The following is a 71,606-nucleotide window of genomic DNA, read 5'->3' on the forward strand; positions in this document are numbered from 1 at the left end:
ACTTTGTCCCCCTCACAATCAAAACCCGACGCTTAAACTTATTAAATATAAACACTTTGATTCAAATTATAAACCCCATGTAAAATTATAAAACATATTGTTTTTTTTTTTGCCATTTATTTATAACACTAGTATGAAAATTAGGTAAATATATAATTTGAATTAAAGGAGTATTTGGTACATAAAAATAGGAAATGAAAATAAATATTTTATTTTGTGAATATAAATGAATTTGGTGATTCGATTTCTAATGTTTTGATAAACTTAAGAATTTAATATTAAAATTATTATTTGTCTCCATTTTAATATTTGGTAATAATAGAGATGATGATGAAAATAAAATAAATTGATAATAATATTCTTATATATAGTTTAAAATAAATTTTTATTTTTATTTTAAAAAATAAATTATGAGATTTTTTTTATTACTAAATAATAAGACTAAAAATAATTTGATTATAGAAAAAAAAGACATCCATGAATGGAATACAAGGGTAAATAGTAATTTTAGATTATTTTATATTATCTTATGAGATAAATGAATCATAATACCACTTATTTGGGATGAATTAAAATTCAATTTATATTTAGGATTTGATTTATATTGAAATCATTTTTTATTCAATTCGTATATTCATAAAATTTATCAAAACATTAAAATGATGAAGGGAAAAAAATGAGATTTCTATCCCCACTTCTCATTTCCATCGTACTAAACAACCCTTAATAATCTTTAAGTTAAAAATTTCAAATACTTTTAAAATATAGTAGTTATCGGTTTCAATTTTTTTTTAGAAAAATATTCACACCATTATTCATTGTTTTTATATATAACTTTGTATCATGACAACTTTGAACTTGGATAATAGATTTTTTTAATTTTAGTATTATTTTTTTACTTAACAAATTATTTAGTATTTATTGATTTTTTCATAAAATTAGGGGATAAAGTGTTACATTTTAACAAATTTGAATAACAAAATATGGAGTTTTGAATGCAAGGGAAGAATGGTAAAACATTGTTAATGTAAATAATTTTAAAATTCAGTATTCAAATCTCAAATAAAACATTGAGATATGTTTAAATTATTTAATCAAGAAAAAAGCAATCAATTTATTTTAAAAATATATAAAAATACTTTATAATATTAAATCTAAATTTTATTTTTATCTTTTTAATATTATTTTAGTTAGAATCCAATCCCATCCAACACAATCCAAATCTAGTATATGACAGAAAAACTTTTTTCATTTACAATCTGAAAAGTCATTTTCATACACAATAATAACATTAATTTCCTAATTAAGACTAGCGATAGATATTAGAGACACATGATAGATGAATTCAAAGCTAATACTTTTTCACAAGTTTAGCCAAACCCACAGTTTTCATTTAAAGGAAAAGACAATATCCGTACACGCAATTTTTCTAGAACTATTGTTTTACCAATTTGCCCTTTTAATTAAATTTCCATTCTAGAGCATTCATAGTGTGAAATTGTGAATGAATCAGAATCGCTGACGAGCGACGAACTATATCTTGGACTGATCCGACAGGGTAACCGAAAGCAGGGGTAGTAACGTAAATACGAATGAAGATCAAATATTTGATTTTGATTGCCATCGAGAACGGTGAAGCGGAAGACTTTAGAGTTGTCCAGGACTGGCCAAGTATAAATTCGGTTTCTTTACTCCCTCGCTCTACTCTCTACAACGGCTACGCTCTCTCCCTCTGGCTCTCGGTCTCGCTCTCCGGTTCTGCATCGTGAGAGTCTGAGTTGAAAATGGCGATTCGTTTAGGGTTTCGCGTGCGGATTTCGCTGTTCCAGGCAAGGATTTGTTTCTTCTTTAGTTCGATCTCAAGTTTAACTACGTTGAGAAGTGAATTTGCGGTGAATCTTGGTGCTGGTTTTTGTGAGTTTATTTGAGGAATAGGAGGCATTGCAAGTGTCGAAGTTACAGTCGATCTCTCGTCTAATTTTATTGAGGAAGTGAATTTGCGATGAATCTTGGTGATACGATCTTGTTTTTTTAGTTCGTCAGAATCCAGGAAGGATACTTAGCAACTTTCTTTCTGTTTTTTTTTTATAAAAAAAACTTAGTTTGTTTCTTTGAAAGTTTTGGAGGATTTTCGGATGATTTTGGTTTTGAATTTCAACAGGAGAGAAGATGAAAAAGAAAGAAAAAGACAGTTGAATCGGTTTTAGCAAAATTCTTCCTTGAAAATTGAAGTTACGATTCTTGAGTATTTATTTTTTTGAAGTTATGATTCTTGGTAGGTGTTCAGGTTCTTGTGTTTTTAATTTTTCAATCTTGGTCGTAGTTTTTTTTTTCTTTTTCTTTTCTGAGTTATTCAGGTGTAGGGAATCAGAAGCTTTGCAGGGACTTTTTTTTTTCCCCTTTCTTTTTTAATTTGTTTCTTGAAGTTAGGAGCATTGGTAGTTGATTTTGGTTTTGAATTTCAGTAGCGTCAGAGAAGAAGAAAGAAGAGAGTTGAATTTATCTTTCTTGTATTTGCTTTATTTTCGAAGTGACAAATATTGGTAGATGAGCGGAGAGAAAATCAAAGAAAGAGGATTGACCGGAGTCTTTCTTGCATTTTCTTTATTTTTTGAAGTTATGGTTCTTGGACAGGTTTTAAAGTCATTCTGCTTTTATCTTTAGATCGGTGTCTTAGTTTTAATGAATATAAGCTAATATTTCTTTGTTTCTCAAGTATTGAAGTTTCATTATCACTTTTCTTCTTTAAATTTAGATGCATGGAAAGGAAAGGGAAAGAAAGAAAAGAATTACTTTAGCAAATGGGGAGATAAAATAAAAGGAAAGAAAAGCAAAAAAGGTGGAATGTATTATTTTTAATTCTCCAGAATAAAAAATTACAAAAAATGATTTTCGATTTTATTTTCCTCAGATTTATGAGTGGTTGCAGAGAGTCATAGATTACACTATCTTGGTTGAATTTTGGTATAATCTATCATTTGAAATCAGAAAGAAGGGTATTCTTCTAATTTGGAAAGATGATGCATCGCTTTCTACTGAATTTGCATTTTTCTGTGCAGGTATTGTTTCTTGTATTTATAATAAGTGCAGAGAGGTCTGACACCCGATTTCTTTTGACATCCAATGCCTCAGCTGGGTAAGGCTCTTTCTTACTGGGAATTGGAAGTTACATGAAACATTTTCCTTTTCTAAAAATGAAATATTCTTTGTTTGAACTTATCAGAATTAGGTTTATAGAGACACCTTATGCTCTCCCATGCCCTTAACTGTATTATTTTTGGCAAATTTAAAACAAATTGCTTTGTTGTCATCTATCTCAATGATTCAATATGATTGGAAAGAGGTATCCCCTTTTCCCGTCTTCCTGACTCATGTTGTTGCATAATGATTTTTATCACATATTTGCTATATATGATCAAGAAGTTGAACCTTTTCAATTGTTTTTACATAATTGAGGAATGAATCTAATTCTTCCTGTTGTTTAGGGAAAGACATTCTGAAGAATATTGTGCAATGTATGATATTTGTGGGAAGCGTAGTGATGGAAAAGTATTGAACTGTCCTTATGGTTCCCCATCTGTGAAGGTATGAGGTGCAAGGATTTATGCTGTTCACACAGTAATGTTATTATAGTTGGCTAGTTATTTTCTTTTTCTTATTTTTTTATATTCGATTCAGTTGTTTAGTCATCAAACATTGTGTCTGCTTCTTAGATTGGTCCTTGTTTTCGTAATCAGGATGGATGAAAAACCTGTCTTACTTCTGGATTTTGTTGGTTTAAATTTATATTGTTTTGTTAAATGCAGTTAAAAAAATTTGCTAACTTTGAAATTATATGATGATTGGACTATTCTTTTCCTTCTCATGTTTCCCAGCCAGATGATCTGCTTTCATCAAAGATCCAAAGTATGTGTCCAACCATCAGTGGTAATGTTTGTTGTACAGAAGCTCAATTTGACACATTACGGACACAAGTCCAACAAGTAAGATTTTGTTTCTTTATTTTTATGTTGCTTGTCAAGCTTTTCCAGTTATTTTTATTTCTTTGATATCAATGACTGAATCCTGATTTTCTCTTTGCAGTATTTTGCTTTGATATCAAATGACATATCATTGCTTACTAATTGGGAAACTCGTAGTGATTTGTCCTTTATAGCAATGTTAGACTAAGGAAGTGCCATTGGTTTACCACTTTGATAGTCCACTGTGAAAATTTTGTGAAAAATTGACACTGAAAAAAAATAAAAATAAAATTAAAGAGTATTGAACTTTATAGTTTTTTTTTATAAATAATTATGGTTGTCATGATATAATCTTTATTTTCTGGTCATCCAATAGACCATCATTTGGTAAATTGTCTGTAAAAAAAGGCATATTTTAATTTGCCTTTCTTTTAGTTTTGTTTAAGGGAGTGTTTGGGAAAATAAATAACTGAGTTGATTTAAGCACTTTTTATTTCATGCCAATCCATTATTTTCAATTTTTGTTGATTTTATGAACATAAGTTAGTGATACTCCTACATTTTGTTTATATTTTTATTGTGACGTTCAATTGCAGCAACATTCTTAATTTATAATTTATTTTGCAGGCAATTCCTTTTCTTGTAGGCTGTCCAGCATGCCTGAGGAATTTTTTGAATTTGTTCTGTGAGCTTACCTGCTCTCCCAATCAGAGTTTATTTATCAATGTGACTTCTGTTTCCAAGGTAGGAATTCCTCCTAATCAAACTCTGATGTCTTTGAAAGATGCCCTACAAAACCTTGGTTTTCCATGTTTCCAGGAGGGCCCTTTTAGTTCTCATCCCCTTCTCTCCATATGTTCATTGTGCAATCTTTTTATTCATCGACATTTTATGACGAAGATATCTGTCTAAAACTTATTTTTATTCCATTTCAAATTTAAGTGATTACTTTTAAATTAGTTCATAGTCTCTTGAACAGCTGAATGATGAACATATCTGTCTGAAACTTATTTTTGTCCATTTCAAGCTTGAGAGATGACTTTTAAATTAGTTCATACTCTCCTGAACTGCTGAATCATTCAGCAGTTTTAACGAGGGAACTTATTTTCTTTTTCTTTTCTCAGGTTAATAACAATTTGACTGTGGATGGGATTGAATTTATTATAACTGATGCTTTTGGTGAAGGGTTGTATAACTCTTGTAAGGATGTAAAGTTTGGTACAATGAATACTCGAGCAATTGACTTTATTGGTGCTGGAGCTAAAACTTTTAAAGGTAATCAGTTCTTTTGAAATTGCATCCTAAGTTTGCTATCTCTCTCTCTCTCCTACACACACACACGCATGTATGCATTGACTTTGCAATGAAGTAAGGAATATGATTTAAAATGCATGTGGGGGAAAATAGTGTTTAAAAGAAAGGGAAACTAACTTCACCATCTTTAATAATTATACTCATTGGAAGTGGATCCTAAAGTAGTACTGGATACTTTCTCTCAACTTCCACCCGATGGTATTTGTCAACAGCAATATTCTTATCTTAAAACTGCCATTCTTTCTAACAATCAAATATGAAAGTTTTCAGAATATATATAGGTTCAAGTTTAAAGTTTAAATAGTTCTGTAAATTTCCTCTTTTGCCAACTTAATCACACTTCTACTGTTTTTATGTTTTTATCCAATATGATGAATTCTTTGTTGAAAAGGGTGCCCAATTGAAATAGGATCAAGGTTTGGTTGGATTAGAGATCATTATATACATAGGATATGCAAAGAAGGATGAAAGATCTTCCAATAGAAATTACTAGAAACAATTTATTCTTAAATTTGGGGAATATGGATAGTAAAATCTGGGACAAGATTCATGAGAGAAGATGGTCGTTCCAAGATTTTAATAAATTCAGCCAGGATTTTGGACAAAAAAAAAATCAAGAAATTTGGGTAATTCAGCTAAATAATTTTACAACTTGAAAACCTTGTACCTGTCAGCAAAGGAAAATTTTGGATTTGGACAAAATATATACACGACTAATTATTGTTAGATGGAACAAAAGGGCACGTGTATAGTGAAATTGTAAAGAGGTTGCTGAATCTTTGTTTTAGATGGAACATAAAGGTACAAGTATAATTAAATTCAAGACAGTTTAAGAAATCTATGGAAACTAATTCCAAAATTTGGATTTTATGGTCTTAAAGAAAATTGACAGGATGTATTGGTCATTGATAGAGAAATGCAGGCTCTAGGTTTTCTTCAAGGTTCTTGGTTTGGTTGTGATGGTCTTGAATCCTTTGTATCTTAGTTATCTTTTTGTCTTATGTGGTACTTTCCAAAATTCCTTTTTCCACCCTCAAAATAAATATGATATCGACCATATAATATTTAAGCATTTCTATCTCTCCGGTCTGTTGAATAGTTTTTCTCTCTTGAACTTTCATTTCTACAGTTTAGAATAACTCCTGATGGTGTGAAATTCCTTCTGTTCATATTTAAGTATTATTAAAGCTTTGAACAAAAGTAGTCATTTTAGCGATAGATTTATGTGCATTTGGCTTTTATTTGTGAGGATTATGACTAGTAAATCTCTTTACTCTTTGTGGTATTAAATGCATTCTGCACAATTGGGACTTGTTTATGATTTTTATGCTTCTGGCAGAATGGTTTGCTTTTATTGGTACACGTGCAGCCCCCAGTGTGCCAGGTTCACCATATGCCATTAATTTCCAACCAAGTATTGCTGAGTCATCTGGGATGAAACCTATGAATGTATCCACATATTCATGTGGTGACAATTCACTGGGATGTTCTTGTGGTGATTGCCCTTCAGCTTCTGTCTGCTCTGGTTATGCTCCTCCTTCCCTACACAAAGAGGGTTCATGTTCAGTGAGAATTGGGTCCCTTAAGGTGGTGCATTGATTTACTTATTTATTTGCATAGAATGGGGATTTTTTTAGATATATCAATGTGCATTTTAAGTCTGCATCATCTGACTTCAGGTTTGTCTATGGCTTAGCTGATTTGGTCCCTCTATTTGATGACTGCAGGCCAAATGCATTGAATTTTCTTTGGCAATCCTATATATCATACTGGTTACTATCTTTTTTGGATGGGGTTTGTTTCATCGAACTAGAGAAAGGAACCCAGCTCCTAGAATGAAACCAATGCTAAATGTCATGGATGGTAGTGAGCTCCATTCCATGAACAGGCCAAAGGATGAGAATCTCTCTTCACAGGTGCTTCCAAATTTTCTATCTATTACCAATGAGTATTCTTTTCATAGTCTTTGTTCACTGCAGTAAACTACTCTAATTATTCAAGTCTTTTTTGAGGTGTGTCAAGTTGCATTTTGAGTGTAGCCTTTGTAGATATTTCCTCAAAAGTGTGGACTCAGTTTTTGGAAGACTAGTGTTACAATTACTCTTAGTTGGTGGAGATTTATTATGTATGTTAATTGTGTTAGAGTCATAATTTATGAGGACAATGGAAAGGTATAGAAGATAAAAGAGGGAAGGCATGGTGATTTATGGTTTCCATATCATCTCCTCTTCTTTTCTTTTCTTCTCGTCTTTCTTTTTATGGTCATAATATTTCAGCATGTGGCCATTGATGAGAAATGAACCATGTGCTAGTGAAGAGGCAATTCCTTGTCTGGTTTTCTACCTCCAGTACCATCTTCCTATAGTTGTAGAAAATTGTGTTACTGTTCATGTATTATTGAACTTGCCAGTGATGCACCTGCAATTTTTCCTTTTTTTTTTTTTGAAGTGTAGTCAAGAATTGCTGCTTTCCTACAGATTCTAAGTACATAAGCAAAAAAATACAGATCTGTCAAGATGGTTCATTTGCACAAGCAGCATTTTTTGTCATTATACATAAGAGATTGTGATCTGTAGAACTATTCTAATTCCCATATAAACTTGGCATTAATAGGTATTCTGCTGACATAAGTGCAACATGTATTATGGATCTTCTGATTGTTAGAACAACCACAGGTGGCCTAGAATATTCTGTGGTGCTACTAAAAGTATTGTTAGTGTGTTTGTCTGTTGCTAGAATATGATCTACAAACATGTTTTATGCTTTGAGTTTTCTCCAAATTTTTTGTTTATATGCTTTCAAGTAACTTGTTTGTGTTACTTATTAGGAAAAATAAACAAATTTGTAGCTCAGTTTCTGGGAAAAAGAGAACACGTCCTTAGTTCACATTGATATCCCTTGTATTAGGGCTTTGCTTGCTGGAACTTGATTTCTTCATTTGAGGGTTTTTTTTTCCTACCTTTTTGAAGAGTAACTGTACGTTCTTTGATGTAATATGAACTCATTACAAGTTCCTTTTTTTATTCATTATCAGATGCTTGAGGATGTTCCCCAAATTAGAAATGGGGTTCAACTTTCAATTGTGCAAGGATACATGTCAAACTTTTACAGGTCTTGCCTATCCTATTAATGCTTGTATTAATTTAGGCAGAATGATTTTTTGACTTTATGGTTCTAATGTTTGTGTTCAGGAGATATGGAACATGGGTCGCTAGACATCCCACCATCATGTTGTGTTCGTCATTGGCTATAGTTCTTGTACTTTGTTTAGGTCTAATTCGTTTTAAGGTGGAGACACGACCTGAGAAGGTATGATTTGGAACCTGTGTAGCTATCCAGGGTAAATTAAATAATCTGTTTCACAGGGTCAACTGCCTGGGTTTGGGGAATCATTATTATCAAATATGCTTCCACAAGTTTGATTATCCCTTTAAGATAGCAACATAGGAGACTTTTGTTAATGATATCCTTTGATATTTATCCACACAACATGGTTTTGACATATTGACTCTAGTTTGGGAACTTACAAATGTGTTTTCCATTTAGCCCATTGATCAGCATGTGTATAAATCTGGCTCCTTGCATTTAGATTTTTGGGGATGGTTATCCCCAAAATCCTGTATACTTTTTAAAGTGCATCACTTTTGTCTCTACCTGATTATAACTACAAGAAAGAAAAGGACAGTTTTTGAATGCTCATTGTTCCTTTTTCTTGGCACACTTAGTATACTCCCTGTGTACTCTGGTGTGCTTAGCTGCAGCTCTTTTTGTATTATCTCTTCTTATATATATTATTTATTGGGTGCTTATAAAAAAAGTTTTTGCATGATATAAAACATGATTAGTTAATTTATTGGGTCAAGCAGGGCTTTGATGCTACATTGCGTGATAACAGTTGTAAAAAAATATGCAAATATCAGTTTTTTTTTTTCTGATACATAGAAATTCATTATAAGACTCAATCTGTCCGACCTAGCACTCATCACAAAATAATGAGCAGAGCTAAGACTCCTTGGTGGGAATTTCTACTGAATGTGCCTGTTTTGATAAAAGAATTGTGGAAAATTTTAAGAACAACTGAATTTTGATTTAAACTATTGGAAATATTTGCGAGATGCTAATGACATTAAGATGGCAGCACTCAAAATAATGTTGAAGTATTCATGCTTTAGGCACTCTTTAGGAAGGTTGGAGTGCGAGCAAAGGGTGGATTTATTTTCTTGAAACCCATTAGCAGATTGTACATCGAGTTGTTGATAATTCTTTGACAAGGCTTCTATGATGTTTATTCTTATCCACTGTTAATCAATATACTGTTAGTTTGTTACTGTGGTCTTGGTCTGTCCAAATGCCAGCCAACCTTTAATACATGTGCTGTTTCAGCTATGGGTGGGTCCTGGGAGTAAAGCTGCAGAAGAGAAACAATTTTTTGATAGCCACCTAGCTCCTTTTTACAGAATTGAACAGGTTCCACCCTATACCACTTATTTATTGTGATTTTAACTGTCATCTTATTCAGTTTCTTGTTATGATTTTACTTGCCACTGTTTCATGTTTCTGTTTGAGAAACGATTACAATGATTACTCTTCATGTCTGCTTTTTATTAGTATTATGCGCTGTTGAATGATACTATTTTTCATGCTTGAGTGCTGCAAATCAAATATCTTTTGTTTGTTTCTGATACCATGTTGAGTTTAAAGAATCTTGGAAGGAATAAAGAGGATGAATTTTTTCCTTGATTTCAATCTGTGCAAAAAACCTCATATTTATGCAATTATTCCTAGCACAAAAAATTAGGAACCTTTCTTACCTAATTAGATTAGATTCCCTTGATTACAGGATTGCCCAATCCTCTCCTTCATTATTGAATTATACAGCCATAACCTCCCTAATTTAGCCAATTTGCCAGCCTACGTACAGATTGCATTCTTCCACAGCATCCTCCAGAAGGAATTTTGCTTTGTATGACTGACTTCCCCACCTCAAATAGTAGAGCTTAGTTTTTGTTAGTATATTCGATTTATGTAAGCAGTTATCAACTTTTTCACTATAATTTTCTGTGCCTAGACCAGTACAAAGGGTTTTGAAGTCTGCTGCTGATTAGTCCCCATCATTATTAGACAGAAATGCATTAAAGACCAAGAAAAAAGTTGTTTTGGACTGGTTCAACATTATCGCGTTCAAAATTTTAGTTTAGTAGACATGAATATGGTAGATTAATTTGTTCAATATGAGTAAAAATGTTCTTTAACCTCAAATTAAGTACAGTAAAATATTATTATAGATAAGAGAAAAATATGGCTCCTATTAAAACTGTGGGCAACAATGCAGATCACAATCTGCTCTTTATCTAAATTCAACCTGATTAAATTGGAATTCAGCATTGAACATATAAATTTTGTTTCAAATGATGTTCTATGATAATCGTATCAAACATAGGATTTGGCTGGTTTGATTTGACTATGAAACTAGATCCGACTGGTCCTAGATTTAACCAAATCTGCAGGTAGTGGTGCTCATATTTTCGGACTTTTCTCACTTTGCTATCTAGGATTTGTATGGAATACAGGTTTCAATCTTATCTTTGGTGCTTACCTTTTCAGTTTTTACCCCATTTCTTTTTTCTTTCCTTTGTTTTCTTTTACTTATCTTAGTATGTATTTTTGTGAATAGTATCAACTCCAGTAAAAATGGGCCCCCCCTTCTTTTCATATATTAATATAAGATGTATTCAGGTACTTAGGAAAGGACCCTTCATATGTATTTAGATAAGGATAATTTGAATATTTAAGAACTATAGGTGCGTCCTAAGTTAGAAATAAAACCCTAAACATCAACATTTTGTTCTCTGATCTGTGTCAAATCTGGATTTTGAGCTTGAGGCTGAGTTCTATATTGGATTAATACCATCTGTCTGATTTTGTTTCAAAATTTTTTGTGAGGATATACAATCAGATGTGAATTTGGATCTTACTGACTCTACGAGTTTAATGTCTTTTAAGATCACTAAACGAACAGCTTTTCCTCTATCCCTCTTATTTCCCATTGTTATCTGCTTCCGATGTTCTTTTTATTGTCTCGAATAGGCCACCCTGTTGTGACTTTTCAAGGAAGTAATGACACCTATATTTTTTCCAGCTCGTATTAGCGACAATTCCAGATGCAAATGGCATATCACCAAGTATTGTGACAGAGAACAATATCAAGTTACTTTTTGAAATACAAAAGAAGGTAATTTTAATGCTTCGTGTTATTTCTTGGTCATATTGTCTTATATCATTCCCAAAACCATTGTCTAACATAATTTCAACAAATAAACAATTAGCTGTTGCTTAATGGAATATAGCGAGCTTCTCAGTTGACTTAAGGTTAGAGGTTGAAATTTCAAGCACACTAATGGACAATAAGGTTTAATTAGGTTTCAAGAAAATTTGTAATATGACATTCTCACAAGAAAGACAACACCCCTAATAAAGAAAGAACAAGTGTGGTTATGTTTACTCATTTTTTTTCTAAGTGCATTGTTTTGACAGGTTGATGGTCTTCGTGCAAATTTTTCTGGTTCTATGATATCTCTGACTGACATTTGCATGAAGCCACTTGGCCAGGATTGTGCCACTCAAAGTGTTCTACAGGTATCATTGTTGCATGTTTATTAACTGTAGTTAAATGTGGTCTTGAAACAGGTGATGCATATGCAAGATTTCCATGAAGTTAGATATGGTTCAATTCACCCTTTTGAATTCTTTAAGAAGTGCATACCAAAATGGAAGACATGAATTACTCTTCTTCTTCAAAATCTGATCTTAAAAGCTTTTGGCCATTTTTCTCCATCCACAAAGAGTTTTAATTGATCAATGCTCCATCAAGTTTACCTTGCCTCCAGAGAAAGAATAGGAATACGTACTTCTGATAAGCACTGTGAAGTTTTTTTGCAAGGAATAGTTGTATAAATTCCAAGTGATAGCTGACTAAATGAAATGAGAAACACTAATTGCAATGTTTGACTACCCCTTTGTAATGTCCAGGCTAAATGCATGCACCGACTTTCTTTTCCTTTTCTATCTTTTTTCTTGTTTTTTTCCCTTCTTGCTTCTTTCCCGCTGGATCACTTACTATCAACACCCTGTTAAAATAAAGCTAACATACATTCAAATGAATTATGTGGCACATATAACCGTCTCCTGCTATAAAGATTTACAATTCCATTTCATTATACAAAAACAAGTGGTGGATGACCCTCTTATGTCCTGAATCCTGATATTGGTATCTTTCTGTTCCTGCTGATTGCATGGTATATTAATATGAATAGATTAGTGACTTACTTGATTGGCCTTCTATTTGTTGATATTCCCCCTGAATGTTGAATTCCATATTGCACCAAATGAGAAAGTATCTATGAAATTTATGACTGTTACTAAGATTAAAATATACACTTTGAGGGTTTTTTGGCTGAAGTTTTTTTTCATATGAGCAATTCTGACTAGTTTAGTCCTTTCTACCTTTGAGAACAAAAGAGTCACATTGAGTTTATTCACTTCAATTTATGAGGTGAAGGCCAGATAGAATGTGGGCAGTATCAGAAAGAATGGATCTAAAATCTCATTATTTAATTGGAAGCATGGCCTTTTATTCTACAATATCAGAGCAAGATTCATGTTCCAGAACCAATAGTACTGTAAAATGTTCTCTGTAATAAGTTCTAATCTTTCTCCTATTTTCTATAGACTGTAATGTCCATAATACTCTATTACCTGCTGCTTTCTTTGGTGGTGATTTTTTTACTCAGTTTTTAAGCTCAATCATTTCATGATTTTTGGTTGAATATTGTCATATTAAAGTGTACAAATGCCATAGTCACACTATAAAGTTTTAAGTTCTATTTTTGGTGTACTTGCTCTGTAATAAGGATACTCCTATAGCTTTTTTGGTCATGTTCACGTGTTGAGATTTATGTGTGCTGGACGCGTATTGAAATGACATGACCCTTAATTGTGTCCTTACTACTGTGCATCTTTATATTTTATATATCTTTATATTTATACAACCTATGTATGTAGAAGCATTTTTGTCATATAATTACAGCCAGAGCATCTTGACATCTATCTAATATCAAGTGATCACACCCTTTTTGTTTTCTTTTTTTTTTTTTGGTGATAGTATTTCAAAATGGATTCCAGAAATTATGATGATTATGGAGGAGTTCAACATGTTGAATATTGCTTTCAGGTATATATTTATGATCTTCATTTTCATGTGGTTGTAAGCTCAAAAGCTAGCTGTTCTGCTAGGGTCTTTCATTTCCAAGATAAACTACTTGAGAGTTGAGACAGCTTATATGGAAATTTTGTGATCAGTGGAGAATCTGATATATGGTATTCTGTTTGGGTAGAGAAATAGATCCTACAAGTATTTTAATAGATTTATATCTGAATGAGAACCACTAGGTATGTTATATTGCTCAAGCCAATTCAATCACTACTTTGAACAATCTCCACTCCCAGAGAAAAGAAACATTAAGTATTATCAAAGGTAGTCTTTGTTCTTAAAGGTACCTACAAGCATGATCGGATTGGATACTAATGAGTTTAATAGTGCTATGTGAAGGTGTTCTTAAATGTTAACCACACTCCATCTGTTGATCCATGGACATTATGCTATGTGAACCTTTATCTCGTTTTGGACTGAGATAGTTTGCCTTTTTTTTTCTTCCCTGGATCGGTTTTGGATAATTATAATACTATTGACACGTCTAGGATGTAACTATCTCAGTATTTTCTTAAGTGGATTTAGCCTTATTGTATAGGCCTCCTTGTATAGTGGAGGTGGTCAATCATTTTTTTGATCAGGTTTTTGTAATTGCAGGGAGGACTCCTCATCCTTCCCATGTTGTTTTGAACTATTATTAGTACATCTTTGTTTCTGATCAAAAAACCAGCTCAGTATTCTCTCCTTTTGTTTTTCTCCATTATTGACCTTTAGATGTGGAGAAAGAAGTTTCTAACCTTTTAACTTCCAGCTTTGCATCTGTATTTTGTAACATAATTTTTTAGTGATATTTGCAAAATAAATGCCTATTCAAAATCATTTACTCTGTGCTTCTTTCAGCATTATACATCTGCAGATACATGTATGAGTGCATTTAAAGCACCACTAGATCCTAGCACTGCACTAGGGGGTTTCTCTGGGAATAATTATTCTGAGGTAATCTTTTAAACTCTTGTAAGTTGAAAATATATTGGTAGTTATAAAAACCCTGTATTCATGATCGGATGGCAGGCTTCTGCATTTATAGTAACGTATCCTGTGAATAATGCAATTGACAAAGAAGGCAATGAAACTGGGAAAGCAGTGGCTTGGGAAAAGGCCTTCATTCAGATAGTGAAGGTTTGGACTTTGGACTCATGTTTCTTTAATTTTTCAGTTACTTTTTGGTCCAACCTTACATGATACCAGCTTCCAAGAGTGTTCCTAAGATTTTCTGTTGTTGCTTGTTTCTCCCTTTGCTTTGAATGATCTCTCATCTTTTTGGTTTACTCCTTTTCCTTTTCTTGATAGAGCTTTCATTTCTTATGAAACATATATTTTTAATGTTTTGCTTTTTTCCTTTTATAATTCTGCCTAGGGAGGTAATTTTGTTAGTAATGGTAATTACTAGGATGTCTTATATTTCTCTTCTTCAAGTTCAGATTAGTAAGTTGTTTTATTTAAGATTGATTGACAGAAGACAACATAATTTCAAGGAAATAAATCAATTATCCCATGCTCCTATGTGGCCTACTCTATTGGTCACATACAAATAGCTTTTCATGTATAAATTCAATATAATTCTTAGACAGAGCCTTGATTTCTTTTCCAGGCCTATGATATGCCTTTAATTGGACTTCCCATAAAATTTAAATGCTTCCATTGCATTTTACATTTCATTTGGATGCACAAATCTATCATTGTGGAGGTCACCAGACAAAGGGTGGATGCCAACAATAAAAAGAGAAAAACGATAGTAAAAGATGGAATTTGCGACATTTGCAATCTTCAGTATTTACTTCAATTGTAGGGGGAATGAATATAATTATCAATTCTAGATGATGAATCTGATTAGTCTCATTAACTGTTATTTAGAACACAATTGGCCCATTCATCTTGCATTGAATTTCCAAGTTCACCCTAGATGTTTTATGCTTTAAGGTTTTGGATAGATTGTTCAGTTGAGTCATACTCATAAGTTATGGTTATGCTATGTCTTTAAATCCTAATTGTACAAACACAGTTTCCATTTATGGTTTTTATTGAGTTTAGAGTGGTAAATATGATACAGAGAAAAAGAAAAAAAGGGATATCTGATTATCATAATGTTATTTTGAGAATTGGTTATCAGCAGCAGAGATTGTGATAAATTCCATAAGACAATGTAGAACAATGTTTTTTGCTTGTTTATAATTAGGGTTAATTTCACTTACCTCCTTACAGGTTTTGACTAACTACACTTGTCCCTCATTGGTTTGAAATTTCATCAAATATTTCTCATATTCATTTATTTTTTATTTTCACTCACCTACCCTCTCACTCAAGATAAGGGAGGTATTTGATAAAATTTCGAACCAATGGGAGCTAGGTGTATTTAGCCAAAAACTTAGGGAAGTTAATGAAATTAACCCTTATGATTATTCTAGCATTTTTAGAGACTATGAATTTGGGTTTAGGAAAATGCCTAGAACTATTAAAAGTTGTGCATGTCAAAGGTACCAGTCACCAAGTTGTACACTTTTCATATGTTAATGTTGTTAAATTTTGGATTGTAATAGGAACATTTTATGAACAAAGGCATTGTAGTCCAAGGTTAAATAGGTGGTATGGCCCTAGATAGCATGGATGACAACAGGGAATTTTCCTTAGATGGGTTTGGGGAGTTGAAATTTGCCACAGGAATTGTATGTCATCCATTATTATCATTGGCTTGATCATTGTAGTCTTAGAGCTTATTTTCTTCTTGATCTCTATTTTCACACCCTACAATTCCTCATGTCAGTGCAGCTAGTACTAGAATTTGAGTCAGTTTTTTTGACAGGATGATCTATTGCCAATGATGCAATCTAAAAATCTAACGCTTTCCTTTTCATCCGAAAGCTCAATTGAGGAGGAATTAAAAAGAGAAAGTACTGCAGATGCCATAACTATATCGGTGGGCCTCTCTCTCTCTCTCTTTCTTTTCATTTATTTGCAGAGGAATGATGTTCACATCTTTTCTTATATAAAGTTTACCACTTGTGTTATTTCTATTCTTGTGGGTGATTACATCTTTTAGAGTGCGTATTGTGTGAATAAGCTCCAACCCATTTTTTATTAATGTGATTCATCTAATAAGAATTTCTTCTAATTTCTTGTCCCAGATAAGCTATCTCGTTATGTTTGCTTACATATCTTTGACTTTGGGTGATACACCTCGTCTATCTTCTTTTTACATTTCATCCAAGGTATGATCTGATTTGTGGTTTCAATTCCTTGTAACTTAATCCTCAATCTACTGGATTATAGACCTTAAATTGTTCTTTGTGGAATTTTGACTTATGAGATGTTATTCCTATTATATCAAAATTTTAGCTTTTTTTTTTTTTTTAACCTTCAAAAATTATTTTTTTGCACTATGGTCTATAGTTGTATTAGTTATGGTTTATAGATGTGCTTAGCATGTTTACAATTTAATTTTTTTCCCACTTATTAAAAGGTGGGGCTTTTAGTTTTTCTTTAAGAAATATGCAGACCATAGTTGCAGCATCAGCTTTGAAAAGGCATTTTGAAATTGGAAGGAATATTTAGTTTTTTGTTTGCTTGAGGGAGTGAAGCTCCAATTAGTTCATGTTGAATGGTTAAATAATCTCCTTGACTTACTTGGCCTCCTTTTAATCTTTAGAGCATTATACTGTAAATTCAGCTGGTTTTCTCATGTTGAGAACTTACTTTGTTTGCCTTTATGTCGCCCAAATTGTTTGGATGCAGATATTCCTTGGTCTTGCAGGAGTTATGCTTGTCATGCTCTCTGTTCTTGGATCAGTTGGATTCTTCAGTGCCATCGGAGTGAAATCTACACTAATCATTATGGAGGTCATTCCTTTTCTTGTTCTGGCCGTAAGTTCCATCCTTCTATTCTTGTTGATATTATGTGATGTTTGTGCTAATGTTATGTCTCAGTTTAGGTTTCCAGAGTGAGAAGACATCATTGAACCCTGTTTTGAACCGTATGTAGTAGGTACTACTATCAGAACAGGGTTTCAGTCTATTTGGTTTACAAGTATTCTAAAAATGTTTGCTTTGGTTTTTAGATGACTCCATTATGTGATCTATTTCTGAAAATACCAGCACAATATCTATCCAGTTCATTCTGAGCTTTGAAATCTTGGTTGTTCACCATAGTCAGTTGTGGTTGGTTCTGTCACCAATTTCAGTTGCAGCTTAGAATTTATTCAACTTCTATGTGACATCTCAGGTTGGTGTTGATAACATGTGTATACTGGTACATGCTGTTAAACGGCAACCATTGGAGTTGCCTTTGGAAGGACGAATAAGTAATGCACTTGTGGAAGTTGGACCATCCATAACACTTGCTAGCCTTGCTGAGGTTTTAGCATTTGCTGTTGGAACTTTTATTCCTATGCCAGCATGCCGTGTGTTCTCTATGTTTGCTGGTTAGAATTTTCCTCCATAGTAGTTGAATTACTATAACATAGAATTTATTTATTATTATTATTATGATTTATTTGATGATAGCTACCTGCATTTTCTTTTGCAGCATTGGCCGTTCTTTTGGACTTCCTTCTGCAAGTTACTGCATTTGTTGCATTAATCGTTTTTGATTTTTTGAGAGCTGAGGATAGAAGAATTGATTGTTTTCCCTGTATAAAAATTTCTTCATCATATGCTGATTCAGATAAAGGTATTTGTAAGAGTTTTCCTATTCACCTTCATTTGATGTACCAACCTGAAGAACTGTGTTACTTTTCCCCCATAAATTCTTGCTAGGATTGACCTGCATCACTTGCTACTATCAATTTTTTCTGCAATGATTTTTCATTTCATTTTTCTTTCTTTTAACTTGGTTGAGAACTTTGATTGAACAATATCTTCTGAAAGTGTAGGTATTGGTCAGAGAAAACCTGGACTGCTGGCACGATATATGAAGGTAAATGGATTTTTTGTATAGAATTTTTGTGGTAGTACATATCCTTGTGGCTGTGGAACCAATGGTCCCAAGTACATTTTCAGTACCTTACTTTTTGTTTAGATTGGCTTGGATAGTACTATGATTGAAGGACAGTTATATAAGCACATTATATTGTAGACATGTATAATCTGCGATTCTACATGATGAGGTTGATGCAAGAATTTCATATGTGTGTGCGCAGATGGTTGAGTATGTCAGTGAGTGTGTTCACTAATTATTCTATCCTACCAAGCCTAAGTTAATTTCTATGCATGCCAATTTGATAACCTGCAAGCATTGCATCTTTCATTGTAAAGCAATATATTTTTGTATCATAAAGTTAATAAGGAAGACTTCCACAGTAGGAATACTACTTCCAAATATGCTTAGAGGAGTACATAACCCTTATATGCCTAACTTAAGAGGCTTAAGCATGAAGGCTGTAGTCTAATAACAATGTTTTGAAACCTGGACTGGTCTTGGCAGTTCAACTAGTTTTCTTTCTGGTCGAGGTTCTTCCAAAAACAGTTTTGTTTTAACTGAACCTCTCAATTTTGTAATGTTCAGACCTGGCAATTGAACCTGTAAACCAGTGGAACTGGTCACTGGTTCAGGCAAACCTCCTGGTTTTGTGCCACTTTAGAAAGTTGGTGAAGAAACATCTTTGGGGCTTCTTGCTTTCCATCAATGGGTAAAGGGAGGATTATGGTTGTCTTTTGTGATGCAGACCTCTAAGTTCCTCTTATGGAGGTTTTCTTCATCTATTATTTGCAGTTATGAAGCCTATCCATTGATAAATCAAATCAATCATCAGTGAGGGACAATGTCATTGGGGTTTTTCCCTTTTTAAATCAAAGCTTCAGTAGATCAGTTAGGGACAATGTAATGTGGTTTTATTTTATTTATTATTTATTATTTTTTTAGAGTAAAGCCTCAGAAGATAAGAACTGAAAGATATGTGAGAATCGAACTTCTCATCTTCTTCTTTCTTCTATCTCCGTTTTTGTCCACAAATCTATGATGTGATATCATGATTATCATCTGGGCGTATTTATGCAGCCATGGTATTAGATTTCTCTTTTCATATTGAATTGATTATTAAATGATTTATTATGATATTGGAATGTGCATCATCGGTTAAAAGATGGGGATGATGAATCCATGGAGCATTGACTGTTCCCTTTTATGGTGTTATAGATGTTCCAGTTTAGAAATTAGGTTAATAATATTGTGAATCAATATTAATAATGTAGTACTGTAATATTTGAATGTCAAGACTGATAGTCACCATAAGAGAATGAAAGTTACACATACAGCACACATTATGCTGTCTACTGCCACTTGTTGGAGTGAGGCTTCATTGAATTGTATGTATATATACACATTATGGCTTGATGTGCTGCTACCCTAATTTTAAATCTTCTCCTGAGCTTGAACAATCTTCTCTACTGACTTACATGCTGATCATGCTCATGCATGACTTTAGTTACTATGGCAAATCAAGCATTTTCTGAGATATTTTGTCTTTTTTGTACATTCACTGGCTAAGTGCTTCTCTTGATATTGTAGACATGCATGTCTTTTAAATTTGAGCTGTTTGTGTGTAAACATATTCTTTTTAACATTTTCCAAAGTTATATTTGTTAAGTGTTCATCTTTCCAACATCTTTTTGGTGCATTCATGCATATGTTATTTATGTGTCATTGTTCTCTTAACAATCTTTCTTTTTCTTTCTTGCCTTAATTTCTTAATCACTTGGATTTGTTTTCCTATTTTAGGAGGTCCATGCACCTATTCTCAGTCTTTGGGGAGTCAAATTAGTTGTCATTTCCGTCTTTGTGGCTTTTGCATTGGCTAGCATTGTGAGTTGCTCTAGCCTTGTTATCTTACCTCTCTGTTTGTGCTGATCACATTTTATCTTCCTCTTTGGTGCCTCTTTGATTTCATAGGTTAATTTCTCATTGTTTGGACCCCACAGGCATTATGTACAAGAATCGAACCTGGTTTGGAACAGAAGATTGTTCTTCCTCGGGACTCATATCTTCAGGTTTAATTTTGTGATACCTTTTGGTTTCAGGACTTGTGCATATCATTGAATGTTTTTGTTATTCAGCATTTAAATGGAAATCTTAATCTCTTTCAGGGGTATTTCAATAATGTTTCAGAGTATCTCAGAATTGGACCACCTCTATATTTTGTTGTGAAGAACTATAATTATAGGTATAAAAAATTTACAGGGTTATTTATTTTCCTTTTTCTGATGTTGGAGACTGTTGAATTATCTCTCTTTTATTCAGAATTAAACTCCTACCAATTTCTGTTTGTATCTGTCCATGTTTATGTAGATCTGTTTTCTTACTGCAAAGAGGTAAATAATGGCCACCTGCCTAAGGCATTGCTAGAATTGTAACCATAACCCATATGAGTTGATATAATTTTGATTATCAGAACTTTGGCTGCCTGTTTATGTACTTTGGTAGAATTGGTATTACTTGTTTAGGAATTTTGGAGGTCAAAATATTTCATTTTAAAGAATATGGTTAAGATCTAATAACATATGGAGAGCCTTTAATACATGGTTGTTATTGGCTTTTTAGGAATTTTGGATAAGGTATCTTATAAAAATATTAACATATGCTAGATAAGAGAAAACTTATCATTGGCAAATGGCCACATTTTGTACAATCAAATTATGCTGTATACAGTGCTATATATCAAATCTTAGTTAATACAATCAAATTAGTAAAAAAAAAAAAAAAGCGAATGCCTGAATCTCTGATTTGAAATGCAACACACTTTTTGTACACCAGTTTCAATATTCTGATAATGCAAATGGATATAGTTTCATATACCTGGGTAGTATTTTTACCTCCTGACATATAATGACAATCTATGCTCTAGCATTTAATATCTGTTCCACTTTTGCCATTTTTGTTAGCCTAACTTAGCTATTCTTTGGTTAAATCTTATCTGTATGTTAAGGAAATCATAGTATATGATATATGATATAAATTATCTATTTTATGTGGAAGACATGACATAAATGATCTGTTTTAATTTTCCACACTTGGCTAGTTTATGTGGAAGACATGACAGAAAATGCCTTTCGTCCTGAAGGAAGGATCACCCACATTTCCTCTTGTGTGTATATGTATATATATATATATATATCCAAATCTCAAATTGTCAATTTTGAAGGAAAGATCTTGCCTTTGAACTTTTTACTGTGAACTCAGTGTATAAAATTATTGTTGGACTTTCATGGTTCTTTGTGCTGACGTCACTGTTCCTCCACAGCTCAGAGTCAAGACATACAAATCAGTTGTGCTCCATCAGCCAATGTAATTCAGACTCTCTTTTAAACGAGGTAAATGATTTCCCTTGGATATGAGGCAATCTTTTGTTTATGTATTTGAATCCTTTTTATCTATAGAAACATGCCTTCTTCTCCATCACCTTGTATCTTATTCATGCTTTAAATCATCACTCTACACTCATATAAGCCTTCTTATCAATAAAGTTGTTGGTCATGGCTATATACAAAAATATGTTTTGATTGAGTTTGATATTAAATTTTAAAAACAGATTCTTGTTTAATTCCATTGGTTGGTGAACTTAGTGGTGAATACCACATTTTGTAGTTCCTCTCCAGTGATCTTATTAATCAAATGGTTTAATGTAAATGATGTAGTTTAGTTTCTTAAGAGATTAGGATCTTCTCTAGAATTCAGGACCAAATTATTTTTGTTAAGACCATGTGGTGAATCAATATCCAATTTCATGCATTGCGGTAACTGTGATTTTTATAATTTAATTATAGTTCTTCTGGGAAGTAGTTAATTGAAGGAAAATAAGATATGCAAATCATATTTACAAAATTTGTTGCTGGTAAAGCACATGGTTTCACTAGTTCTTTTGGATCTAGTTCATTGAAATTTTTTACTTATATTGTACACTGTTTATTTCATGTCAGTATTATGTAGGGTAAGTCATAAGAACATTAGGGTTGTCAGTTTTTTCTCAATGTTTCATATGCGGCCTCAACTTTGATATGGTGTATAGTTGCTTCTGTGGTGAATGGTTATCTCTGTGATCCTGATACTTTTTTGCTTTCTCTTCACCCTTAGTTGTCCACATAGTTGAATTCTCCTTGATCTGAATGTTTTATTATCTTCTTCAGATTGCAAGAGCATCCTTAATACCAGAATCAAGCTACATAGCTAAGCCAGCTGCTTCTTGGCTTGATGATTTTCTTGTATGGATATCACCAGAAGCTTTTGGTTGCTGTCGGAAGTTCACAAATGGGAGTTACTGTCCCCCTAATGATCAGGTCAATCAATTTCTCATCTTCAGTATCTATTGATTTTGACATGGAACTCTTCACCTGCTGTTTTAACATTTTGAAACAGTCCCAATTGTTAACGATATGTCAAATATTATGTTTCCTTGGTTTGATTTACTTATGAGACATATGATTGCTCCAGGTCATTAATCATGGTTGTTGATGAAGTTCTTGATGTTAGCCTTGTACCAATTATGGTTCAGGACAGAATCAAGATGAGATCCTGAAAACTTTGAATTAAAATTTCTCTAACTCTTGTGTAAAAATGTGTTTGAATTGTTTGAAATTTCAAAAGGTACGAAATTATTGAGGCTTGAGATCTGGAGTAGTTGTAAATTTTTTTGAAATTTTAGTGTCCGATGCTGGGATGTTTAATTTGAAACAAAGCTGATCCTGTCTTTTGCATATAATATCATGCAACCATTCATGGCAGTCAAATGAAGGATATAATAGTTATCATGTCTTATCAGTCAATTTTCTTAACTTTTAAATTTGGTCTTTCATCAATCTCATGCTACAAACTTACTGAAGAAAATAATTTTTTCCCAGCCTCCTTGCTGTGCTTCTGAAGATGGTTCTTGTTATCTGAATGGATTATGCAAGGATTGCACCACGGTAATCTTCATTCTTGAACTTTGAAGAAATGCTTTGAGTGAATTTTCTGTTTGGTTTCTTTATAGGGTGAATGTATCATTGTTATGTTAGTTATGAAATCATTTCTCAACTGGACATAAGGAGGTTTTAAACTATTTTTTTTGGCATTTTTAAGTGTTTTCGTCACTCAGATCTGTATAATGATCGTCCATCTACGGCTCAATTTAGAGAGAAACTTCCATGGTTCCTTGCTGCTCTACCTTCTGCTGATTGTTCTAAAGGTGGACATGGGGCTTACACCAGCAGTGTGGAATTGAAAGGTTGGTAAGACTACATAGTTTTTCTTCCATAATAACTCCTAGTATGCTTCTTCAGGTAAGTCTTTTATGTTTCTGTGGCATGTAATGATGTAGTTGATCAATCATATGTTGGGCTTGTATTTAATTTGCCACTGATATTATCCTGTCATCAGGCTTTGAGAGTGGAATTATTCAAGCATCAAGTTTTCGTACATATCACACCCCCCTCAACAAGCAAGTACGATAGTGTTATTTGTTGAGTTCCTCATCTTATTATATAGAGAACCCTATTTTTTATTCTTCTATAAATTGTTTCAGATTGACTATGTTAATTCAATGAGGGCTGCACGAGAGTTCACGTCAAGGGTTTCTGATTCTTTGAAGGTGAAATTCCGATTCTGCAAGGGCAGAATTTCATTATTTATAGAGTTAGCTTCCATGTTATCCTGATTATTCATTGAAAGCTGGTGTGAAATTTTAGAAAAGAAAAAAGAAGAGAATCTTTTTTTCTTGTGTTCAAATGGTTCAATGAAGGATGAAGAAACCATGAAATTAACAGTATAGTTGTATTCCAGCTGTAGTGATACATTTTACCAATAAGGTGGCCTGTCAATGGTGCAGGAACCACTGTGCTGTTGATTTCATGGTTTACTCATCCACTACTAAATGCAATCTGTTACCCTAAATATATCTGTTTAGATCTTTGCATCAAGGATTTAAAAAATATTTACCAATTCTAAGGCATGTCACTTGGGAGAGCTTAGTTCAATTAAGTTCCTGGCTGAACTAATAGTCCATCATACACATAGAAAAGATTGCTTGCCTGTTTTGCACGACAAAACTCACCACATAGAGACTCTCATTTTGACAATTCCTTTTGTATGGTTCTTACTGACCACATTCTCATGTTCCATGATATGAAATGAAAAACATAGGAAGTGAGTTTTTGATACTTCTCACATTACACTAATCGACTTTAAAATTATGTCTCCTGGAAAATCAGTGTGGTTGCTACTAAATGATGTCACCAAATTTCAAATTGATCCTTGTATGAGACCTTCCTCAGCATTGTTTTTAATGGAAGAGTATATTTCTTGGTTCTTACCATTATAAATAGTAGATATCTCTTTGAACTTCTTTTACCATATGGTTTTGCTTCTGCCACTTTTCTTTGAACATAATTTAAATCAAAAGCTTCTGTATCAGACTCTGCAAGAGTCTTTTTCTCGTCTCCTTAATGGATGGGAAATGGATCATGTTTTAAGAATATGTTTCTCTTCCTAAAAACACTGTCTTCTATTATTGGCACAAGGACAGTAATGATTATGAAACTTCTGTAGGACTATGATAGATAAGAATATCTTGAGCTTCTCATGTAACCCTTCTATGACATCAAGCAAAATGTATGGTTGCAGGAGCGTTTACCCGTTATATTAAGTTTGACACACTGACATTTCTTTCCTGGTGCAGATTCAGATCTTTCCTTATTCAGTGTTTTATATGTTTTTCGAGCAATACCTTGACATATGGAGGACAGCATTGATCAACCTTGCTATTGCTATTGGTTAGTAATTTTGAGAACTCTAATCATCATATGTGTGTTGGTTTCTGACTCAATATCTTGAGTCCTAGTTTTTTTTTACTAAGCTCCTGGTGCACTCCATTTTCCATGATTAGCATTTAAATTCTCTCCTACTGAGTTGTCTTTTGATGGGCTCTTTTTCGTTTTTTTTTTTACTTATTTGCTATATGTATTATTGCCTTATAACCTTGCTTTCAGTTAAATCTTTTCACAAATGCTATATACTTCTTACTATAAAGCGGTAAGGAGCAGTGATGAATCTCTGAATTTAAAAACTAGCAAGTACCTAATTTGAAATCACATATAGCTAATTGCTGGCTTTTTAGCTGCTGTCAACTTTGTCAGCAGTCCACGACTCATATTTATTGTAGTTGTGTATAGCTTATTGTTGCATCCATTTCTTAAAAGCATTAATTGGATCTTTTTGATAATTTCACAGGTGCGGTATTTATTGTCTGCTTAGTTATCACGTGCAGGTTGGTGTACTTTTTTTAGCCCTTTGTTTAAACAATAGTCCCATGTACTGCTTTTTTGCTTCCTGAGACAATAAAAGTTGTGGAAAGGAAATGGTTGATATTGTTTAAACCTTTGGTTCTTAAATGCAGTTTATGGAGCTCAGCAATCATTTTACTAGTATTGGCAATGATTGTTGTGGATCTTATGGTACTTTTTCTTCCCTGACAATTATCATATGCAGTGATACAGTGTATACTTATCTTTTAATCAATCCAGTGCATATCTATTTGATTTTGCCACTCACAATATGAAACTATGCAGGGAGTAATGGCAATTTTGAATATCCAACTGAATGCACTCTCTGTTGTGAACCTTGTAATGGCAGTGGGCATTGCTGTTGAGTTTTGTGTGCATATAACACATGCTTTCTCGGTCAGTATCAAACCATTTTTCCCATTTTACCTCAGTGACCTGTCTTCATCTTTATATTTGAGGAGCTCTCCATTTTCATCATTACATTGAGTATAAATAAAGCAAAACACACTTGATTGCTACACATTCGATTTTTTATTTTAGCGAAGATGCATAAGGTCCACTCCTTCCATATACATCACAGTAGTCTCAAGATCCCTCATACAATGGTTTTAATTAACAGATAAAACAGTCGAAATTGGGATGGTAGGATGATTCTTCTAACTTGGCCACTTCAACAGATGGGTCTGGGAGCCCTCAAATAATTGGATCAAGGGTACGAAAAATATAAAATAAATAATAACAATATTAATAATTATAATACATCCATAATATTATTGGAAGAGTGCATAGCCTGCAAAAAGATTTCATATCAATAGAAATCTTAAATATCTTTACCAAGTGTTTGGAAAGAAGAATGCAAATAAGTATCATTAGATTTTTCTATAAATCAGAAAATATACAAAAATAAATAAAAATTCAGGGCCTTTTTTAAGAGGGAATGGATTATATGATTGGTGAGGTGATAAGTGTTGGGATTCATACGATTCTTGTAATTTTTCTTTTTCCATATTAATGATACATTTTCATTAATCCCATGCATATGACAAGTCTTTAGCGAGTGTGTTCTTATGCCATTTCTTGTACAGGTAAGCAGTGGAGATAGAAACCAACGCATGAAGGAGGCTTTGGGTACAATGGGTGCTTCTGTCTTCAGGTTCTGTCTCCTCTCTTGCAAGCCTTGCACCGCTTTTGATTAGTTATTTAGTGATGAATGCCTACTATCAATATAATAACAAAGTAACTACTCTGGGGGCTGCACAAAATCCACGTACAACTCAGCTATTAATTTGTATCTGTCTGTTTAAATCATTTAATGATCTATTTGGATGATAGAAAACAGTGATTTGATGCAGTAAATCAACCATGGGTGATGATTTCTGATATCATGGCCATGTAATTTTCCTGTGGTATGGAAAGTGGACTCCTCTCTGTAGGAAACTTTCTTTTCCCACCCCCCAAAACACATCAATTTCTTCTGTTCAGACAAAATATTATGCACCCCTTCACCCATACAGGCTGAACCCTTCCATCATAAAATCTCATTAAGTCCAATGTAGGTCACCTATTATTTATTTGTATATGACATGCTTTTGCAGTGGGATTACACTCACAAAGCTAGTTGGAGTTATCGTTCTTTGCTTCTCCAGGACTGAAGTTTTTGTGGTATCCATCTTACTCTCAATTATCAACTACATACTCTGCAATTCTCCAGTACTCTAAATCCTGTATATTTTGCAGGTGTATTACTTCCAAATGTACCTGGCCCTGGTCCTTCTTGGCTTTTTGCATGGGCTTGTATTTTTACCTGTGAGTTACATATTCTTGTTGCATTGTCTTTCACCAGAGGTAGTTCAAAGTCATGAATAATCTACTTGACCCAATTGATATCACTGTATTTTAAACCAGACATTTTTTTAAATGCAGTTTTCTAACTTCAAAAAAACATTTAGCAAAGAAAATGCAATAGGTTGAGAATTTTTAAACAAAATTTTACTCTTGAAAGCTGTTCTTTAAAAGTTGATTTTTAAGAACTGTTTTCGGAAACGTTGCTAACTCAAGACCCACTCGGGAGAAGGGTTAATAAATCATTACAAATATGTTTCACAGGTTGTATTGAGCATGTGTGGTCCGCCTTCAAGATGTGTGTTAATAGACAAGCGAGAAGATCAGCCATCTCCATCATCGCAGCTATAAGTAGCTGTTATGGAGCACCAAAAGAGCTCTTTTTGTAGGGTTAGAATCCTGTTGTTTTAATATTTTGCTATTGAATGTATAATCAGTGTAAGGACCTATTGAACTAGCTTTGTCATGTGTAAATTATAAATATGATATTCCGAAAAGAAAAAGGAAAAATATATTGTCATATGGTGAGAGAAGGTAGCTCGGGAGGAGGAGTAAGGCCTTTCTCTGAGGCCCAAGGCCTAGCCCGGCCTAGAGCAGGCCAGGCCTAAGCCTACTACCGCTGGGAAAGGTTCAGCCCAATTCCCATCTCCCGTTGACATTCCCCAGTCCATCTCCCATCTCAAGGTTTTTAAATATTCTCTTAAATGCGTATTTGAATGGCAGAGTAGAGAATGCGAATGGATCCACTTTCAGTAATGAGAATAAGGAAAAATTTATTCTCACAGAAATCAACACTTAATCTTGTCATGATTTTGATTCTTTTCATTTTTATCCCCATTTTCATTGCACCAAAGAGGCCTTACTCTCGTGACATAAGGTTACGCCTCCAATTGGAAAGAATGAAATCTAAATTGCATTTCCATTTCATCTATCTATGCTGGACAGGCTAATTAGTAATTACATTACCTTCATAAATGCTGGCTGACAATAGATTACTGGGTATATTGCCTTTTTTATTTTTTATTTTGGTCTGGGTTGCCTTTCATTCGAATGAATCACTTCAGGCATCCCATTGAGACACTGAATGAGAATGAGAAATGCCTTCTCGGCTGGATAAGTGAGCTGGAACTTAGCGTACATGTTAATTTTATAAAATATGATTTAAAATTTAATAAATTTAATCCAAGTAAATATATATATATATATATATATATATATATATATATATATATATATATATGTGTATTCAATGTATGGTAAGAAATTTCAAGAATAAAAGTGATTAAAAAAACACACGATTTGCACGCCTACGTACAATTGGGGAGTTGTGCCTTGAGTAAACGCGTCTTTTAACAACTATGCCAAACGTCATTGCAACATGCTTGATCATCCACTCAAAGAAGCAAACATTTGAAAGGGACATTTTCTCACAAGAAATAGGTGATTAAGTTAATTTAATTTGGTCTCACTTCTGAATTCTACATGTTGCAGGACCTGCATAGATCAGCTTAGTTGGAGTTTCAAAGGATACAAGGATCTAATCTTGAAAATGCAAAGATTCTAAGATCATTTTGTTAAATAACACAAACATGGTGTATTCTGCAAGACCAGGGACGGCCGCCATTAAACAACCCCTACCACCAGAACCACGTATTATGTAAGCCCATGACTGGAACCTGGAACCTCCCACCTCTCCTGAACGGAAAGTACCTACGAGTTAAGCTGGCCACTGCCCCGGAGGGGCTAGAGACTACTGTTTAATCTACTCTTGGAAAAACAGAATAAAGCAGCTTTGCCTGATAAAACTTATGTCACTGGACTGATGGCAATAAATGAATCAGTATGTGCATAGGCACAAACAAGAAAGGGATACAACCATGGTCAATGGAGAAATGAAAATACACAGGCCCATACACATCCACTCTGTTAATTGAAAAAAAGAAGGAAAAGAAACGCACATAAAGCAACCCAAACTGTTAACAAAATCTACAAAGCTAAAGTTGGCATCCCATCAGTACAGAGCCCTTTAGACCAAGAAAAAAAACCAAAGAACTTAGAAACTGATTCTTGACAACCAAAATCAAATGCTTCAAATTTTTGAAGGTTCATCACTTCCACTTTTTCCAAACCATCCAAAACAAAATTAGTAGAGCCATTTTCTGAACTGCTTTGTGATTCTTTACCCTGAAACTATTGAGCTATCTTAGAAAAATATTCCCAGGGAATAACCCAACCCACCCCAAAGAGAGAAATGCAAAGAGCAAGAGATCCAGTCACAATGGATTTTATGATCAGCCATCTCCTCATCTTGCTTGTAATGGCAATCCCACTTCACCTAGGTCCACTCTCATCTTATAAGCTGATCTATGTTTAAGATTTTCTCCCACAATGCCATCCAAGCAAAAAGCCAACCATGGAAGGCACTTTAGGATCTCAAATATGTTCAACAGCAAAAGGAAAGGTTGCACCTGGCGCTAGAGTCTTGTAGACAGAACTAATTGTGAATACGTCAGTCTTCCACACTAAAATACCCTCAACTCAACTTTGGCAACTTTATATGGACCATATGCCTACCCATTTTGGTCCATATCAATTATATGTCTGTTTGAGGTTTTGAACTACCAACATGTGGTTGCATAAGCTTTGACTCTACAAAAGATTATGCTTTGCAGCAAAAAATGCTGTGAGACGGGAGAGATGAATATGGAGTTTTTCAATGGGGGAATTAGATCATGAATTTTATGAAAATCCATTGGAAATTTTTATTCATGAGAAATTTCGTTTAAGATTAGGTAAATTGGCATTGCAGTAGAAAAGATGATGATGGATATTACACCAAAGAGTAGCCAGCTTCCTGGTTGATGGTTGAATGCAGAAAGGGAGAGCTGAGCATGAGTTTAATTTTTTCTCATGCGGAAAATAAGTGAAGGGATAAAATTCATTTCTCCAACCAAGCAGAGAAAAGAACACAACAGCAACAACCAGAATAACTTATAAGCATGACAATTCGACCATTTTTTTGGATTTTTTTTTAAATCATTTTAATTTTCTTCTAAAAAATTCAATTAAATATTTTTTAAAGTTTCAGCAAACCAAACAGCATAAGGGCTGATCAAACCTAGCATGACTGAACCACAGGCTAAGTCTGGTTTAATTTTGAACATTTGCGCTAGGAATTTTGAGCAAAATCTCATCACTATTTTGTTTTTTATGTCTCAATTTTTTTCTTGCATACCATCATATTAATAGCTGCATACTTTACACTAATAACACACACAAGCAATGATCCGTAAAATATTGAAAGCAAAGCACTCCACACATTTACAAGTTTGTCCATGCAGAGAAAAGCACAGCAGCTAAGGATGGAAGTTCGCAAGGAGAGAAGAGGGAGTCCATACCAGTTTGGGTATAATTTTAAGCCATACCGAAGTTTCATGCTCTGGCTTTTTTCTTATAATATCAGCTGCACAGGATCAGGTGCAACACCATACAGGTCACCAGATACACTGTGGGAACAAATCATGCTAGAAGCAGCTATTGACAGGTCTCCATTTGCAGTGACATGATCAGGTAAATTTGGGAACAAGCTTCTACTGTCTGGGCCCTGCTTGATTAAGGATTCAAATGTATGCCAGTAGATACTTAAATTTTTTTGTGCTTGACTAGTTATTTTCTTACTGCAAATAGTGTATATCCTAGGGAAAAAGCATTGTTTATGCAGTAAAACAAAAAGGTTTGTAATAAGGAACTCAAACATGAACTTCTACCATGAAGCAACAAGACTATCAGTTCAGAGAAGAAGAGAAAGAGTTTAAAAGTTCAGGCAGCCGGAATAAGGGATGGCAAACAATAATCTTGCAGCAGATAAATCTTGTAACGGTTCTGCTAGCATGTATATATGTAGTGTCTATTTTAGAATTTTCAGTCAAATTACCTTCATAATCAGATCCTTCCACACTCTTAAAGGCACTAAGCAGTGGGAGACTTAGGAGAAGTCGATCTGATTGTATACCCAGCTATCCTAGTTGAATTTGCATGGGCCAAAGATTTCCCTGAATAGGAATTTAGTATTCAAAAATAAAATTAAATACCTGTCAAAAAAAAAAAAAAACTACAAAAATGCAAGCACAAAGATCATAATGACCATATCCTGTGGAGTCAGGATTGTAAATAGAGCTGAAATTGATGTGATTATTTTGAGGATGTCCTGGTGGAAGGAGCCATAATGTGTCAACTGGGTTAAGAATGGCAAGGAAGCTTTGGAACTATTCCAATTTGTTGCAAGAGAAGGTAGGTTTTTAAAAAAATTATTAAAAAGGTCTTTTTTTGGGTCCACGGATGGCTACTTCAGCCACAAATGCTTATAAAAAGAGGATGGTTATACATTTTAAGGGGTAATAGACTCTCAATTTGAGGTTGTTTAGTTTTTATTTGGCTTATTGTCATTTTCTTTTTTTCTAACTGGAAGATGCCAATAGTTACAACACCACCACCAAACAACCTACAGAATGAAGTAGCATAATTTACTTGGACAGCTCTTGCAAACTTGCAGTTTAGCATAAAGAATTTGAAATAGTTCTTCGGTTATTAAAATACACCGAGTCCTAAAGTTTTTTATAAAAATTTTTAGTAACCCCCACTCTTCCCAATCAAAACCAATAAAAGAAAGCAATAGAAGTTCAGATGCTTTTCTATATATATTATTTAAGTAATTTACCAAACAAGTGTTAGATTTAAATGGTAAAGATCCAAACAAACATCACCGAGAAAATTATGCATTTCAAGAATCAGCATACTGTAGATCAGTTTATCTTATTCTACATGGTTTATTATAGAGTTTCCCATGCACCACTTGAGTACACTTTGCTTGTACTCATAAGTTGACATTATATAAGAAGCAATGAAATTGAGATTGAGTTTTTAGTAATATATTATATATCTTCTCATGGATACAAGAGCTCCATGGTCCATAATGGAAGATGCATGAATGTTTCCACTTCAGAACTATGTGCAAATGTATAAAAGAAAAGGTAAATAAAAAATTTATATTTTTATCTCCTGGTCCATGCCAAAACCATGGATACCAAATGTCCTAGGCATCACCTGAATTCCGTCATAAACCACCAACCATAACATATTGAAATATAACATTATCTATTAACAATGAAAATTTACTAATCCCATATGACACTATCTCGTAACCAAATAAATTTGCCACATTATGACAAGACTATTGACCCTGCAGTATATAAAATGCTTTTTTTTTTTTTTTTTCAATTGACAGTTACTTAAATGTGGCAACACTCAAGGACCAGCCCTCAATCTGGCATATTTTGTGGGCATCAAGATGTGGGTTATAAAACAGTAGAACTAGAAATTGAGGGAAATTAATTCAAGAATTGCTAGAAATCACCTCTAAATTTTGTTATGGAGTAGTTTGTAGCATAGAGATATCAATGTGGTAATAATACGACATAATCCTTAAGCACATTCTTAAAGAAGTAATCTAGCCAACAGATCTTTTAATAAAAACCAGATATCTCATCACCAGCTTATTTGAAAAGCTCACAGAAGAGAATTCCTAAAAACAACAAAAGACTATCTACCAGTCACGAACAAGTTCCTTGAAACTGAAAGAAGAAAGACATAACTAGTCAAGTTCTCAAGGGATTGGTATGAAGAAACACCTTGCTTTAGACACAGATCTACCTTCTCCTTCAACTGTTAGGGTTTAGGGTTTAGTCATTAATAATTAAATAATAAATAATTAATAGTTAATACAGTCAGGAGCCATGTAAATGTCTTTCCGCCTTTGCCTCGGAAACATGAGTCATGGAAAAAGATAATCCAGTTATAACATAAAAGAAAAGCTTGTGTTGTTTGTTTCTGTTCAGAATTCAGATCTAAAGATTCACAAAATCAAGGGAAAATTACCACCAAAGTCGGATTAGTCAACACAGGAAATACTATCTTGAATAGTAGTCCGATTCAAGAATCAATAGGATAAAAATCAAAGAAATGGTATCTTGAATAGTCATCCGATTCAATAATCAATCACAATAAAATCAAAGCAATCTGCATTCATTGAACATAATAAAGCTAGTACTTGCATTCCTCAGATTTAATAATAATTTCACAAAGGTAAATAAATGAACACTGATCGGAGAAAAAACTAAAGCCTCTTCCAATATTCAGATTCAACGACAACACAAGACAACAATCAAACAAAAAGATTCAAATCAAATAATAAATCAATTAAGATCTTTGGATTCGGCGCTGAAAACACCAAAAAGTCTATTACAAGACAATTGAAAGTTTCTTGGAAGATTCAGAGGAAACAGATGTAGGAAAGAAGCTATTGCGGCATAAATCAAAGAAAATCAGAGAGGATTCGAAAACCAAAGAAGTATCACCTGAACCTGTCAAAAACGGGAGAGAGCTTCTTCTCTTGGTTCTAGAGAGAAAAAGAGAGAAAATTATAGAGTGACAAACAGAATAGAGAGAATGAGTGGGAGCTGTTCAGAACTTTCAGAGGGCGAATCTTAAACCGTTGAGTCGCTGATACCTGCAGCGCCCTTCGGGCATTGGCCCGCAATGGCCGGTATTCATTTTTTACTTGAATTGCCCTTACAGATTTGGAACTCTCTTTGCCTTGGGTAAGGACAGTTTAGTCATTTGCTTGAGTCATGCAGCACAGCCCATGATTATTAGCTGTAAACCGTTAGTCATACGCCAAAGCAACAGTTGTACCGCTGCGTACTTTCCGAGGATCTCGAAAGAATTGTTGTCCGTAGTAGAAAACATTATTGGAAAAGGATTTTTTTTTTTTTTCTTTTTGGTTTTGAGAAAATTACTTATATGTTCTAAACAAACTTAAAACTCTCAGTTAGTGCCCGAATGAATCAATAGTGAAAGGAGGTGGGGAAGTTAGAAAGCAGCCTGTCTCCCATTCTCAGTGCCAATGCCCTCGCTCTGTCTGATCTCTTTTTAAAAGGGATATGAAACCAAAATTAGAGCAGCTAGGAAAGCCCTGGATATTCTATGGTAAATTGGAAACATCGCAGTGAGCTGTGACTTATAATAACAATTGCAGTAATGAATTCATTGGCCCTATGCCGTCTGCAGCATGCTAGTGTCCTCCTAACAATCAAGTCTACATTAGTCTAATATAACATCCGCTTTACCAAGAGTTTGAGAATCTTGTGCCCTCGGCACCACGCCACTACCTTCCTGGCAGTCAGTTGTGCTAAGGGTTAGAGAATTTCAATTTTCAACAATCTTAGACCTCGGCAGTTAACTAAGGGTTAGAGAATTAGTTGATGCTCAACAAATCTGTGCCCTCGGCAGCATGCCACTGCCCATCTTCCATTCGCTAATGCAGCTTGTATGTACAAGTGTCATCACTATAATAGGCCGTTTCTCATCAACTATATTTACTTTTAACTTCATATTTTATACGCTGCTATACTTAAATGATACCAATTAGTTGCCGTCCTAGCTAGCGTGCAGCAAAGGATATGAATCCTATTTTGTTGTGGAATCCTGATGGAAGAAAAAAATTTGTAACCATGGAGGTTTTTTATTATAGGAATAATTATTACATTCCTCATGAAAACCAAAATTCTCTTTTGATTTGTTATGGATTCACCTTTATTTTCATCTCATTTTTATTTCCGCCTCCTATATAACATTGATAACTGAGCTTGGAAAGAACCGTTTTAGCTTTAAAGAGAAAAATTACATTTCCATTTCATCTATCTATGATTGACAGGGCAGTCCAAGGCTCATTACATTAACTCCATAAATATATACAGGCTATAAAACGAAAATAAAACAAAAGAAAATTGCAGCGTTGCTCAAGTCTCTCAGCTCTCGCCGTCAGTTGCAGTGTTCCATTACCAGAATTTTGAACTGCCTCCCTGCCTTATTTTGGTCCTTTTCCAGCGTACCATTCACAATCCTGTGTAATTCGAAACCGAATTCAATGTTTACAGAAACTCGTCTACTAAGCAACTTCCCAACATGAATAGCTAAATCCATGTAAACAACACCATCCAATTTTCTATCACAACCTCCATGAAAGCATTTCACTAAGGGCAAGTACTACCTAAAGAACTTCCCAGATGATGAGAAATTTGATGGATGGCCAGCCTTATCACGTGGTTCTGAGACGATCCGCATATGTCCTTACACTCCTCAAAATCGGCCTCACATGTTAACAACACCCACTCTAAGTCATCATCCAAATACTTGAGATGGAATCCACTGCTGTCATCTATATTGAATCGCCTCCCAATTTCTTGCCGCAGGTCTTTTAATCCCCAGTTACTTTGCATCCGGAAACGGATCTTCTCATCTCCATACGTGACCTTCACTCTCCAGGCATCCCCTTCTTGAGATGCCCGGCCACCACTTTGTGGTATGGCTGGATGACTCTCCAGATTAGGACACTCGGGGAGAGATTTATGGCTCTGGGATCTTGGTAGGAGCTTTAGCTCTTCTTGGCTTGAGATGGGCAGTTCCACCTCGCTTCTGACCCTCTTTAGCATACCTTCCCCGGAGTTTTCCCCTACCATAGGATCACTGCCAGTGACACTACATGTGGAAGGATGTTCCTGAGTCCCAGTGGAACAGCACTGACTTGAACTGGAACTCGGGCTGCATGAAGATGAAAGAGATTTTGATGCAGCAACTCCAGCGCTGGAATTGTCTCCCTCAGGTTGCACGCTTAATGGCTTTTCGTGATCAAAAAGCTTTGAAGTTGAATATGGGTGGGTTCCTGATAACTCTGGCGAGGCCAGTTCTGGGAATTTTGAATAGAAGTTACCGATTTGAAAAGCACCAGATGCACCTTTGACTGAGTCGATCACAAGTTGTATTTTATGTAAGGAGTGACCAACCTTCTTAATTTTCCGAGAAGGCCAACGTTTGATCCCATGTTGCCTGCATATCCTTTTCAAGGTTGTGGGGCAAACTGAAATTGAAGAAGCAGAACGGTTACTAAAAGAATCAATTAGAAGTAAAACATAATTCAGCATAGAAAAGAACAGTTCAATTCCAGAGAAGATATATTAATTATTATTTTCCAATTAAAATTTTCCTAATAACTGAATAAAATCGCAGTTTATCATAGCCACGAAAGACTCACTTACCTCCAATGCTCTTTGCAGCATCTTTTAGGCTCCCGGCGAAATATTGCTGAAGAACTTGCAGTGTGATGGTTTGTTCTGCCTTGCTACGTCTTCTTTCTCCTGTTTTACCCACACTAGATAAGCTACTCTTACCAAAAGTAGAATCATCTCTACAGTCAAAACTTCCTTGTTGGCTTGAATCTTGTTGATGCTGTCTAAACTCCAAGGATTTTTCACTTAACCTTTCCCTCACTTTTTCCTTTTGGGATGGCGGGGTAATATCAATACTCTGTTGGGCCTCCTTGAGAGAGGCCATCCAGGATGACTGTTCTTGGGAAATTTTTTCGGTGGGTGTATGTTGCACCTTCTGTGTTTCTTCGCTGCCAGGACTTCCATCTGAGAGGACTGTCAATTCACTAACCAGGGAAGGAGTTTCCCCCTCCAGCTCCTTGTCTGTGACAACCCGTAGGCTCCGACAAACCTTCTGTATGATGATGGACAATGAACAAAGCATCCCCTTTTGTTCTTCAGGATCCCTGCAATCTACAGGTAAAAAGAACTCCAAGACAAAGTCAGACGCAGGAACATGAATACTCCGCAGGCGTATTGCAACAGCAGCACAGAGTCCAAACATCCTCGCATGATGAGAGAGGGGATACTGAGTCTTGCTAAAGGAGGTTATGTCAGCTGAGAAGCACGGTTCATTAGTTGTGAATGCTCTTCCAGCAACGCCTTGACCTTTCAGTAGGTGGTGCTCAGAGCAAGCCTCATGAAAACCCTGGGTACGGGGATCAGCTACACAACAAGCAGAATCCACAGTGGAAACACAGTGGATGTAGTTCTCATCAGTGTGCCGGGAGCCCCATTTACCTTGTTGGATGCATGGGACCCAAGTTTGAGCCAAAGGCAGTCCATGTGTTCCACAGGCGGATGTCAAGACCTCTAGAATTTCGGGTAATGCAGCTTGGTAGAACTCGTTGCATGCCTGATTTAACAAAAAAAAAAAAAAAAAACTAATCATAATCTTAATAAAGAAATTAAAACTTTTTATTGACCAATTTTCTTTTGCAACTATCATCCAATTACCTTTACATTCCTTGTGCTCAGAACTTCAGAACTCCGCAGATCAACAGCCTGTGAGTAAACAAATTTATTAGAACATCAAGACATGAGTTTCCCTTATCCTCATTAATTGCATAAGCAAAAGCATAACCTAAATCTGGGGAAAAAATAAAAGAGAAAATTTGAAGGAGTGTAATGGTACTTCATCAAAATAACATCAGTGTTACTGCTTACACTATTTACAATGAAAGACAGGGGAAAGCATAACAACCTGAATAGAAACAATTAAAAATGGAAATTTCTGAACTCAAAAGGATCACAAATTTTTTTTCCCATTCCAAATTTTTTAAAAATAAAAAATAAAAAAATAAAAAATTAGGGCTTCAAATGCCTGAAATTTCCTTGATTTGAACCTTAGATGGAAGGAGGCCAAAAAACTCTTTCTGATGGTGAAGGGCAAGAATGGATGAAGATCAAGCTTATAATTGTATCTAATGTGATTTTAGAGGTAATTTTACTTTTCTTCTTTCGCAGCAATCACGTGTACAGAAATAAATTTATTTGCATGAGTTAATATTGTTAATAATCAAAATTTTCTTTAAAATAGTCACTAATTTCAGAGAAGTTCGAATCGTTCTTCATCTATGGAAATCCCAAATACAAGTCTATGTTGTCGAATGTTCAAGATGTTCAATTGTCTTCTGGAAGCTATAGTGATACTTGTGGATACAGTATTATTTTAAAATCAATAATCCATAAAAGCCGAGGTAAACATTCAATCTTCAGCTGCAGAGAAAGATAACCAGGCTATAGACCTAAAGACATGAACTAAAGACCAAAGTGGGCTCTATCAGCATGAAAAAATATGAATTTCCAATTCCTTGTGTGAAAACAAGACCATCAAGGAAGAAGCCACTGTGCTATCCCAGATTTGGAATTGTTATGCCTTGAGAAAGAGCCCACTGGATTTCCCATCTGCTGCAAATGCACATGATCAAGTGCATGGCTACATGACTGTAGCAGTTCAAGTCAGAGCCACCTAGAGTAAGCTCTAATCCCAGTAATAAAAAAAAATGAAAAAATAAAAAAGGAAATTACATAATCCAAAAATTAGGCAAGAAATTGATGGTATTGAGATGGAATAACCCAAAATATTGTTCACGAGGGAATCATGGATTTTTTAAATTATGCTTAGCCATACAAAAAACTACACCCTATACTAAGGCCCAATATGTTTTGATTGGACATATAGAATTCTAGACTGTTTCTTTTGCGGAATGACAATACCTTTCACCTTGTCAAGTCAATGTTCATACCAAAATAAAAGGCAATTCTCCAAGCACTTCACATTCTCAAAAACAAAACTTCAAATCCAAGAGGAAAGTGGGGAATCAAACAGAAATAATGGAATTCTGAATACGAGCAACAGAAACAAACCTCAAGTGCTTTGCAGACGCTTTCAAGCTCAGGACGATAGTTACTCTTTTGAGTGGTCATCACAACCTCAATAACACCCAAGCATGTCTGGCTGCCTTGTTCAAAAACTGGAAGTGCGAGAGTTCCACGGACATCAAAATGTTGAGCATAGTCGACTCTAGGGTATTCCTCACTTCTAAAGAAGCGAACATCAGGAGTCCACTCAGGAACCTTGCCCAAAAAAACTCGCCCGGGCAGTCCAGCCAATTCATTGGAATCCTCCTCAGCTGAGAACTGATAGTTCACAGAAATGTCTCTATACCTTGCAAGCCTCGGGCAGCGGGGATCGAGCGAGAAAGGTTGGTCATTAGTTGTAAGAACTCTTCGGCCACCCCTATTTACTGGCACCCATATTTGAATAAGTGCGTCTTTATTTTTTGTGGAAACTCGCATGTAACTAAGTGCTCGAATTAATCTCTCCATCACAGTAGATGAAGGACCCAGACTTGACTTGGGTCGAATCCACCACCTTCTACTAAGATCAAAATCATCCATTAAATAGTTTTCTGATTGAACTGGATACCCTGCAACATTTGTCATACTCTGACTAAGAGACTGAGTTTTATCAGTGCTTTCTACGGCGTTCCCAGGGAAGTTTGATCTTTGCGTCTCTTCCTGGATGTTATTTGCAGATATATTTGCACTCAAATCGACATTATTTGATCCAAAAGTTGGCCATAAAGATGAAGGATCAAAGACAGAACCAGAATTAGATGGACTCTGTAGCAAGAACTCAGATCCATCAGTTGTCTCTAACCAGCATCCTCCTAAAAACAACTCGTCCATGAAATCCAAATCCATGGAGGAATCAGGAACAGTGCCCAAAGCAGTTTCTGGTGGGGGTGCTCCATCTTCCATGATGATCTTTCTATAAGACCCAACCTACCAAATCTTAAGCCGTCCAAATTGCTCCATCTTCCATAATGAACTTTCTTCAGAAACCCACCAAGCAAATCCTAACCCATCCAAATTGTGCAAGTCTCAGGTTCCAAAGAACAATTTGATGTGAAATGCAACATCAAAAAGGAACTCTCAGGATAAATTCCTCCTCCCACTCTTCAAAACCCTAATCTGGTCAAATAGGGGAAAAAAAGAAAAAAAAGGAAAACCTAAGCAGAGATGAAGCTCATATCAAGATTAGGTTTCCCCTTTTCTGATGATATACATGTCCAACATGATAACATCACTCAAGAAAATGACAGGAAGAGTGATTAAAGAGGAAAACCCATTTCAAAACCGCCAAATCCATCAAACTAAATTAAATTCAAGATGCAAAACCAAAAGAAACGGAAAAGAAAAAGGGGTTTAAAAAAAAAAAACCAATAACAGCACACTTTCAACAGATTCTTCAATCAATACCTTTCCCACCCACTTTTATTCATGATTCTAGTTCTACCAAAAGGAAAATAAAACCGAAGTACACCAAAATCATTATATCCAAATCACAAATTCCACAAAACCCATAAAGGAAAAAAAACATTAACAGGAGACCCAAACCTTAATTCACTGTGTAGAGAATCTTGAAGATTCCCAAATGAAATATGGGTATTTCTTATATTCAGAAAAAGATGATAAGTACTCTGGAATACCCAAAATCTGTCCCAACCCAAGAAGCAGGAATACGAGGCTTTTAAGAAGGTATGGCGTACTTGTGAAATCTCAGCCACCACTTTCTCTTAGTTATTGCCTTTCTTCACCGCTCTCCTTTTTTTCATTTCCTTTAAATTCTTTATTATATTGAGATTTGATTCCAAGTTTACTGCATTTGCGTGTGGGAAGATTCTCCTCTCCAAGCTTTGGGACCCACCCAGCTTCCTTGGGATTCTCGTTCAAGTCAACACCACAAGCCAACTGTATACGGGGAGAAAACTAAGAGATTATGAGCTGATCTTCTGATCTTCAGGATTGGCTTTTGATTTGGAATCCGATTTCTTCGAAGTGACCAAATTGGATTTGTAGAAATCGGTTTTTCCCCACTTTTCTCTGTTAGCCTTTTAGCACTTTTCTGATGCTCTCTTTAGACTTTACATTGAATGTGACGGCCCCTACGGTCAAATTTAGGGAATATCGCTGCCTCAATTTTCAAATATCATGGCTTTGCTTTAATCATTTGTTTATATTAAAGAAAAAGATCTCATTCAAAGAGGATAAGAATTTTCCAAAGCATTATAAAATTTTATACCCATTTTGAAAGCAATAATTCATCTCTCCAAGATTTTATGCTATAGTTTTATAGAATTTCAATGACGTCAATAATATCATAATAATCAAAATTTTATATTACATTAATATTTGATTAAACAAAATAGAAGTTATTATTTGAAATAGTAAATTTATAATGTCTCATATAAAATAAAAAAAGAAAATTTTTTACTCTATATAAATGAGCATCAAAGTAAATCATAAGCTTGGTGTTTATTTGATCTTATAATTTTGTTAAACAAAAACATTGTATCTAACATTATGTATAAATGAGTTTTACTTAGGTGGTGTTTGTTTTTTTGGTTTTTTTATTGAAAACAATTTATTTTTTGTTGAAAACAATTTGTTTTCAGAATTTAGATGGTTTGTTTTTCTACTTTTTCATGACTTATTATAAACCCTTTACTAAAAAAAAAACCAAAATATATAGTTTTTTCTAAATAAAAAAAATAACATATTGATTTTCTATACTTTTTAATACTTAATATAAATAAAATACTATAAAACAAACAATCTAATATTTAACACTATTAAGTATTAAGGTTCTATTTAAAATTAAGTAAAAAAACAAATATCACCTTAATCATAATGATATATTGGTCCTAAACCCGGAATTTATAACATAGTCTTAGGTGGTGTTTGTTTTTTTGGCTAAATAGAAAAAATCAAAATATTTAACTTTTTCTATTCGGTTAAAAGTAACATATTTACATCATCTAAAATAACTAAATTGAACTTATTGATAACAAGTTCACTTTAATTATGTAGCATGATATCGATAGGTTATTTTTAACTTAATAAAAAAAAATCAAAGTATTGACTTTTTCTATTCAACCAAAAAACAAACATCGAGATATAATTTTTAAATTTATATTTAAACTATATTATATATAATGATGCTTTTAATAAATTTTAATATTATTAAACTATTTAATATTTTTTGACTCTTCAAAAGATCAATGGGAGACTTTGTATAATTATAGGAAGCTTCATAATTACAAAGGCCCTAAAGATAGCAATGGGTTGATGAAATCTATCTCAATTACGTAATTGAGTTAGAAAAATTCTATCCCTCATAGTTCCCAGCGATGGGGCCAAGCCCACGAATCCATTATTTAATAAAAGTAAAAAACAAAATCCAATTTCTAACACATGTGATATGAAATGATGTGGTCGGTCAGTATGGAAAAAAGTAACTGAATGGTGATGATGAAAAATGCCTTAAGTTACAAAAATTTTCAGCACAAGTGGTGGAGGAAAAGAATCAGAGAGCCGGAATCTGATTAATGATTTACCACTGGGCAAGTGGAGAATACATATTAGTTGATGGATCCTGGTTTTTCAAATGGGTCATGGATGATTTTGGAAAAAAAAAAAGAAAGGCTTGACTAATGGCATCTGATTCAAAAACGGTGGGCACTAATTCTAAAAGAACCCCAACAGATGTATTTCACACTCTTCTCTCACGGACATGGGACAAATTCATTTTCACTCAGATTCCATGATGGTGGAGACTAAAAAAAGAAAAAGGTGGCTTTGAAGAATTCAAAGTTTATATCGAAGTTAGTAGTTAATGTTTGCTTGTGGCATAATTTACTAGAAATTGATAGAAAAACCACATGATGTATGAGTTTTAATGAATATCATGTCTCTGGATTTGACCGTCCATTTTTAATAAAAAAATTTCAATCAAATAAATAATAACTATTTTGATATGACTTAGGATTATCAAGACAATATTAAATGATGAAAAATATATTATCAATAAAAAAATGTTACGTATATATCTCAGTCTCATTTTGATTGTATTGTTTTATATTTGTTATCTTACTATAATATGCTCTTATTACTTTAAATTACTATCTTAATTTTTTTGTTTTAATTTTATTTATTTATGTTTTAATTCAATAATCTAAAATTTATTATATATTTAATCTTCAGAATTGGAAGTTCAGTATTTACTAAATAGATGCCATCTATTTTTCTCAAAAAATAAAAAAAATAAAAAGGTTTTAGGGCTGATTATAGAACGTCATGTCGGCAGGAGTGGATTTTGTAATTTAGGGCAAATAAATTATTATGGTCATGGCTGGCTTCCTTGAAAAGGAATTATTTTAGGGGTGCACTGAGGGCACGCGGAATATTACTTACTATATTAGTATAAAACATGCCCGTAGGCCGTAAGTAGTAAAGGTGGATTGTAGATGATTTGGAAAGCTTCACTCCCTCGGTTTGGGCAGCTTGGCTCCTTCAATGATGCTTCCCACCCCAAATCATGTCATCTGGACCACCCTGTCCCTAATCTGACCCTTTTTATGCTATGAGCCTAGGCCTTGCAGCTCAGTCCTCGGTAAAAATAAATAAATAAATAAAAATTCAAATGATTATGACAGAGGATGGCCTGGAGTGAGACAGCTGGGATAGGAAAAAACTGAGTGGCCTGGAAAAATCGTTTTCATCGACTGATTTTAAGTAGTTTTTTTTCTTCATAACGTTGGTTTTAATGTTTTATCATGATTTATTATTTAGAAAATTAAAAATAGATTGAATCCCATCCATGATAACTTGCATATATATGAGTATATTTATTCCATATCTATTAGTTTCTTTTGTGTTATTGTAATATGAATTTAGTCATAAAGGTACTCGTTCTTCTAAGCAATTTGAAGCACTTTTGATGGGAAGATGCTGCTTAATGGATGCAGCCAAAGCCATGAATATTGGATGCAAACAAAATGAAAATAAGGCAGAAAAGCCGAAAAAACCTGATATCATCGTATCACTTGCACATGAATCCTAACTTTATTTAAGATCAAAACATCGGTTTGAAGAGTCACATGACCATTGAGTTTGTTCAATATATTATAATATTAATATACCACAGTAATCAAACTATTGATATTAGGTTTATGCTTTCAATCAAGGATGAAAATATCGATACTCACAAATATATTGGTATTTCGATTTTACGAATATATCGGCTATATCAAATATATATCGACGAATATTTTGGAAAAAAATATCGGTAGGCTTAAAATTATTAAAAACTCATGAAAATGTAAGGAAAATCTCATAATAATATAATTAGAAGTATAATAGACATTTTAAAGTTGTTTTATTGAAAAATTTGATATACATATAATATAATTTGTAATATTAGATGTAATTATATTGTGTCGATCTATAAAAAATATTAATTTTGTAATTGTTCTCATTATAAAATCACATAAAATACTTTATTTCATTAAATATAAATAATTTGTACACATTAAATTCATTAAATAAACATATTTCATATTCAAAATATACTAGTTCATGTTAATTAAATAATTTAGCATGTTAATTAAATTAATTAAATAATTTAGCTAAGTTAACTAGTTTAATTTAATTCTAAATGTGAAAATAAATCACAAATAATCATCTAAAATAAACATATCAATTTATAATTAAATAATCAAATTAACTTAAGTTAATTCAATAGAAATATAAAAATTAATTACAATTGAATGAAAAAATAACATTAAATCATCCATATTGCAAACATACTAATTAATTAAAAATACATGAATTAATTACAATTGCAAACAAAATTAATTACAATTTAAAACAAAAATACTTTAAAATGATTAAATAATTGAGCAACCTTAATAAAAATTGGAGTAATGAGAAAGTAAATGAAGAATGAAAGCAAAAAATTGATGAAATAGATGAAATTTGGGTTATTTATAAAAGAAATTTGGACCAAAATAACCGTTGGAACATTAATTTACCATTGAAAATCAATTTTGTCCGTTGGATAAAAAACTGAGAGCAATCTGGCCGTTGGATCGCTATATTACCGTTGGAATCACATATAAGCCATCGGATCAACACAAGCGTGATTTGGGCCGTCAAATCACGCTGCATGAAGGAGGGAAAATATCGCCAAAAAATTGGCGATTTTTTCATAAAATCGCCAATTTATCTCCCATCGCCGATATTTTGGCGATTTTTGCAGAAATATATCCCTTCTGATATTTCTCCACAGAATATTGTGTCAACCCCTCCCAATACGACATTTTCCTCCTTGCTTCCAACCAAGTGCCTTCTGCTCCACACTTGATCTTGCTGGCTTGCTCTCTGTAACTCGAAACATCCAGCTGCATTTCATCTTCAAATGCTTGGCCTCACGTTGAGGCGTGATGCTAGTTTCTGACCCAGAGACTTGTCAGCCTGAAGTTTGGAGCAATGACATTAGTACTTGATTTGACACAGAAAGAGTTATGTTACTAGGGAAAGATTCAAGAAACATTGCAAGAGAAAAAGGTCTGACCTGAGAGCAGTAGGAGATCCAGATGCTAAGTATCTCATGGGTGCGCGTGGATCGGATAAAGCATCAACCCAGCGCTGGATGAATCGTTCTTGCCTGCAAAAAAAATTGACAAATGGTACAGATAGATGAAACTCGTGTTATGCATCAGCCCGGTTATTTAAGTCATAAAAACAATGGAGGAGCTGCAGTTACCTGTCTGATGCAAATGACCGGTATCTCTCTCCTGGCTGCTTGAAGTTGTTCTCCTTTGGAATGATGCACTGCATTATCCAATAGTCTTTGTCTAAATATATGTTAACAGACACTTGCGTATACATTTTTTTCAAGTTTATTTCTTAATCAATTCGTTCTACTAGTAAAAATCCAAAATGGACCCAAAAGGCGCCCTCTTACATTTCTTACTTTCTAAAAGCAAAAGGCAAGCGAGGCAAATAATATCATGTTTAGCAGGAATTTAAAAATTAAAACTACCTTTTTTTTAAGAACCCAAACAAAGAAAAAAGTGTATTGCAGTTGAGGGAAAGCATTATTTGTTTTAAAAAGCAATTTAATATTTCCAAAGTGTGTCTAGGATGTGGAAACTGTCACAACTCCACACCAAGTAAGCTAATAATTTCTGCCACATTAGAAAGAGTGGGAGGATTATGCATGACAACCCTTCACTTTTAAGTAGATCAAATGTGGCAAGATGCCTAACGGGTTTAATCAATGTGGAGGTGAGGTGGCTCCCACACCCAATGCAGACCTTTTGCCTTCAATCCATATACTATCCTCACCAGCTCACCCCAACACAACCCCCACCATGTTGATATAACCACATAACACTCATCGCCATGCCACCACTTTAGATGTCACCACACAACCATGAACATTATCCTATTCCAAACTAATAAATGCATTGGGTTCATAAATTCGAATGAGTTTGAACCCAATACTGGTTTATTGTTTATTGAGTTAAAATTCTACATCAAATTTAAAGGCGTGACCTTTCCACGCCTTCCAGTGCAGAAAGCAGAAGGAATGGGGTACCTCTCACTCAACCTTTCCCTCACCTTTTCCTTTAGGAATAGCAGGGTAATACCGCTACTCTGTTGGGCCTCCTTGAGACAGGCCATCCAGGATGACTGTTCTTGGGAACATTTTTCAGTGGGTGTATGTTGCAGCTTCTGTGTTTCATCCCTGGCGGGACTACCATCTGAGAGGACTGTCAGTTCACTAACCAGGGAAGGAGTTTCCTCCAGCTCTTTGTCTGTGACAACCCTTAGGCTCGGGCAAACCTTCTGTATGATGATGGACAATGAACAAAGCATCCTCTTCTGTTCTTCAGCATCCCTGCAGTCTACAGGTAAGAAGAACTCCAAGACAAAGTCAGATGAAGGAACATGAATACTCCTCAGGCGTATTGCAACAGCAGCGCATAGTCCAAACATCCTCGCATGATGAGAGGGAGGTTACCGAGTCTTGCTAAAGGAGGCTGTCTGCTGAGAAGTACGGTTCATTAGTTGTGAATGCTCTTCCAGCAACGCCTTGACCTTTCAGTAGGTGGTGCTCAGAGCAAGCCTCGAGAAACCCTTGGGTACGGGGATCAGCTACACAGCAAGCAGAATCCACAGTGGCATATATAGTTCTCATCAGTGTGCCGGGAACCCCCTTTACCTTGTTGGATGCATGGGACCCAAGTTTGAGCCAAAGGCAGTTCATGTGTTCCACAGGCAGATGTCAAGACCTCTAGAATTTCGGGTAATGCAGCTTGGTTGAACTCGTTGCATGCCTGATTTAACAGAAAAAAACCCTAATCATAATCTCGATAAGGAAATTAAAACTTTTTATTGACCAATTTTCTTTTGCAACTATCATCCAATTGCCTTTACATTCTGTGTGCTCAGAACTTAAGAACTCCGTAGATCAACAGCCTATGAGTAAACAAAATTATTAGAACATCAAGACATGTGTTTCCCTTGTCCTCATTAATTGCATAAGCAAAAGCATAACCTAAATCTGGGGAAAAAATAAAAGAAAAAATTTGAAGGAGTGTAATGGTACTTCATCTAAATAATATCAGTGTTAATTCTTACACTATTTATAACGAAAGATAGGAGAAAGCATAACAACCTGAATAGAAACAATAAAAATGGGAAATTCTGAACTTGAGGGACCACAAAATTTCTTTTCGCGTTCCAAAAATTTTTAAAAATAAAATAAAATTAGGGCTTCAAATGCCTGAAATTTCCTTGATTTGAACCTTCGATGGAAGGAGGCCAAAAACTCTTTCTGATAGTGAAGGGCAAGAATGGATGAAGATCAAGCCTATAATTGTATCTAATGCGATTTTAGAGGTAATTTTACTTTTCTTCTTTCACAGCAATCACATGTACAGAAATAATTTTATTTGCTTAAGTTAATATCTTCAATAATCAAAATTTTCTTTAATATAGTAACTAATTTCAGAGAAGTTCAAATCGTTCATCTATGGAAATCCCAAATACAAGTCTATGTTGTCGAATGTTCTAGATGTTCAACTGTCTCTCAGTAGCTATAATGATGGTTGTGGATACAGTATTATTTTAAAATCGATAACCATAAAAGCCAAGGTAAGCATTCAATATTCAGCTGCAGAGAAAGATAAAGAGGCTATAGACCAAAAGATGTGAACTGAAGACCAAAGTGGGCTTTATCAGCATGAAAAAATTATGAATTTTCAATTCCTTGTGTGAAAACAAGACCATGAAAGAAGAAGCCGCTCTTCAAGCCTAAATTTGGAATTGTTATACCTTAAGAAAGCTCAATGGATAAGCATTCCATTCCCATCTGCAGCAAATGCACATGATCAAGGGCAAGGCTACATGACTGTAGCAGTTCAAGTCAGAGCCACCTAGAGTAAACTCCAATCTAAGCAATAAATAAAAAAAGCGCAAAAATAAGAAAGGAAATTACATAACCCAAAAATTAGGCAAGAAATTGACAGTATTGAGATGGAATGACCCAAAATATTGTTCACGAGGCAATCATGGATCCTTTGAATTATATGGTTTGCCATACAAAAAACTACACCCTATATAATAAGGCCCAATATGTTTTGATTGGACATATAGGCTATGTTTGGTTCCCGGAAAATTTGAGGGAAAATGCGAGAGAAAAAAAATACAAAGGAAAAGTAGAAGGAAAGAAAAAGTGAAGGAAAATAAAAAAATAGATTAAAAGTTGATAAATTATTTTTTTTGTTACTTCAAACTCATTTTATTTATTTTAACTCATCAATATAAAGATTAAATAATTTAAAAATACATAAGTTTTTAATTAGTTTTAATTATATTTGATTTTCTTTGATATTTTTCATAGGACAACCAAACATGAGAAAATCATTTTCCTTAACATTTTTTTTCTTTCCTTTGTAGTTTCCGGGAACCAAACATAGCCATAGAATTCTAGACGGTTTCTTTTGCAGAATGACAATACCTTTCACCTTGTCAAGTCAATGTTCATACCAAAATAAAAGGCAATTCTCCAAGCACTTCACATTCTCAAAAACAAAACTTCAAATCCAAGAGGAAAGTGGGGAATCAAACAGAAATAATGGAATTCTGAGTACGATCAACAGAAACAAACCTCAAGTGCTTTGCAGACGCTTTCAAGCTCAGGACGATAGTTACTTTTTTCAGTGGTCATCACAACCTCAATAACACCCAAGCATGTCTGACTGCCTTGTTCAAAAACTGGGAGTGCAAGAGTTCCACGGACATCAAAATGTTGAGCATAGTCGACTCTTGGGTACTCCTCAGTACTTCTAAAGAAGAGAACATCAGGAGTCCACTCAGGAACCTTACCCAAAAAGACCTGCCGGGGCAGTCCAGCCAATTCAATGGAATCCTCCTCAGCTGAGAACTGATAGTTCACAGAAATGTCTCTATACCTTGCAAGCCTCGGGCAGCTGGGATCGAGCGAGAAAGGTTGGCCATTAGTTGTTAGAACTCGCCAACCAACCCTATTTAATAGCTTGCATCCTTCGTAATACCTTAAACTATTTAATACTTTTAATCTTCCCAGATCAACGAGAGAGTTTGTATACTAATAGAAAGGTTCATAATTACGAAGGATGCAATCTATTTCAATTACGTCATTGGGTTACAAAAATTCAATCTTGCGACTGGGTCATGCCCACCAAGAACCTTTATTTAATAAAAGTCAAAATCCAATTTCTATCACATGTGATATGAAATGATGTGGCGGGTCTGTTTGGATGAAAAAAAAAAAGTAATTGAATGGTGATGATGAAAATTGCCAAATTATAAAAATTTGCAGTATAAGTGATAAGAGGGAAGGAATCAGAGACCCGGAATCTGATTAATGATTTTCCACCGGTTTGGGCAAGTGGAGGATGCATATTAGTTGATGGATCATGGTTTTTCAATGTGGTCATGGATGATTATGGAAAGAAAAGGGAGGGCTCTGACCAATGGTATCTAATTCAAAAACCTTGGGCACTAATTCTAAAGAATCCCAACAGATGTATTTTACATCCCCATCTCTGACGGACATGGGACAAATCCAATTTCACTCAGATTCCATGGTGGTGGAGACCTAGAATTCAGTCATGGGAAATGACAAATTTTAAAAAGAAAAAAAGAAAAAAAAGATGGTTTTAGAGAATTCGAAGTTTATGGAAGTTAGTAGTTAATTTTTGCTTGTGTCACCATTTATTAGAAATTGATAGAAAAACCACGACAAATATACAGGCATCATGTATGAGTTTTAATGAAAGATTATGTCTCATACATGGATTTCGTCATCTCTTCTTAATGAAAAATTTTAACCAAATAAATTATTAGGTATTTAAATACTACTTAGGATCAACACCACTTTAAAAAGAGTTTAACAACAATACTAATTGATATATATTTTAATATCATATAAAAATATATTATCAATAAAAAAAGTGTTACATGTGTATCTAAATTTCATTCCAATTGCATTACTTGTGTTTATGGTCTCATTACTTTGTAAATGCTCTTACTATTTTAAACCATAATCTCAATTTTTCTTGTCTTTGTTTTTATTCAATAATTTGAGAATGTATTTGACAATGTTTTTATTTAAAATATTTTTAGTAAAAACATTTTCTTCAAAATGTTTTTAAAATCTATTTGATAGTGATCGTAAGAAATTATTTTAATACTTAAAAAGATAAAAAAAAATTAATATTAAAAATACTAAAAACAAGTTTTCTATAATCATTATCAAACACATTCTTAAAAGAATTATTTATCAATTTAAAAAAAATATATTATAAAGTGATTTTTCAAAGTTATAAGTGTTAAATTTCACTATATGTTTGATCAATCCAAATTAGAAGTTCCATCTGATAATAAATTGATACCATCTATGTTTCCTTAAAAAAAAAAAACATAAAAAGGTTTCGGGGCTAATTAGAGCGTGAGGGTGACAGAGTGGATTTTGTAATTTAGGGCAAATTAATATAGCATGGGCCATGGTTGCCTTCCTTGAAAAGGAAATATTTTAGGGTATGGGAGGTACAGAGGTACCACGGCTGGGAAGCACAGAGGGCACGCAGAATATTACTTATTATATTAGTATAAAACATTCCCCTAAGTTGTAAAGGTGGATTGTAGATGATTTGGAAAGCTTTACTCCCTCAGTCGGGGCAGCTTGGCCCCTTCAATGATGCTTCCCAAGTCCCAACCCACCTCAAATCATGTCATCTGGACCACCATGTCCCTAAATCTGCTTTCCAGTTTCCATCTATCTGTCCCCTATTATGCTAAAAAAATCAGATTATTGTGACAACGATGGCCTTTGAGTGAGACAGCTAGGATTGGAAAAAACAGAGTGGCCTGGAAAAATCGTTTTCATAGATTGATTTTAAGTAGTTTTTTTTTTCTTCATAATTTTGGTTTTATCATGATTTATTATTTAGAAAATTAAAAATAGATAAAATCCTGTCAATGATAATTTATATTCATGACTATATTTATTCTATATATCTATTAGTTTCTTTGTAACGTAAATTTTTGCATTGTAATATGAATTTAGTCATAAATTATTGTAATTATGATGCGTAGCAGCGTAGGGTATTCATTTGAATTGTATTAAAATCATCTGACCAAAAAATAAAGGCTCTTTCGCAAATTCAATTTAATAAAAACTTCCTTTAAAATCCATGTTTTTTTTTTTTTTTTTTTACTACAAATATTTTGTTCACTAAAAGTATTTGAATAAAAGGACTATCAAACGTGCTCGTTATTCTAAGCAATTTGAAGCACTTTCGATGGGAAGATGCAACTTAACCATAGGATTATGAAGCACTTCTGATGGGAAGATGCTGCTTAACCATAGGATTCACCGTGACCCTATTACTATTCGTATGGATGCAGCCAAAGCCATGAATATTGGATGCAAACAAAATGAAAATAAGGGCAGAAAAGCCGAAAAAACCTGGTATCATCATATCATTTGCACATAAATCCTCACTTTATTAAGATCAAAACATCAGTTTGAAGAGTCACATGACTAGTGAGTTTGTTTAGTATATTATGATATTAATATACCACAGTAATCAAACGATTGAAATTAGGTTTATGCTTCCAACCAAGTACCTTCTGCTCCACATTTGATATTGTTGGCTTGCTCTCTGTAACTCAAAACATCCAGCTGCATTTCATCTTCAAATGCTTGGCCTCACGTTGAGACGAGATGCTAGTTTCTGACCCAGAGACTTGTCAGCCTGAAGTTTGGAGCAATGACATTAGTACTTGATTTGACACAGAAGGAGTTATGTTACTAGAGAAAGGTTCAAGAAACTTTGCAAGAGAAAGAGGTCTGACCTGAGACCAGTAGGAGATCCAGATGCTGCGGATCTCATAGGTGACGCGTGGATCAGATAAAGCATCAACCCAGCGCTGGATGAATCGCTCTTGCCTGGGAAAATTTTGATAAATGGTACAGATAGATGAAACTCGTGTTATGGATTAGACGGTCATTTAGTTATAAAAACAATGGAGGAGCTGCAGTTACCTGTCTGGTGCAAAGGACCGGTATCTCTCTCCTGGCTGCTTGAAGTTGTTCTCCTTTGGAATGATGGACTGCATTATCCAATAGTCTTTGTCTAAATATATGTTAACAGACACTTGCATATATATTTTTTTTCAAGTTTATTTCTTAATCAATTCATTCAACCAGTAAAATCCAAAATGGACCCAAAATATATAGACAATGTAACCATTAATTAAGGCGCCCTCTTACTTTTCTTTCTAAAAGCAAAAGGCAAGCAAGGCAAATAATATCATGTTTGGCAGGAATTTAAATATTAGACCTGCTTTTTTTTAAGAACCCAAACAAAGAAAAATGTGTATTTTAGTTGAAGGAAAGCATTATCTGTTTTAAAAAGAAATTTATTCTTTCCAAAGTGTCTAGGATGTGGAAACTGTCACAACTCCACATCAAGTAAGCTAATAATTTCTGCCACATTAGAAAGAGTGGGAGAAGTATGCATGACCAACCTTCACTTTTAAGTAGATGCCTTACGGGTTTAATCAATGTGGAGGGGAGGGTGGCTCCCACACCCAATGTAGGCCTTTTGCCTTCAATCCACCAACCATCCTCACCAGCTCACGCCAACACAATCCCCACCAAGTTAATATAACCACATAACACTCACCACCATAACTTTAGATGTCACCACACGACCATGAAATTATCCTATTCCAAACTAATAAATGCACTGGGTTCATAAAATTGAATGAGTTTGAACCCAATACTGGTATATTGTTTATTGAGTTAAAATTCCACATGAAATTTAAACTTAACCAAGGAATTAGAGAGCCTGACCTTTTCACGCCTTCCAGTCAAGATAGCAGGAGGAATGGGGTACCTCTCAGCATGACGAACAGGATCATACCTTGAAGGGAAGTAATTGACCTGCAAATAGCATTATCACTCAGACTTCAAGGTATAGAGAGTAAAAAAATTGAAACACCAGATTTTTGCCCATAGAGAGTAAAAAATAATAAAGTACCTCCTCATCCCTGTGCATGAAATTCATGAAACCTTCATGATGATTGTTATGATGAGCACACTTGGGGCATTAGCTGGGAGCTGCAGATAGTTTGGTCCAAGGCGGTGCCTCTGAGTATCAGAATAGGAGAAGATCCGAGTTTGTAGCAACTTGTCATCTGAATAGTAGATACCAGGAACCACAATAGCAGGGCAAAATGCAAGCTGTTCATTTTCAGCAAAGAAGTTGTCAATGTTCCTGTTCAAGACCAGGCGACCGACTGGTTGCAGGGGTAGTATGTCCTCAGGCCAGGTCTTGGTGACATCAAGTGGATCAAAGTCAAATTTGTCTTCATGATCAGGATCAATTGTTTGGATGAAAAGTTTCCACTCGGGATAGTTCCCAGCTGCAATGGAGTCATAGAGATCCTGAGTGGCATGGCTGTGGTTGCTTCCTCCAACCCTGATTGCCTCTTCTTCCAACAGACACTTAACCCCACAAGTGGGTTTCCAGTGAAATTTCACATAATGTGCTTTTCCAGCCTTGTTGATCAGAGTATAGGTGTTCACACCAGATCCTTCCATGTGCCTGTAATCTTGTGGAATACCTACATCATCGAAGAGGAATGAGAACATGTGCAGGCTTTCTGGGTGATGGGAGAAGAAATCAACAATCCTCCAGTTCTCCTGAATGTGGGACTTAGGATTGGGCTTCAGAGCATGGACCATGTCTGGGAATTTCATTCCATCACGGATAAAAAAGACAGGGAAATTGTTTCCCACTAGATCAAAGTTACCCTGTGTCCACAAAAAACGGTACAAAGTGAGTATATAGAGGGAGTATAAATCTTAAAAGCTCAAACAATCTGGAAATTTCATAGAGTAACACAAAACCAATTGTTTACCAAAAAGCAACTATTAGTTATGGAAAAATGTTTGAACATGAAACTGATCTTGAAATGTTGCACATGTATTCACACACTTGTGTTTCTAGGACACAATATCCCATACATGAAAAGAGAAAGCTCTCCAATAACCTGCAAAAGTGTGAACAGAATAAATTCCAATTTTCGACTGATAAGACCAGCCAATTGCAGCAGCTCCACATATAGAGCTTTAAAACTGTTATGGTCCTAAAAGTTGTGGTAACTTCATCACTTGCACAGGCTTAAATTTTCCTTCTAGAAATTTCTGTAAAACCTAAAATTTTTGGCATGGGTATTAACAATTGGGGAATGCAAAAGGCAAGGTCTTCCACATCATTGTTTCAGTGAGTCTTGGTGTATCCATCAAATTAGTAGCTGTCAAAATAATCTCTATTATCACTTGGCAATATCAAAAGAATATCCTATCATCCAATAACTAAAATAAAAGAAAGAAACAATTAGACAAACCCTCACCTCTCTGGTGTAAAACTTCACTGCAAAACCTCGAGGATCCCTCAGGGTTTCAGGGCTGCCACGCTCATGAATAACTGTGGAGAAACGTAAAATGACAGGTGTCTGGACCCCTGGGGCTCGAAGGAAATCAGCACATGTAAGGTTAGAAATATCATGGGTGGTCTCAAAGAAACCCTTGGCACTGGCTCCCCTGGCATGCACAACACGTTCTGGGATCCGCTCCCGATCAAAATTGGCAAGTTTCTCGACCAGGTGATAATCCTCTAGGAGAATTGGACCTGTCAAAGAGCAGAATTCAAACCAATGAACATAGCTCCAGAAATCTCTATTAATTTTTAAGCCATGATTACGACCGCATCACAGAACAAAGCCCCAGACCCTAGCTTTGGCTGACGCATTATAACTTTCCTATTCGTAATGATAATCAGAAACACCTTGCTAAGAAACGGTCATTTGAAAATTCCACAAAAATGTTTGAATACAATCCGTGGCAGCATGAAGAAAAAGTACCATTGATGAAATTTGGGAAGAAATCTGCCAAGTCTTTCATAATGAACAAGGATTCTCATTTTATTCCCGGGCATAAATTCAGAATTTTATTGATAAGGGAAAAAAGGTACTCCAAAATAAAAAACTGTATAACTAATGGTTAGATTGGGACAATTCAGTAAGCAAAAATTTTACTTAATCAGCAGTCTCTCAGACCTAATAAAACAGACCCAAACAAAGAGTGCAGAGTTTGAATTAATGAAAAAAGAAAATCAATTTCACTAACAGAGTACATTCCCCAGTAGAAAGAAGAATCACGCCTAGATAAGCTTAATATAGATGAACAATACTGATAAAAACCATATGAATTACATATATATACATATATATAACAAGTAGTAATCAAATAATACCTCTTGCTCCAACAGTCAAGGATGAGTTATTGTTCCAGACAGGAGCACCAGAATTGGTGGTCCAGAAGGGGGAGTTGTAAGCACTCGAAGGGCGGTACTGCATCAAATCAAGAAAAAATAATTAACCCCAGAACGAGAATCATTACGACAACAATAGCCAGAATCCAAGACAGAAAACCGAAATCCACAGTCGTAACTACAAGGCCTGTTCGGTGACCGAGAAAAAAATCCAGATAACAAAGGAAAACAATCTTATTCTGCTTCCTAGTTCCTAAAAAACAAAATTTGACCCAAACACTAGCCCAACTCCAATATATTTTGATTGTTTTCTGTTTGACCAAAAGGAAACCAATCTTATTCCACTTCCAAGTACCTAAAAAAAAAAATTCCATTTTTCTCGTTTTCTCCGCAAGTAAAACCACAAAAACGTAACCGGTTCCAAATTTTATTCCATTTTCCTCCCATTTCCAGGCGACCAAACGCATCACGCTTTACCACCCACATCACTAAGAAAACTCCGGTAAATGTAACACCAAAAAAGAAGAAGAAGATCAATGAAGAAGTACCGAAAAATTAGATGAATTTTTGTTTTTATTTTCCAAAATTAAAATCAAACCAGAAAATATCAAACGGACGATAAATCAAACACAAATACAATAAAAATCATTGAAAAAGAGAAAAAGAAAAAGAAAATGATGAGATCGAAACCTTGTACGGATCCATCGCCGGAAATAGAGAGAGGCGAAGAGCCGAAGACGACCTGGAGAAAGAGTCTGGTACGATGCGGTACAGTGCAACGCTTCTGCGCCTTCAAAACCCAAATTTATCTCTCTATATATACGCTCTTACGTCTCGCCCCGGCCTCAACTGCCTTATCTTTGATCACTGTGTAAACGTGGCTTTTTCTACATTTATAAAATTATATAGTAATTTTATTATTACTAATTATAACTATTTTCAATTTTTCTAATTTATGATATTCAATTGAATTTTTTTAGTTAAATGTTAGAAATAAAAATATAGATATTTTTTTAATTTAGAAAATAATTTTATATAAAAAAATACAAAATCATTTTTTTAATTATAAAAAATATTCACAAATTTTATGCTTTTTAAAAAAGAAAATCATTTTTGTAATGTACTCAATTGTGTCCTATGAATATGAAAATGAATTTAAATCGGGACATTATCTCCGTTCATCGATTTTTTTTTATAGAAAAAATCATGAAAATATGTGAGAACGTCATGAATTCGCGATTCCTTATCCTGGTTTTGTAGTTTTTCTTCAAATCGTCACAGCCGCTTAATGGCGAGAGTGTGACTTGTACCTGTTAAATTCCGCCACGTGTACTAACACCTTGAAGCACACGGTTTTGTAGTTTTTCTTCAAATCGTCACAGCCGCTTAATGGCGAGAGTGTGACTTGTGCCTGTTAAATTCCGCCACGTGTACTAACACCTTGAAGCGTGTGCTACAGCCACAAGCGTCCCGAACAATCTCGAAGAGGTGGTTTTGGAGTTTTACGAGGGAGAGAGAGACAAGATTGGGCTGGGCCACAAAACAACGTTGGCCACAACAAGATTCACTTGTGGGCCCATTAACTTTTTTTTTTTTTGTTTAAATAATCAGATATAACATGGTCACCGTTCGGAGACGTTGCTAAATGCTACATCGACAAATCAGCGGAAAGTACATTTGGTCGGTTGGCAGCCGCTTTGTTAGTCAAAAATCTATGGTGGGCTCGGTTTAAAGCGAATGGCGCTTTCCTCGTGAAACCCAGTGGAATACTACAGGCCTTCTTGTGATGGTTACGACTTACGAGTCGCATGAACTTCTTTCAATAGAAGATATTATAGCAAAGTTTTTTTTTTTTAAAATAAATACCTAGAGATTAATGATATAAAAATAAAATGAAAATTAATAAAATTATATATATATGAGTTATGTTAAAATATTTCAAAAGCATATTAGCTCCAATTTTTTAACGGTTAAGTTGAATATAAAATGGTTATTAAATTAATATTACTTAAATTAATATATGATTAAAATAAAACTAAATTTAAATTCCAATGGGATACGATCGTATCAAAATACTTCTCATTATCAACAAAATATAGAATATGATATATCATTTTTTCTCATTTTATTTCATATTATATCTAATTAATTTTATCTTAAAATTAACATATAAGGATGTATAAATAATAATAGATAATGTATTTTATTATTTATCTTATCTCACATGTAATGGATCATATAATCAAATAAGTAATAATATAATTTATCATGTTTTATCACCAAATAATATATGAATTATAATATGTTATTTTATTTCTTATATCATATTGAATAAAAAATGCATATTTTTAAATATTATTCAAAAGAGGTATGATTTGAATATTGGATATAAAATCTTTACACAATATATGTAATTGAATATGCTATGTTATACTTTATTTAGTTTATAAAATAAATAAAAAATTAATAGAATGTATATTATTTTTTAATATCAAATATTTATTTAAAATAAAAACTACATTGCATTCAAATATTTATTATGTAAAAAAATATGAAAAATTTCATCCCTTTAACAATATTCACAAATGAGATATGTAAAATTTATAAATAAATTACATATATATATATATATATATATATATATATATATTATAAACATTTTTTAGTTTTTTAATAAAAAATTTAACTTATTATAAAAATTTATTTTATAAAACAAGCGATATAAAAAAAATTGGTAAAAAAAATTATAATACATAAAATATATATATATCCTACTTGAATTATCTCATGTAAAAATAATATAAATAAAGGGATGGATAATATATAATCAAACCACTTGTCCTTTCTCATTTTTTATTTAAGATAATTAATATTATCTTATTACACATCAAACATAAAAATACGATATGTTATCTTCTCTTATTTTGTTCTATATCATATTTTGTTCATCAAATTTGAAAATATAATCATCTATTTTTTTTTTAAATGTCATCATTAAAAAAAAAAAACATTTCATTTTAAAATCTACATATAAATAATTGAAACAAGGGATAACCAATTGAAAGATAAAAAAAAAAAAAATCAAATTGTAAATATAACCTTCCTTTAAAAAAAAAACAATTTTGGACATAAATATTCTCATTTTTTTCTTTTAAAAATAACATTTTATTTTTAAATACATATGTAAATAATAAAAATATTGAAAAGTATTTATGTCAAAATTGGGTTATTCTTTAAATTTAAAAATAAGAAATGTCAATTTTATAAATTTGAATTTATTATTGTTATTTTTAATTAATTAATTCTTGAAATAATAAAGGAAATTTGCATAAAAAATTAAGTTATTTTTTAAAAATACGGGAAGAGATGGATTTACAAAATTAGCGATTATTTCATTTTTTTAACCAATTAATTATTAAATATAACCAGACTGTCTCAAAGACATAAGTTAGCTCAATTTGATTGTCTTTGGGCGATAGCATAGGATAAAATGAAGAAGAAAAAACTCATTTTTTTACCTCAGTAGGTAAAGCAAGTGTGGGTGGTTGAGTATAGGAAGGGAAGTCCTTAATTGGTGTGCCGCACTGCCGCTTTAGGGGGATGAATGATGATGGTAGCACACAACAAACCTTGTACGCATTCAGTGGTTGACATCACACTCCTCGATGTGTGTTGTCTTCGATAGAAGAGAAGATGAGGATTGACCATATTCAGGGAGACCAATAAAAGAGATGATGAGGATGTGTTCTTGGGATTCGTCTTCAACCCCTTTCTTCCATCCGCCAATTCAGCACCGCCTGACCGCCTTAGGTAAACAAAAACCTTTGATTTATTTGAGGGGCTAACGTGTATATTTGTTTTGATCATAGAATAGTGAAATAAATTAAAATTTGGACTTGAATATATAAATAAATTCAAAAATGGAATCGAATTGATGAAATAAATAAAAACCAAGCCTAATAAGCGAAATAAGTAAACAACATGCGTATTCCTTGTTTTAAGGAGATGAACTAAAAAATAGACAATTTTAGGTGCATTTGAAATAATTTAAATATATTAAGTCAAATAATGAAAAATCAATTCCGTTGTAGTCTAGTTGGTTAGGATATTCGGCTCTCACCCGAAAGACCCGGGTTCAAGTCCCGGCAACGGAAATTAAAATTTTTAATTCCTTCTCATGTCAAAGAATGCTACTTGGGTGTCACAAGTGGGGGGACTGGGCTGAAAATGGTTCTTTGCTATTTGGGTATTACACATTGGGCTCGTCAGCCCAGTTCAAACCGGCTATTTGGGTATAACACAATGGGCGGCATTGGGCTCTTCAGCCCAGTTCAAACCATATTATTTTCGTGTATTATGGACTGTGGGCTCTTCAGCCCACGTAAAGGAATGTCAAGGCTGGGAAAGTCCTTTCAAAACAAGTTGAGAGCCAAAAAAGCATATTGTTTTCATAAAGCAACTCCAAATCAAGTGGAAAGCATAACCTAGAATCACTGTTACTTTATTCATACAGCACAACAGTGAAGCTTTTAGCCAAAAACTAATTTTGAAACATTAAAGCTGTGTATGGTCACGAAAAGTACTTAAAAAAAAGAAAAAAAATTTGACATTTAAGGCGGTATTTGTTTTTTTAACTTTTTGCCGAAAACAATTTTTTTTTCAGAATTTAGATTATTTGTTTTTCTACTTTTTCATAACTTATTATAATTTTTTACTAAATGAAAAAAACCAAAATATGTAACTTTTTATAAATAAATAAAATAATATATTAGTTTTTCTTTACTTTTTAATACTTAATAGAAATAAAATAATACAAAAACAAATAACCTAATATTTAATACTATTAAATATTAAAATTTTATTTAAAATTAAGTAAAAAATAGATACCACCTAATTTTCTTTTCTATCCCTCCTCTTTTCTTATTAATTCTATCCTTGTAGGGTTACATGCAATTGCCTTTTTGGATTACGTATCCCTTTACGAAGTAATCATCGAAACATGGAATGAGTCATGACCATAAGAGCCCCATGAATTCACTATCATATCTTCAATAAATGGGCGACCAAATCAATGTCTTGATAATATTTTTGACAGACCTTTTAATCGATATAACTTATTAATACTATTTTAATTTATTAACACAATTCTAATTTATTATGGGTTAAACCTCTTTAAAACTTTGAGTTTACAAAAATATTTAATTTTAAATATTAATTAATTTAATTATTAATTATTTTATAATAATTTAGAAAATAAATTGAATTTTATTTTTATATTGGCGTATAATTTTATTTAACTTTTGAATTATAAAATATTTTTAAACTTTATAATTTCTAAATATATGATTGAGTGAAGGGCTATTAGGCTATACACAGGATGAGCAGACCCCATCATGACATGGACACAATCATGCCTTTGGGATCTACGCAGAGTCACATTGCCACTCTTGACTCATGGGGCCTACGTGGCATCACTTTTGAGTATGGATTCACATAGAGAGCAATTGCATATCCAATGAATAAAATAAATAGGAAAGAAATAAAGGATTCTCAATGTCTAAGAAAAAAAGTTAAAAAAATATAATGTTTTATTATTATTATTATTATTGTTTTTTGTATTTTCATTGAAAAAAATTAGAGAAACTTCATATGTTTTTTTTATATATATATTTTTTATTTTTAAAAAATATTTTTAATAAAAGTAAAATATTTTAAAATAATTTTTTTATATAAACTAAAATATTTTTATAAAAAATATAAATTTACCTTATATCTTTAAAAAACTTTAAAATTTTAAATACATATTTTTTTAAATTTTTACTCTTTTTTTCATATAAATTTGTAGAAAATTTTAATTATATATATATTTTTTCTAACATTTTTCCAAACTATTTTCTTTGTTTCAAATTTTATCGCAAGCGCATAATATTCCTTTGAAAATCAGAATTTACACCTCCCCTTAAAGGAATATTCATAAAAGGAGAAAAAAGATATTGCGTCTCAAGAAAATAATTGACCTTGAAACCTGATACTCGGGTTCGAAAGCTACACACCCACGCTCTGCCGGCCACGTTTCATTTTACTGCGTCAATAACCATAAGTTTCTCTCTCCACTCACCATCTCTGTAAATTCATTCACAAATGTCTCTTCGTGGTTATGAATTATGATCAGTTTTTCAGTGACGGAGACCCCTGAATCAGTAATAATGCGGAAAGAAGTTAAATAAGGATACAACCCAGATAAATTCTTCAAATAATTGTTGAATTTTTGAGGTGGGTATTGCTCCATTTGCGATATTTTGGTTGTTGTCGTCTCTATTGATTACGTTTTCATTTTGTCTTCTTTCTCGATTTTTCTTGTTGGATGTCAATTGGGTTTTCTTGTTAGATATTTTTTTCGTATATTGATTGGAGTGTTGTATACTGAGGATAAGGATGTGGCGTAGGATCGATAGGAACTCTTGTTTGAATTGATGTTTGGTCGTTGTTGGGTGATGTGGGATTCTAGCAATTTCTGAGTTTCAGTCAGACAGCGACGAATGAGCTGTGAGTAGATTTTCTGAACCTGTTTTGTTGTTTTTGTTGACTCAGCTAATACGTCAAGCAAAATTAGGAAATTCCATGTGATTTATTTTCTCATGGTTTGGTGTACTGCTTTGATTCAGTTCGAATGGATTTTTTTTTTTGGAGGACAGGTGTTTGTTTTTTTTCTTCAAAGAGATTAAGGCGGTGTTTCTTTCGGCTATGTGATGTTGTACGAAGTATAAATGGAGGCGTTTCTCGGTTATTAGTGTGCCCGAGAAATTGAGTGAACAAAGGTAGTTATTATAGGGAGAGATGATTGAGAAGAAGCAGAAGAAGTTTCTTACTGTGGCACCATTTGAGTGTGCCTGGCGCAAGGACCTGAGGTTTCGGGAAGCTGGGCGAGGCTGTGTGGCATTCGAAGCTTTTGCTCACAATGATGTCACGTTGGTTTTTCGGGAGAGTGTGGGAAGTCAGCACTACCATTATAAAAGGGATAACAGTCCACACTATACGGTAATTCTTGGTAGTCATCGGAATCGGAGATTGAAAATTGAGGTGGATGGGAAGACTGTGGTTGATGTGGCAGGGATCGGGCTTTGTTGTTCTTCGGCATTTCAGAGCTATTGGATCAGTATCTATGATGGGTTGATTAGTATTGGCAAAGGAAGATACCCTTTTCAGAATCTTGTGTTTCAGTGGCTTGATTCCAACCCCAATTGTAGTGTTCAGTATGTTGGCCTAAGTAGTTGGGATAAACATGTGGGTTATAGAAATGTCAATGTATTGCCATTAACCCATAACCATATATCCCTGTGGCAGCACGTGGATTATGGTGAATATGAAGGAGGGGAGGATGGTGAAGAGGATTTGGAGGATGAGTATGTGAGCTATGAAAAATGGGGACTCGAAAATTTTGTTGAGAGTTGGGAACTATCTGATATGTTCTTCATTGTTGGTTTGGAGGAAAGGGCTGTACCAGCTCACAAGGTTATCTTGGGGGCATCTGGTAATTTTTCTTTCACTTCAGCAGATAAAGAGGTTGTCCAGCTCCCAGGGGTAACCTACCCAGTTCTTCATGCATTCCTTCAATATATCTATACGGGCCAGACCCAGGTATTTTATTTTCCATTCATTCCTCATTTATCTTCATTCATTTGTCCTTTCTACTGCTTGGATAAGCAAATCACCCTTGGAAGTTGCTAATTGGTAGGAGAGTTGGTTGTCAATTACCTAGGATCCATTTGGATGCACTTGTTGAAGCATGGTGTTTCTGTTTTAAAAGAAGAATAGGAGAACCTCTGAGAATAGCATTAGAGTGACTTGTATATACTTAGAAGCATAAATGGAACAAAGCTCATCATTATTCTCGTTATTAATATTATTATTATGATCCAGTACAGATATTGTTGTCATTTCATGGAATATTTTATTTTTGTAATTTTTTGGTGGCCCCATCCTTTTTTCACTTCCCGTGTTGTCCACCCTCAGCTGTTATACCTGTTTTGAGTTAAGAATATAGGGGCATATCAAACCATTCTTAAGCGTTCCTTATAATAGATACAGCTCCAGATATTGTGAATACCCTTGCTGAATATGGATAATTTAAGTAATATTAAAGAATGGTAATGGCTTCTTTTTATCATTTGAAAGCAGAACTTTTCAACTTATTAGACAACCGAAAGTGTTTGTCCATAGTATCTCTAATTGCACCTGTGCTACACATCTTGACATTTGCAAATTGATGATTGGTTGTGGTTAGAGCAATGAAACAAAGCATTTGCCTTTGTGATAAATGATTAGAACTCAAAATTTAGGTATGGTTGATGTGAGTAGTTTAAACCGTATTCGTTATATCTTGTCTGTGCATAAGATAATTCATTTCTTTTGAGGGTAAAGTTACAGTGACATAATCATCTGTTCTAGTAAATATCTATCACATTTTAAACTTTGTTGCAGAGCTTGAATTTCTAACAGTGCACTTGTCTGCTTGATGCAGATTCCAGAGTCACAACTTGTATCCCTGAGGGCTCTGAGCTTACAATTTGAAGTGGTGCCATTGCTGAATCAGTGTGAAGAGATTATTGAACGTTTTAAACTGAATAAGAAATTATTTGACTCGGGTAAGAATGTTGAGATATCATATCCAAATGCTTGGCCCCATTGCTGTACATCTTTCCTATCTGGACTCCCTGTGAGTATGCTGAGGCTAAAAGAATTGCATTTTACTGGAAAGTACTGTGATGTGGACATCTACATTGAGGGTCATGGTCTTGTTGCACGGCCACATAGAATTATCCTTGGTTTATGGAGTGCTCCATTTGCAAAGGTGAGGTGACTTGATATCTCCACCTCAGTAATGTGCTTTTTGAGATTGACTCTCTCATGTTCCTTGTATATAGTAGGAAATGTACCATTGCAGTCTTTCCTGGGTTTAGGAACTTCTCAAGCAGGGAAAAAGATGCATGTTATGCAGGATGATTGGATGGTTAGTTGGCATTTTGTCTCAGTGGGTTATAGGATCAACGAACCTTTAGTAGAATCTTGCAAGATTACTTCTTCCCCCTAGAGATTCATTCACATTGTTTGTAGAAATCAGAAGATACAGAAATGCCTTGCAATTTTTTAGTCAAAAATCAGCAATTTTAGGGAATTTGCATTTCAACAAGCCTTGAGCAATTTTATGTTTCCTTTTGTTTTTTCTTGCCTTGCTATGGACACTGTTCTTGATCCATGATTAAAGATGATACAACCATGCTTGTGGGAATATACATGACATACTTATACAGCATTATTGACATGAAAAATGGCTGGAATAGGTGTAATCAAGACATGCCTCTCTGTAGCTATGCCTCCCTATCTGGTATGTTGGCTCATTCCATGTTATGGAAGGAACCTGATGGTTTATAATGGAGTTCTATATGGGGTTGTGGTTAGTTTGTGTGTGTCTGAGTTTGTTTGTTTCCTTGCTTTTTTTTCTCTTTCCTCTTTTACCATCTAATAATATCCCTACTGAAGGCAATGGTTGTATTGGCAGATGTTCACAAATGGAATGAGTGAGAGCATTTCCTCAAAGGTTTGCCTAAGGGATGTGTCGCCACAAGCATTCAATGCTATGCTTGAATTCATGTATAGTGGCAAACTCGATATAGATGATACCATGGACACGGGGACTTTGTTACTCCAGCTTCTTCTATTGGCAGATCAATTTGGTGTTGCTCTCTTGCATCAGGAATGCTGCAAAACTCTTTTAGAATGCCTATCAGAGGTAGTATGGTAATCCTTATTTTACCACATATTCTAGTTCATCAATTTTAGTCACAGTTACATTGTTGATCTGTCATTATTCCAAAGTACTAGTTGTATGACTAGAATTAAAAGAACGGAGAAGTGACTTGCGGTTTCGAACTTCCGAAAACAAAAGAAGCGACCTTTTTATGAGAATGGATTATAATTGATACCTCTCATCTACATATTATATGCAGGGACGGAGTTCTCTAGTGGAAGAAGGTCATACAACAAGACTTTTTCTATTATGCACAAGTTAAATGGACGGCGAAGCAGACAGTTTTGGCAAAGTAATTGGGTTGTTGCTTTTGAAGCTAACTTTTGAACTTTGTTGCAGGACTCAGTATGTCCAATTCTCCAAGTGGTTTCATCAGTTCTGTCATGTAAACTTATTGAAGAAACATGCCTGAGGAAATTTTCAACACACTTCGATTATTACACAACTGCAAGCATTGACTTCATCTTGTTAGATCAGACAACTTTTAGCAGTATTATTCAGGTTGGTTTTCACTTTCCAAGAGGTTCACTGATTGGTTTTCCATGAATCGAACTACATATGCTTCCCTGAGGAAATTATAACTGTTCCAATAACTTAAAAGAGTGTGGAGATTACTGGTTACTGAAAGTAGAGAAAAAAAAAAAAGAGAAATGGGCGTTAATTTCTCATGATGTTGTAGAGGTGGAAATGGTTTCTATCTGGTAAACTGATGTCCTGAAGGAGTTGGAGACACCTTCGGATGGAAATATGGTACCTGTAAGGAGTTGGAGACACCATTTGGTTCCTTTAAATAGGAATATGATTTATCACTGTGGATTTCAGATAGAAAATCTCCTGCTTCCAAGCCAAATCACACTTCTTCATTGGGAGTTGCTTCCTACTACATATTGGAAAATCTATATAACATATGTGGATCATTTCTTAAAATAGAGCTATGCGTTTTGCAGCATCCAGATCTGACTGTAACGTCTGAGGAAAGAGTTCTCAATGCAATCTTATTGTGGTGTATGCAAGCAAAGGAATTGCATGGGTGGGAGGTAGTGGATGAACTCATAACATATTCAACTCCTGAACTCCTTTTCAGAGAGAGGCTTCACTCAGTCATTGATTTGTTGCCATTCATACGGTTTCCATTACTGCCATATCCCTTGCTCAAGAAGGTATGTTGAACCTGGATATAGATACAGGTCAAGACAAAAGATTTAGAAGCCAATTTGTTTAAGAGAGCAATTGCAATCTTAGCTTGTTTGTTACCATTTATTAAATTGATTTTGCAGTTGGAGAAGAGCAGCCTTAGCAGACAGATTCCGGTTTTTGATGATCTTGTGAGTTGAACTTTTGTTCTTGCCTATTTTCAGTGCATATTGTTTCTGGGAAAAGTTTGAAATTGATGTTTTGTTTCTTGAAACAACTACAGGTAAAGGAGGCAATCAATTATGTAGAATTTGGATTGGCAAGGCCAGAAAATGACCAGTGGTAAGTTTTCACATTGATGTTATTGGAAACTATGAAGAAATAACATAGAAGGTGCTTGCTTCATGGGTTAAAATGCTGTTGAATATAACATGTAGGATAGGATTTACTAAATTACTAGGCAAACAACTAGAAACAAGATATCTGTGCCTCATATGGCTAAGATAATACAAGATTTAAAATCTCAAAATTTCCATTATTAACTTAGAGATCAAAAAATGGAAGTTCTAGTTTACAATTAAGCCTTATGACCTACTATTCTGTCTTCTGATGAAGGTATAGAAAACTATGAAGAAATAGGCTTCACCATGGCTAATGCTTCCATGGCCGCCTCTTGCTCCAAATTCCCGCATCACTATTGCAACCCTTTGATCCACATATGAGTTATGACTTTGTCCCGGCCACTTATTTTATGATAGATTCTAAGATTACTGAGATAATGACTTGAACTTGAGATCTCCAGTTGACCAAAACCCTAGCCAATTTTCTTAGAAACTTAAATAATATTGTCACTTATTTTCTTGTAGATTCTAAGAATACTCAGATAATGACTTGAACCTGAGAACATTGGGTTACCAGAAATTCAATACTGAGTTATCAATGTTCTTTAAGACTTAAAATGTTAGGATCTTGACTCACAATGTATAGCACACTTTAATAAACAAGTAGTCAAATTTTCCTTGATGGCTTTAGTTTCTTGTATGGTTAATCTAGCAACTGATTTTTTATTTTATTTTATTTATTTATTTATTTTTAATCTTTTTGGTGGGTGCGTTGGCTGAGAATGGAAGTGGGAAAGGGGGGAAATGGTCCTCATGCACCTCAATGTCATCAACTCTCACTTTCTCTGTATTTTCATGTTCAGAGGGAATCATATCTAACATGGCTTCACCTTTTTGCAGTGCAAGATTTCAACATAGGCGATCTAGCTTTAAGGAGCTCCAGTACATATGTGATGGGGACAGCAATGGAGTTCTGCACTTTGCAGGCACATCATATGGGGAACATCAGTGGGTAAATCCCATTCTAGCCAAGGTAAACTTTCTGGAATTATTCCCTGTTTTGAAGCCAACAGAAATTCCTTCATATGACTCCTAATGCTCTTAAATTGCATGTGTCAGAGGATAACTATTACTGCAAGCAGTCCAACTTCGAGACATACTGACCCAAAGGTTCTAGTCTCAAGGACTTATCAGGTAGGATAATCTCAATCTTGTGATGCTAATCTTGCATTATAATCTCCTCTGATTGGTTATTGATTTTGAGTTTTTGTGCACTAGGGAACATCTTTCACTGGGCCTCGAGTTGAAGATGGGAAGAACTGTTCATGGTGGACGGTTGACATTGGCGAAGATCACCAGGTTTTTATCTCTACACATAAATCCCACAAGCTTCTTACGTTTTGTCATATCAGAAACCATTCTAAAAAAGTTTGAAATACCGTCATGATGTATTGGCTAGAGTTTTCGCTAGTAAAAGAAAAGATAAGGGAGGACTTGTAGACGGGTTGGTATCATGACCTTCAACAAATGTCTGGTCTATTATAGGCAGTAGTAACATTGGAGATTTTTACTTGGTGCAGCTTATGTGCAACTATTACACCTTGAGACAGGATGGATCGAGAGCCTATATTAGATTTTGGAATCTTCAGGTAAAGAATGATTCTTTAATTTTTTTTTTTTTTTTTTCCAAGCAAATAATGGTGTTTAACAAGTAGATTTTATGGATACCACAGGGGTCGTTGGATGGGAAAGCTTGGACAAACTTGAGAGTACATGAGAATGATCAAACAATGTGCAAGCCCGGTCAGTATGCATCATGGCCTATAATGGCACCGAATGCTCTACTTCCCTTCAGATTCTTTAGGGTTATTCTGACAGGTCCCACCTCTGATGCTTCTAACCCATGGAACTTCTGCATTTGCTTCCTGGAACTGTACGGCTACTTCCACTGATTTGGCTAAATCATATTTTACATTTCCCAGTTGTGCGCACTTGTGATCTTCCTACATTGTTCCAGTAAAGCTAATGAATCTACCCCTAAATTCCTTTTTTCCCTTTCCGTTATCACATCTAATTCACAATCAAGTAATTGATTAAACATCATAACTCTTTAGATTATCACCCTTTTTCTAATATTGGATCATTCAACATTCCGTTCTGGCCTTTGGCTGAGCTCCTGTTTGAGGATGATGTAAAGAGTTCGCCATGAGGTACTCAAACTAGGGCTGGGCTACTGCCCAACGGAGGGGCTGGGGCTGGAGCTGGGAATGGGGAGGACAGTCCAGCTGCCTGCTCAATTTTCTGGGCCTACCTTTACATGCTGCTTGGGAGCAAAGAAAGTTACCCAAAGAGCTTTTGCTAGTTTTGTAAATAAACACTTTCAGGCTTAACGCATACCTCATTTAGGTGATCATATGCAGGCACCAGCTCCATGGATTTTCAAGAGTGAGCTTCATGGTACCGAACAAAGAGTTGAACAGAACCGCTACCCCACCCCAAAACCACAAAAATAAAAATAAAATAAGTAGCAACGATCCGTGCTAAGCTGAGTGCCTTGTTCTATTAGGAATAGAAATCAATTCCTGTAGAACACTTGAAACATGGAAATTAATCTGAAAGGCCAAACAAACATGATAAAAGGTTAATTCAAATGAAAAAGTCAGCAGTCTGGATAACATGCATACAAGGACACATAGGTTGGACAAAATCTAGGCAATATACTTTCAAATGGAAGGGAGAAAAGGTAGTTATCCATATCCTTGTACAACATTTTTTTTCTTCCTAGTCAACTGAGAGCCTGGATCTTAATAAGAAGAAAGTACTCAGGCAACTGGCTATAAATAACCTACAAATTCTGAATGAAGGGCATTTGATTATATTAAGAAAATTCTATCATCTCCGTACTGGTGGCACACCCCTACCAGGTGGAGCTCCACGACCAGCCGCCTGAGCCTGCAGAGGAAAATAGAGTTGGAGAGTCAGCTTCATATCTGTTAACAAGAGGACAATGTTGCATACAATTCAACAATTAATCTCCAGCATCCTGACACATGGCCTTGTTAGATTAAAAAATGTGCCAGCCCACTAGATTTGAAGTCATTTGGAATCCCAAGTTTCTTTAATGTTAATAGGAGATAACAAATTATAAATAATCTTCACTCTTTCAGAACCAAACCATATACAACAATAACACAAAATTATATGACAAGATGACACAGAAACTTACTCTAGCACGCATTGCAACGGCCCTACCCCGGCCAACTCCAAGTGCTGAGCCCTTGCCCTTCAAGAATTTTATGCACTCGAACGAATCAGAAGAGTAGAGAGAAAAAAAAGGTATTTGACTTGGAATCTAATTGATTGTGAATGCATAAGTACCTTGATTCTAGCATCAAGACGCTTGAACATTGGAGCATTCTTCAGCATGTCTGGAATGACCATAAACCTGGTGGCATTTCAGGTCAGTTTCAAACAATGAATCTAATAGTGAATAGACCATCTCATGTATGGAACAATTTTGATACCTGACTTTGCTGCCTCGGATAAAAACATGCTCAAGCTGTGAAACCTTCCCATCCTTGCCTGTGGAGGAACTAACAAAATCAGCAACTGATGGAAAAAGAGAACATGGATAAGAAGATTCACCTACTGTAAGAGCTTAAAAGCATGAATGCATCCATTGACATTCAACAACTAACATCAGCATTCAACAATAGACAAGGCACATGTGCTTTTAAGGTTGTCATCCAGACCATAGGAAAAGTGAAATTGAAATATTTGGTCCTATTTTCCTCTAATAAAGCTAGATGAGGAAGAAGAATACTGTATAAAGCTGCTTTTACATCAACTCTGATGGCAGGTTTACACCAATAAAAATTGACTCAGCAACCATCTGATAGTGGCTATAGCAAAAGATAGAACTGGATGCCAAATATATTATTTGTGTCACGATCACAAGCTGATGGAATTAGGTCTTCTTGAGTTGAGTGTTAAATATGAAGGACCACAAATATTATGTAAGCAAAGTAACTCATAAAATCTAATACTGCCAATAAGTGAGGATTAACAAAAAGACAAACTGTGAACAAAAATTTAAACAAAATTAAAATGAAGATGGAGGTGGGATATCCTATCCTATATTTGGTTAATAATGGAATAAGATAAGAGGTGTATAACATATCCATCA

The 71,606-nt window shown here is 34.3% G+C and overlaps 5 protein-coding genes, 1 long non-coding RNA gene, 1 other non-coding gene and 1 pseudogene across 8 annotated transcripts in view; 3 read left to right on the forward strand and 5 right to left on the reverse strand.

The window, feature by feature from the left end:
• The first annotated feature begins 1,672 nt into the window (after positions 1-1,672).
• LOC117906740 (NPC intracellular cholesterol transporter 1) lies at positions 1,673-28,325 on the forward strand. The gene is made up of 39 exons (XM_034819907.1): positions 1,673-1,829; positions 3,060-3,136; positions 3,486-3,585; positions 3,876-3,983; positions 4,590-4,706; positions 5,087-5,237; positions 6,616-6,863; positions 7,004-7,192; positions 8,311-8,387; positions 8,468-8,585; positions 9,660-9,743; positions 11,416-11,508; positions 11,811-11,912; positions 13,438-13,506; positions 14,386-14,481; positions 14,557-14,664; positions 16,346-16,459; positions 16,668-16,751; positions 17,275-17,403; positions 17,762-17,960; positions 18,065-18,208; positions 18,411-18,454; positions 20,255-20,338; positions 20,455-20,523; positions 20,620-20,696; positions 21,774-21,843; positions 22,657-22,806; positions 23,368-23,433; positions 23,588-23,732; positions 23,885-23,949; positions 24,030-24,095; positions 25,182-25,275; positions 25,733-25,769; positions 25,899-25,956; positions 26,071-26,181; positions 26,871-26,938; positions 27,381-27,447; positions 27,523-27,591; positions 27,892-28,325. Exons 1-39 carry the CDS (start codon positions 1,785-1,787, stop codon positions 27,976-27,978), a joined length of 3,879 nt encoding a protein of 1,292 aa, XP_034675798.1. The 5' UTR covers positions 1,673-1,784; the 3' UTR covers positions 27,979-28,325.
• A 724-nt stretch (positions 28,326-29,049) lies between these two features.
• Positions 29,050-34,408, reverse strand: LOC117906295. The gene is made up of 2 exons (XR_004649790.1): positions 34,041-34,408; positions 29,050-31,679 (listed from the first exon to the last, which is right to left on the reverse strand). It is a non-coding gene; the product is annotated as an uncharacterized LOC117906295 (long non-coding RNA).
• Positions 34,409-35,330: 922 nt separating this feature from the next.
• On the reverse strand, positions 35,331-41,010 carry LOC117906910 (protein NLP4-like). Its single transcript, XM_034820186.1, has 4 exons — positions 39,258-41,010; positions 37,845-37,892; positions 36,780-37,743; positions 35,331-36,601 (listed from the first exon to the last, which is right to left on the reverse strand). The coding sequence occupies exons 1-4, from the start codon at positions 40,152-40,154 to the stop codon at positions 35,718-35,720; spliced, it is 2,793 nt and encodes a 930-aa protein (XP_034676077.1). The 5' UTR covers positions 40,155-41,010; the 3' UTR covers positions 35,331-35,717.
• A 4,598-nt stretch (positions 41,011-45,608) lies between these two features.
• LOC117906459 lies at positions 45,609-49,798 on the reverse strand (annotated as a pseudogene).
• Positions 49,799-52,266: 2,468 nt separating this feature from the next.
• Positions 52,267-56,936, reverse strand: LOC117906841 (catalase isozyme 1-like). The gene is given in 9 exon segments (XM_034820077.1): positions 52,267-52,549; positions 52,650-52,743; positions 52,840-52,907; positions 53,653-53,742; positions 53,840-53,907; positions 53,910-54,615; positions 55,218-55,495; positions 56,120-56,216; positions 56,828-56,936. Coding segments are annotated over 9 exon segments (1,476 nt in total). The 5' UTR covers positions 56,843-56,936; the 3' UTR covers positions 52,267-52,489.
• Positions 56,937-60,218: 3,282 nt separating this feature from the next.
• TRNAE-CUC lies at positions 60,219-60,291 on the forward strand. Its single transcript has one exon. It is a non-coding gene; the product is annotated as a tRNA-Glu (tRNA).
• A 1,928-nt stretch (positions 60,292-62,219) lies between these two features.
• LOC117906553 (BTB/POZ domain-containing protein At2g30600) lies at positions 62,220-69,474 on the forward strand. Of its 2 annotated transcripts, XM_034819612.1 has the most exons (14): positions 62,220-62,410; positions 62,572-62,683; positions 62,833-63,775; positions 64,659-64,988; positions 65,697-65,927; positions 66,285-66,446; positions 66,893-67,105; positions 67,223-67,270; positions 67,363-67,421; positions 68,321-68,453; positions 68,540-68,614; positions 68,699-68,779; positions 69,001-69,069; positions 69,154-69,474. In XM_034819612.1, exons 3-14 carry the CDS (start codon positions 62,975-62,977, stop codon positions 69,370-69,372), a joined length of 2,421 nt encoding a protein of 806 aa, XP_034675503.1. In that variant the 5' UTR covers positions 62,220-62,410; positions 62,572-62,683; positions 62,833-62,974; the 3' UTR covers positions 69,373-69,474. The 2 variants fall into 2 exon arrangements, with proteins under 2 accessions (XP_034675503.1, XP_034675502.1); XM_034819611.1 differs by having other exon boundaries at positions 62,220-62,683.
• Positions 69,475-70,033: 559 nt separating this feature from the next.
• LOC117906554 (small nuclear ribonucleoprotein SmD3b-like) overlaps positions 70,034-71,606 on the reverse strand; it is a 3,157-nt gene continuing 1,584 nt past the window's right edge. Inside the window, exons 2-5 of the mRNA XM_034819614.1 lie at positions 70,945-70,997; positions 70,799-70,865; positions 70,647-70,703; positions 70,034-70,372 (exon numbers count right to left, since the gene is read on the reverse strand). Of these exons, the coding sequence (XP_034675505.1) occupies positions 70,313-70,372; positions 70,647-70,703; positions 70,799-70,865; positions 70,945-70,997 (237 nt within the window). The 3' untranslated portion in view covers positions 70,034-70,312. The remainder of the gene's footprint in view (positions 70,373-70,646; positions 70,704-70,798; positions 70,866-70,944; positions 70,998-71,606) is intronic.

This window comes from Vitis riparia, chromosome 18 (assembly GCF_004353265.1).
Source record: "Vitis riparia cultivar Riparia Gloire de Montpellier isolate 1030 chromosome 18, EGFV_Vit.rip_1.0, whole genome shotgun sequence".
Lineage (NCBI taxonomy): Eukaryota > Viridiplantae > Streptophyta > Magnoliopsida > Vitales > Vitaceae > Vitis > Vitis riparia.

Excerpts from the sequence above, each read along its gene's own strand:
- LOC117906740 (XM_034819907.1), top strand. The coding sequence starts at position 1,785 with ATGGCGATTCGTTTAGGGTTTCGCGTGCGGATTTCGCTGTTCCAG. Across the intron at positions 3,137-3,485 it reads ACATCCAATGCCTCAGCTGG|GGAAAGACATTCTGAAGAAT; the intron begins GTAAGGCTCTTT and ends CCTGTTGTTTAG. Across the intron at positions 22,807-23,367 it reads ACTGTCCCCCTAATGATCAG|CCTCCTTGCTGTGCTTCTGA; the intron begins GTCAATCAATTT and ends ATTTTTTCCCAG.
- LOC117906910 (XM_034820186.1), bottom strand. The coding sequence starts at position 40,154 with ATGGAAGATGGAGCACCCCCACCAGAAACTGCTTTGGGCACTGTTCCT. Across the intron at positions 37,893-39,257 it reads GCGTCTGCAAAGCACTTGAG|GCTGTTGATCTGCGGAGTTC; the intron begins GTTTGTTTCTGT and ends GTTTACTCACAG. Across the intron at positions 36,602-36,779 it reads TGCTGCAAAGAGCATTGGAG|TTTGCCCCACAACCTTGAAA; the intron begins GTAAGTGAGTCT and ends CTTCAATTTCAG.
- LOC117906553 (XM_034819611.1), top strand. The coding sequence starts at position 62,975 with ATGATTGAGAAGAAGCAGAAGAAGTTTCTTACTGTGGCACCATTTGAG. Across the intron at positions 65,928-66,284 it reads TTTTAGAATGCCTATCAGAG|GACTCAGTATGTCCAATTCT; the intron begins GTAGTATGGTAA and ends ACTTTGTTGCAG. Across the intron at positions 66,447-66,892 it reads CTTTTAGCAGTATTATTCAG|CATCCAGATCTGACTGTAAC; the intron begins GTTGGTTTTCAC and ends TGCGTTTTGCAG.